The 71,937-nt window shown below is 32.4% G+C and overlaps 7 protein-coding genes and 1 long non-coding RNA gene across 17 annotated transcripts in view; 4 read left to right on the forward strand and 4 right to left on the reverse strand.

Annotated features, from left to right (window-relative positions):
• Positions 1-7,052: 7,052 nt before the first annotated feature.
• Positions 7,053-9,402, reverse strand: LOC112695271 (uncharacterized). 2 transcript variants are annotated; one of them, XR_011862061.1, is made up of 3 exons: positions 9,256-9,402; positions 8,993-9,167; positions 7,053-7,302 (listed from the first exon to the last, which is right to left on the reverse strand). It is a non-coding gene; the product is annotated as an uncharacterized lncRNA (long non-coding RNA). The 2 variants fall into 2 exon arrangements; XR_011862062.1 differs by having other exon boundaries at positions 9,260-9,384.
• A 9,516-nt stretch (positions 9,403-18,918) lies between these two features.
• On the reverse strand, positions 18,919-19,820 carry LOC112698039 (uncharacterized). Its single transcript, XM_025751465.2, has 3 exons — positions 19,598-19,820; positions 19,357-19,426; positions 18,919-19,268 (listed from the first exon to the last, which is right to left on the reverse strand). Exons 1-3 carry the CDS (start codon positions 19,673-19,675, stop codon positions 18,988-18,990), a joined length of 429 nt encoding a protein of 142 aa, XP_025607250.1. The 5' UTR covers positions 19,676-19,820; the 3' UTR covers positions 18,919-18,987.
• A 10,149-nt stretch (positions 19,821-29,969) lies between these two features.
• Positions 29,970-31,530, reverse strand: LOC112695272 (protein TILLER ANGLE CONTROL 1). Its single transcript, XM_025747539.3, has 5 exons — positions 31,393-31,530; positions 31,267-31,315; positions 30,617-31,182; positions 30,414-30,534; positions 29,970-30,124 (listed from the first exon to the last, which is right to left on the reverse strand). Exons 1-4 carry the CDS (start codon positions 31,396-31,398, stop codon positions 30,430-30,432), a joined length of 726 nt encoding a protein of 241 aa, XP_025603324.1. The 5' UTR covers positions 31,399-31,530; the 3' UTR covers positions 29,970-30,124; positions 30,414-30,429.
• A 13,419-nt stretch (positions 31,531-44,949) lies between these two features.
• LOC112695273 (uncharacterized) lies at positions 44,950-46,196 on the forward strand. Its single transcript, XM_025747540.3, has 3 exons — positions 44,950-45,253; positions 45,347-45,391; positions 45,572-46,196. Exons 1-3 carry the CDS (start codon positions 45,092-45,094, stop codon positions 46,034-46,036), a joined length of 672 nt encoding a protein of 223 aa, XP_025603325.1. The 5' UTR covers positions 44,950-45,091; the 3' UTR covers positions 46,037-46,196.
• A 3,601-nt stretch (positions 46,197-49,797) lies between these two features.
• On the forward strand, positions 49,798-52,493 carry LOC112695274 (uncharacterized). Its single transcript, XM_025747542.3, has 4 exons — positions 49,798-50,097; positions 50,802-50,919; positions 51,021-51,252; positions 52,250-52,493. The coding sequence occupies exons 1-4, from the start codon at positions 49,946-49,948 to the stop codon at positions 52,276-52,278; spliced, it is 531 nt and encodes a 176-aa protein (XP_025603327.1). The 5' UTR covers positions 49,798-49,945; the 3' UTR covers positions 52,279-52,493.
• A 6,335-nt stretch (positions 52,494-58,828) lies between these two features.
• On the reverse strand, positions 58,829-64,133 carry LOC112695275 (pentatricopeptide repeat-containing protein At5g04780, mitochondrial). Of its 3 annotated transcripts, none has more exons than XM_025747545.3 (3): positions 63,775-64,133; positions 62,349-62,536; positions 58,829-62,147 (listed from the first exon to the last, which is right to left on the reverse strand). In XM_025747545.3, the coding sequence occupies exon 3, from the start codon at positions 61,902-61,904 to the stop codon at positions 59,109-59,111; it is 2,796 nt and encodes a 931-aa protein (XP_025603330.1). In that variant the 5' UTR covers positions 61,905-62,147; positions 62,349-62,536; positions 63,775-64,133; the 3' UTR covers positions 58,829-59,108. The 3 variants fall into 3 exon arrangements, with proteins under 3 accessions (XP_025603330.1, XP_025603328.1, XP_025603329.1); XM_025747543.3 differs by having other exon boundaries at positions 58,829-62,228; positions 63,775-64,130; XM_025747544.3 differs by having other exon boundaries at positions 58,829-62,209; positions 63,775-63,922.
• A 279-nt stretch (positions 64,134-64,412) lies between these two features.
• Positions 64,413-67,166, forward strand: LOC112695277 (SKP1-like protein 11). Of its 7 annotated transcripts, none has more exons than XM_025747546.2 (5): positions 64,413-64,595; positions 65,004-65,064; positions 65,445-65,561; positions 66,041-66,339; positions 66,790-67,166. In XM_025747546.2, exons 2-5 carry the CDS (start codon positions 65,013-65,015, stop codon positions 66,961-66,963), a joined length of 642 nt encoding a protein of 213 aa, XP_025603331.1. In that variant the 5' UTR covers positions 64,413-64,595; positions 65,004-65,012; the 3' UTR covers positions 66,964-67,166. The 7 variants fall into 7 exon arrangements, with proteins under 7 accessions (XP_025603331.1, XP_025603334.1, XP_025603332.1 ...); XM_025747549.3 differs by having other exon boundaries at positions 65,481-65,561; XM_025747547.2 differs by having other exon boundaries at positions 65,004-65,060.
• A 2,499-nt stretch (positions 67,167-69,665) lies between these two features.
• Positions 69,666-71,937, forward strand: part of LOC112695278 (protein CONSERVED ONLY IN THE GREEN LINEAGE 160, chloroplastic) — a 4,327-nt gene continuing 2,055 nt past the window's right edge. Inside the window, exons 1-3 of the mRNA XM_025747554.3 lie at positions 69,666-70,145; positions 71,496-71,545; positions 71,652-71,730. Of these exons, the coding sequence (XP_025603339.1) occupies positions 69,828-70,145; positions 71,496-71,545; positions 71,652-71,730 (447 nt within the window). The 5' untranslated portion in view covers positions 69,666-69,827. The remainder of the gene's footprint in view (positions 70,146-71,495; positions 71,546-71,651; positions 71,731-71,937) is intronic.

A 71,937-nucleotide genomic window follows, 5' to 3' on the forward strand; every position in this document is an offset into this window, starting at 1 on the left:
CTTACGCAAAGTATTTTTAAATTTAAATTTTAAAGTACAAAAATGGTATAGACGGATCCTATTTCATACTAATATTAAAGTTTTAGTTCTTTTAAAAGAATAAAGAACAAGTTTTAGTTCTTTTAATCATAAAAATTCAAATATGATAGACTATATCTTTCTTTAAAGTTTAAATATTAAATAAAAAATTAAAACATATCTATAAAATACGAATATTTTACTAAGTTGTTATGTTCGTGTGTCGGATATATTTTGGATATGATATTTATCGATACTCATTCGTATGTCTACTGTGTCTAATCGTATCTTAATAAAAACTAAAAAAAAATTTCCTGGACAAGTTTGGACATATTTAAATATCATCACGTGTCAACGTGTCAAATCTTATTCTTAATATATATTCTTAAAATAAATTTAGAAATAATATATATTATTATTATTTATTAAAACAAAAAATATGTTAAATATTTTATATAATTAAAATAACACAATAAAAATAATTAAAAAATTAATTTATATTTTAATATTAATAAAATATCAAAATATTATTATAATTTATTTAAAAAATATTTTATATTTTATATATATACATATCTCTATATCTTATAAAATTTTAAAATTTGTATATTAATATATTTCATATAGTATTATATCCCGTATTTTTATTAATATCTATACATCATAACAAAATACAAATATATTTGTTTGGATTTCACTTGATGGCTTGAGTATAATTTTTCATTTTCCAAGAATGCATTGTACTTAATTAAATACGCATTAGATTAGTGATATGATCGAATCTTGATCCAGACACAAACAATTTAAGGAATAGTATCATACAGCATAGTACTTCACCAGTTGTATGTCCAAATATCTAGTTATCAAAACAATTACTTTCGATTATTAAATCCAAGATATAATTTGTCCGTTCTTTTTGGCAGTTCAAGCACTAGCAGTTATGACAAGCATAATAATTCAATAAAGATATGTATGTAGAGCTGAAAAGTAATACTAATCTTTTCTCAATCAGTATCAACGCATTTCTTAAACATATTTTATTTATTTTAAAGTTTAAATATTAAATTATTAATATTTAATTTTAAACTTTAAACTTTATGTTAAAATAATTATTTTATAATTTAGATTATTTATATTAAACCATTAAAAATATATATTAAAAATATATTCTATTCTTATATATTTTCTAGAAATTTTTTTTAATTTTGTTTACAACTAAAAACTTGATGTCTACATGCTTTAATTTTGTCGAGCTCTTATTATTGCTAATGGAGTATAGTACTACTGATTTATTATCACAAAATATCTTCAATGGCTTTTCAATGTTATCTACTATACAAAGTTCGATGCCAAAATTTCGTAACCATATACCATGTTTAAATGCCTCAAAGCAAGCAATGTACTCTACTTCCATTTGTTGAGCAAGCTACAAGAGTCTGTTTGTTAGACTTCCATGCAATAACTCCTCCAGCCAGCATGATAACACAACTTGAAGTAGAGCGTCTACTGTCTTGGCATCCCGCAAAATCAGATCAGAGTACCCAATGATCTTCAAATTTTCTGATATCTGATAAGTAAGAATGTAATCCTTTGTTCTCTTCAAATAATGCATTATGTGTTTAACAGCTATCCAATAATCCATGCCAGGATTGTTTAAAGTATCTATCCAACATTTTCACTATGAATGATATATCGAAACGTGTGCAAACTTGAACATACATTAATCTCCCTAGTGCTGATGCATACTGTTTATCATGCATTAATGTCCTCTTACGATTATTTTTGAGGCATTGCTTGAGACTGAACTCGTCTCCTTTAGATACGGGTGTGTCCATTGGTTTACAGCTTTTCATGCCATATCTTTTGATATAGTTCTTTTGTGATAATCCAAGAATACCTTCAGAGCAATCTCTTGGTATCTCGATTCCTAATACAAAAGAGGCATCATTAAGATCTTTCATTTCAAATTTGTACGATAGAAATTTTTTAGTTTCATGCAACAATCCTATATCGTTACTGGCAAGTAAAATGTCATCAACATGTAAGACCAAAAATATGTATTTACTCCCATTGAAATTACGGTATACACATTCATTTATAATATTTACCTCAAAATCATACGAGGTAGTGACTTGATAAAACTTGCGAGATCATTGATGGGAAGCTTGTTTGGAACCATAGATGGATTTCTTTAACTTACAAACTATAGATTTTAAATCACCTGATACAAAATTTTTTGGTTGTACCATATACATCGTTTTATCAATGTCATTATTGAGAAACGTTGTCTTTACATCCATCTGATGTAGCTCCAAGTCAAGATAAGCTACTAGTGTCATTATGGTTCTAAAAGAGTCTTTCGATGATACCGAAAAAAAAGTCTCTCTCTATGTCTTTTTTTTTTTAGTAAAGCCTTTAGCAACTAGACAAGTTTTATATCTCTTGACATTACCCTTAGAATCCTTTTTTATTTTAAATATCCATTTATAACCAATTGGTTTCACACCTTCAGGTAATTCAACAAGATCCCAAACGTCATTGTCTTTTCATAAACTTTGTCTCTTCTTTCATGACATCAATCCACTTTTCAGAGTTTGAACTATACATGGCTTAAAGAAAATTGATTGGGTCATTTTCTGTCAAACCAATGTCATCCTCATGTTCTTGGAGATAGACTATATATTCATCCAAAATTACACTTCTCCTTTCTCTGTTGGATCTCCTTAGCGACACTTCTTGAGGTTGTTGAGCTTGTTGTATGGGCTGAAGTGGAGGAAGATTCTCATTATTTTCCTTTACTCAGTGCTTGAATGATAAAATCAAAAGGTGAGTTTAAAGTGACTAACTGTTGTTAGATGCATAAGGAAAAGATTGTGTACCCTCATTGGGAGTAAATACTTCTGCCAAATGCATTGCCAGAGTAATCTATCTCCGATATGGAGGTATCCGTAATCCTACATGAAAAATCATTTGATTCAAATGATCATCGTGAAATTAAAGAACATGCATACGAGGAGAATCTTTAATATAAAAGTGTAGAGTTTCACAAACAACTACTTTTTCCACAACCCACTAGTCAAAACATCTTAATGTGCACTAGTCTATAAATTACATCAAGTCTAATGCTACAAGCGTATAATAATAGGACTATCCTTGTGAAAGAAATATAGGAATTAGAGATAAAGATATGCGTACTAACTAACTTCCAGTTCTTTTTAGAATTACAAAATGTTACCAATCCAAAGTTAAATATTGTACTTTGTTAAAGTGTCAAAAATATTTTGACAGAAGTTACAATGAAGGTGCTGTAGTTAATGCAACAAGAATCCCATGCCTTAATAATATATTCTAGTAGTGTAATAATTTATTCCCAGATTAAACGATTTTATACATTACCCCTGGAAGCTAATGCATGTTTTTATTGTATAAAAATATCAAAACTAAGAAATAAACATAAGCAAACATAATAGAAATACAGTTTGAATAAAGCCCTCACCAGTATATGATCTACTAATATAAATAAGGAAATTAAATTTGAAGGTTATAAACTTATGTAATCAAGCACCAACTATATTCCAGAGCTAAGAAACATAATCATCAACCTGAACCACTTATCTTCACCACCTATGCTCTTGACAATCTAGATCTCTGCTTGATATGAACTCACAAGTTTGATCTGCAACCACAAGACAAATTCTACTGTAAAAACAACATTTTTTTTTTAATGACCAATACATTTGAAACAGGATCCTAAAAATGCAGAAAACTATTCTTGTGATTAAATATCCTCAAAATCATTCTTGATTTTCAACTTTAAAGTCTTGAGATCCTGAAAAAACACATGATGTTACAAGCATTATCATAGTAAATGCAGAAAACCACTAAATCAACAAAACAAAAATAATCTTCATTAGCAATAACAAAACACAAATCTCTAAAATCAACAAACAACGCAAATTCCACAAGGATCCAATAAAAAAAACATGAATTCTGATACAGATCCAACATTTGCCACCCTCATCATCATAGTTTATAACAGAAACAACATAACACTAATAAAAATTCCAGAAAAGTAGTGCATACTTGATTATCTAAAATTCAAATACCATACACATGCACTTGGACAAATCAGAAATTTAGAGAGAGAGATTGGACTATTGAGTGACTGTACATAATTCATATTCGAAAATAATGCGTTGGGGTTGCTCTCCCGGGAGGCCTGCAGCAGCGACCAAATAGAACGGGCTGGTGACAGGAGGCGATTGACGTGGAAGGACCGGCAGCGCTGGCTCAAAAGACCTACAGCAGCGACCACTCAGATGTGTAAAAAGGGCTGTGGCGGTGGTGGCAATGCCGTGAATCACAACGAGGAGGGCACTGTAGTTAGGAATGGCAATACCACCCGAACCCGCGGGTACCCATCCCGTCCCTACCCGCTCCGCACCGGGTCGGGTTTTTAGCGGGGCGGGATCGGGTTTAGGTAATACCCGCCCCGCTATATATATATAATATATTATTTTAATATATAATATGTATAATATATGTAAAATAATTAGTAAATGATTAATAATATTGTATCATATTAAAATTTTTACTTTAATTTATGTTATGTATGTGATGATGGTTATATAAATTTTGAAATTTAATTTTATTTATTGGATTTTAATAATTATAGGGACGTGTAGGGGCGGGGCGAGTACCCGCAGAGGCGAGTTAGGGTTCAGCGTTTTACTACCCGCGGGTAGAAGGCGGGTACTATGCGAGTTGGTGTACGGCGGGACGAGGTCGGGTAGAGCAAAAACCCGCCCCTACCCGTCCTGTTGCCACCCCTAACTATAGTGGTCGGTGGCCTGGCAAATTGCTACAAAAACGGCTCTGCGGTGGTCGACGGCGTTGCGAATTGCAAGGGAGGCGCTGCGGTGCAAATCGTAAGGAATGACAGCACTCTTGAGGAACGACGGTGAGAATAGTTCGAGTGGGGGTTGGACGAGATCCTACAACATTATAGTGATGAAAAACTAATTGTTATAATTCAAAATGGTAATTATTAATGTTGATTGTTTAGAATTATTTTTTTTTAATTTTAAATAAATAATTATTAATTATAGTTGTTAAAACTTTAACTGTAATTTATCTCCCAATACTTTTCTATTTTTATTTTACTAATATTTTTATTTAAAAAAATTCGATCCAGTTGTAAAACGTAAGAAAATATAATGCATTGCTATTTATTTTTTATTATTATTATATTATTATTAATATTATTTGACTTTCTTCAAGACTCTTGTTTAATTTTCCTCATGTTATTTTTCTTTTTTCCTTTTTTTTTTGGTTTGTCTTGCTTTCATAATGTTTGGTACCTTCCTTTTCTCTCCTTCAGGTGTTCATAGAAAAAATAAAGCAAAATATTTTGTTTAGTACGTCTTTTTGGCATGCGGGCCAGAAGCCCAGGATATTGTTTAGTACGTTGTTGGGATAGGGCTATGAGGAAACTAACTTGGGCTCTGGAGGTTACAGGGTCAGCCTGTATCTCAGCCCGTTAAGTAGTCATGGGAATTTATATAAACAATCATTTTTCATATTTTCATGACCATAAAAACAATAAACTTCATCATTTATATTGCTTGTATGTTAATTAGAAGCATTATTTTTATTTTATTTATTCGGATGCTTATCCAAGAAATACAAAACAAACATAATTTTGTATGATGCAAATAGCTAGCAATGAAGCTCCGATCAGGCACGCATGAAGATGTATGTGCCGCCAAATTGACAATTGTCTACATACCTCTAATTTACACAAGACCATCACATGCATCTTTCACGCTTGCCATCACCATTAACCTCTTCACTTTTAATGAGATTTTTTTCATTTGAAAAATATTAAAATTAATATAATATTTTTTAAAAAATATATAGTCAAAATTTTAGTTAAATTTTTAACTATGAATATCTTAAATTTGTTAACAAATATTTTATTAATTCTAATATTTTTATAAAAATTTAATGATAAAATTAAAAATATTATAAAATTTAATTATAAATTTAATAAAATTATAAAAATGAACAACATAATTAAACTTATTATTAACGTATATAAGACGTAACTTTTAAAATATTTTCATATAAAAATAACATATAATTAAGAATTATTAGAAGTTGAGTGAATATTCTATTCGATTCCTAATAATTATTTTAAAAGGACAATGAGATTTTTGACAAAAAAAATATATTCATCCTGATTTTTTTGCACTAATTAATTTTTGTACAAAAAAAATAATATTGACTTTTTTTTGACATATATACTAATAATTTCCGTAAAAATAAAATTCAAAAATCGAATTAGATATTTTTTTTTATCAAAATCTCGTTATCTTGAGTTTATTGCCAAGAACGGTTTAGGATTTTTTTTCTCTTAGAAGTTTGATATCTCTGGTCCTGAAGATGTAATAAACATAAATCATCACACACGAGAATGTGTGTAGGTGTTTGTCCATTTATACGAGAAAATACGATCTTTGTATGTTTGTTTGCACTATAAGGCAGCGTTTGATTTGAGAGATATAGACATTGCGACATAAATACAGTGGTAATACGGATGGACACGAAAATATTAAATTTGTGTACCTCTAATTTAATGAGAAACTAAGACACAACTTGTGAGACACTAATTTTTTACTCTTTTACCCTTATTGAAATTTTAAAATTTGTCCTCTTATCTCCCCAAATCTTTATTTTTTTTCTTCCTCTTTTAGATTCTATAACTAAATTTATCTTTCTATTTTCTTCAAAAAAAATTATACATTTAATTTTTTATTTATTTGATTAATCTTTGATAAATTCTGAGTTTTAGTTTTTTATTTTTTTCAATATATATATATATTTCATATTTGAATGATAATTTAAGATGATATTAGAAAAAATAAAAAATATTAAAAGAAAAAAAATTCAATGGTGATGACATGTAGTGTTTGGGATAATAGATATACAGTAATAACAGTAAAATTTGTGATAGAATGAAGGATAATTCAGTCTTTTTAAAATATGTGTCTTATTTTTTATTTTTATCAAACACAAGACACAAACACAAATATTTTATATCCATGTTTTTAATGTCTATATTTTTATATTTATGTCTCGTTATATACATCAACCAAAAGGAGCTTAATATATAGTATGTGTGACAGAAGGGCAACCGAATAGAAAGTGTGACAGCCTCATTGTACTATACCCTTATCTACCAATGCAACTCCTCCAGATCAACGAATTCCTACCCAAACAGTCCTACAAAAAGATGTCAAAAAATGTGAAGAATTCAACATTCAACAAATCTGACTCAGCTTTACAATATAATAATAATGCATAGGGAAACACAAATTAAAGTAAACGTACCCATCTGGCTTCGAGTTCACTTCAACTTTTTGTATGTTTTGTTTTTGTTTGCAGAAAGTTTCAAAAGATCCAATTTCCCAAACTGAGCACTTTTTTATCTCACACTCAAAACATATGTAGCGTTCGCACACTCCTCATACAGTTACTTTACAGCAACTACTCTCATTTTAGAACACCGGTGAGGACAATAATATGGATACCATCATAACTATATTTGTCTGAATCATATTAACATTTCAAACCTACACAAATTGACGAGAGAAATACCAAATTCTATGCCAATTAACGCAGGCGTGTGTGCTTAAAGTACACATTGCGTGCAAGTATCAATGACAATAAGCAGGGTGATAAAATAAAGCAAATGCTAAATGCTGAGTAATAAGGACTGTTTCCCTATGGCCCTAGCTAGCTTCTCATTCTCTCTTTGGGAACCCTGTAGCTTATGTTCATGAAGAAATCAAAAGGTTAAATATAAAGGAAGCGCCCCCAAAAAAAAAAAAAAAAATCCTTACCTCTTGCACAAAAAGCCTTTCCTTTCGCAGCATTTGACTATATTTCTTGGATTTTTTATGTGATTGTAATCAAATGGATATCTTTCTAGTTGCTCTAAAAAATTCAGGATCTAAGAAAAACCCTGGCTTTAGTGATGACTAAGCATTATAACTTTTTTTCTTTCTCCTCTCACTTTTAATACTCCATCTGACCACCTTAGTGAAAATTCACTTTTGAACTAAAGAAATGAACATGGGAAGTGTTGAATTAGGGTTTAGGTTCAAAATGAGATATAAAGGTAAGGTTAAAAAGTGAAAGAAAAAGAACTTAAATACGGGTTTTCAAAAAGTAATTGTATCCTGTATATAAGGAATTAAGAAAGGATAAGCTAAGACAGTAAAATAAACTAAGGTCTGCGACATTATAAACCTAGAGCTAAGCTAGCAGTAGAGAGCCAGATAGTAGCACCTGAATTGATGTAACAAATCACGAGAGTGGTTAAATGCTTATGACTTTGTTGTTTCTCAATTTGAAATAAATCCAGACAAATTAAGAAGGTGATCCATTATGCAAGATTTCGGAATTTGGTCCTGAACCACTCAGGCCTCAATAATGTGTCTCATCATCATAACAATAAAGTTGACAAAAGATAACGCCTATCCTGTCCCGTCTTGGTTCTTCACATAGGGTACATCATTAGCTTATAATTGTAGAGATTAGGACCAAAATGTAGAGTTTGAAACCCTCAGAGAGAGAGAGAAAGGCAAAGGAAAAAGAGGGGGAGGTTGAAAGGCAACGAGATGTTTGAAAAAAATGGCAGAAAGAGACAGATCGGATCAGATCCAGTTAATGAGAAGAAAGATAGGTAATGATGATGAAACTGACAGAGGAAACATCATGATAACTATTTAGATGAGAAAATGAAAATGAAAGATCTGAAAAGGAGGTAATGATGAAAATCATTTTTGTGCAGCCAGGTTGATGATTATTATTATTACACCAAAAAAGAAAAGTGGAGCATGTAGATTTGAGTGAGTAAAAATGGAAAAAAGAACAAAAGATGAAACGGAAGGAGGAGTAGAGAACAAACCTTGTAGGGGCAGCGGTTCAGCTCAGACGTGAATCGGTGAAAGCGAGTAATTGGGGGGAATGAAGCCTGGTCCGACGACTCTTATTTCATTTAGAGAAGGGAAGGGTCCTCGAGCCAGACAACATTCCCCTCAACAAAACAAAACTTTCCCGGCCGCCACTTGAGAGAGAATAAACTGGAATGGGGGATGGAGAGATCAGCGGGGTTTATAAAGGGTACAACAAAAGAGGGAAAAAAAAAAGGGTGCAGGGGTAGACCCTAACCTACCACGCACACGCACATGCACGATCATCGCCTGCCTTCTGGACGCTTCTCACTTAAAACGACGACCACCACCACTCTTCTCTCAGGACTCAGGAGACCTCATAATAAATACTCCCGGGATTTAGAAAGGTATACCAGTTTCAATAAAATACACATTAAGAAGCTACTAACTACAAAAATATTCAAAATACTCAAGATAACTTGGTAAGTAATAATCTTGCATTTTATCATTTAAAATTGAATATTTATTACACATATGATACATTAAATTATAAATAAGTAAAAGATGAGGAATGTTAGGGACAGTAATTTTTGTGTTTTATAACTATTAATTGACCAACAATAATATTTTTAGTGGTGTGAGATTACATCTAATAGTGAGAGATTACACATTTTTTTTATAGTTAAGTGCTGGTTACAAAACAAAAAAATTACTGCCTCCTAGATTTTTTCGTAAAAGATAATGTTTGCATAATATTTATTTTACGTCCACTTTCTTATATATTTTTTATTTATGTTATAAAAAGTAAATTTTGTGTAAAAATAACTCATACATCATTCTTAAAAATAAATTAATAAGAGTATAAGTAATTTTTTTAAGGAAAAAGTATTTAGATAACACGACAATGATGTGTGCACCCTCACCACATACAGGTCCTATGGACCGCAGGATTGTTTGAAATCTGAAACTAAAAGAAGGGCAGTATTAGGAAATGGAGGAGAGAAGGAAGAAGATAGACATAATGATGTTTAAATAATTGAGAGGAAAAGGAATCAAAAAGTGAGTCAGGGGAGTAGTTGCGTTATTGAGCTCCCCGATAATGCAAAAACTCTATCTATCTAATTGAATCATTTTAAAAAAAAGATTGGTGTTGCTGATTTAGTGTTACTGTACTAGATACAGTATATACTATTCTTTTGTTTATTATTTTGCCTTTTACGAAAGAAAAATAAATAAATAGTAAAGTTGAAAAGTTGCCTCGTATGGCGTGTCACTTTTAGGCGGCGACGAATTCGAGGCAGTTACCGACAGAGTGGCGAGAGGAAGGAGGGTCCACACTCCACACACACCACGTCCCAATTCCTCGGCGACTTTTCTGCATTTCCTCCTGTCACTACTCACTACATTTCGCTAACGTCAAATAACGCCGTTTTAACATTTCGTAGACTGCTGTTTGCTTTCTTTTTTACATTGTCAAAACTCACATCTAACTGTGTTAACCACGAAAATTATTTAATGATTATTATAAATGTAAATAAATTTTTACTTTTTAATATATTTGATCTATTCTTTTATTTATTAGATGGATTATAATATATATATACATACACATAAAAATTAATTATTTATATAAAATATATATTAAAATATAAAATTTATATTATAAATAAGTTAATAATATATATAAATAATAAATATAAAATTAGTTTAAATAACAGATAATTTATAATTTAATTAAGAAATTTTAACATTAAATTTTAAAATAACAAAAACATAGTGTTATTTATAATAAAAAGTTTTTCAAATAAAAAAGAATTTTATTCTATTAAAAAGTGAATTGTTAATTTTATTTTAAAATCAAATTTATAGTTTAAAACAATTAATTACATTACAAAATAAATTATATATTTTTTATATTTTATTGTTGTAATTTTTTATTTAACTCATATTCTCATGTAAAAATTTCATTCTCATAATAAGATACATTTTCTATTAATATAAATGAGTAAGATCAATCATGCAACTAAAATTTAACAATAATTTGGGTAAAAAGATTGATAAAGGATGCTAGACATTGCTAGTAACATGTTGAAAATTTGAAATACTTATTTGCTCCTGTAAACTATCTTGATTTATATGTAAAGTCAACAAGGGGAATATCATTTTCAAAATTTGTTGTTTGGATCGGCAGGCCAGATGGCGTCCCTTTCCTTTTTCCCTTGGTTGGAATTCGCAAACATGGATTATGGTATGGTATGGTATGGTATGGTATAGGTGATGGTTAATCTCACCAAAAAGGGGTGCAATATAAAAACACAACAATTACTAACATTTAACCGTCGATGCGACCGTGCGACCGAAGCCTTCAAGTAAGAATCAAGACTGAACTATATCATGTATTACTATTAAGTAATCTGAGTGTATTCGATAAGGATATTGTTCCATTTTTATACTGTTGTAGAGTACAAAGCTAATACACCTATTTAAACCTACTCTCTTAAACCATCAAAATAGCCACAAAAGATGTAACTAATTTTATGTTTTTACATCTTAACCCATAATAAATCTTAAACTGGAAACCATAAACCTTTAATAACCCCTCGCTCAAACTTAGGTAAGGAATCATAATCACCTTAAGTTCATAATTAAATCAATTAAAAAGAGTTGGATACATCCTGCATTTTTATGAAATTGATTGTAAAAATTATCTTGTATTTGTTATTGATGAAAAAATTGATGCGAACAGCCAGGTCATCAAGGATAGATATCCTAAAGTTTCAATTCATATTTTATTGATTCGTCCAGTATTTGCCATTTTCATACTTGAAAGGTATTTTACTTGTAGTGAACTAATTTGTCATATCTTGCCTCTGAACAATGATAAGCGTCGATTGTTTTGAAGAGCATTTTTTTTGTGGAGAAAGTATTTTTAAAATTTTGAACGACCAGGTTACAAACAAAAATAATAAAAAATATATGGGCTGGTTCACAAATAAAGAAGAGTATCGTTTGGAGAGAATTAGAAAAAATAGACAAAATTATTTACGAAATGCGAATTTTTTATTACAACAAAGTATCAAAGTCCATTAATAGTTAGGATTAAGTTGGGTTGGAATCACTAGAAAATTTCGTTTGGACGCCGACGACGCTTCAAGGTGGAGGAGATTAAGTGATTGATCGGTACGAAAGCATAAATCGAAATCTGGCCGACTTGTAATTCACCATAAGGAAGGCAATGGACCACATGGGACAACCAGCGATGCATGTATGTTGTGTAGATCAGGCTGAGTTATTTACGATTCAATAATGTCACTAGAGGTTGGTGGAGGAATGCTCCCGAAATTGGTTTCAATTGGGGATCGTACCTTTGTCGTGTTTCCGAATTAACAACAAATTTGATGTTCCAATGTTTGTGGTGTTCGATGTAAATATGAATATACAAAATTTAAATGTTTGATTTTGTTATGCATTTAATGTGGGTAGTTGTTGTTTTTAAATTGTGGAGATTAAAATTAAAATGGAAAAGAAAAATTTTACGAAAAATTTAGTCCCCATTTAATGAAATGTGTTCAGCTGTGAAATCTTTATATAATGAATGTAGTGAAGAAATAATGAAATAGTAGATTTGGACCCATTTGTAATCTTTGTCCAGACGGTACTATGTGTATAGTTTTTTTTTATTTTGTTGACAACGGTTATAAGTTTTTTATGTTGGACGTTGCCGTTTAGAGAGGTACACAGACGAATTGGAATTCAAAGTTATTAAAATGTGTGTTGAAATTGCTATTGGTTCTTACATTGTAGTTGAATCTGGCATATGTACGAGATTATTTTTTAATGTGTGTGATATAGCTGTGTGTTGGTATTTATGATTGATAATGTCAAGTTTCACTTAGTGGAATATGTGAACTGTGTCAGGCGAATGGGTTTGCAGAACGAAGCTACGAGATTTCATCTAATTTTAACTGAATCCATGCGCCGCAGGTGTGTGTGTGTGTGTTTCTCAGTTTTAAAGTTTATAATTTTTTATTGTTCGGTTTATGTTGATGTAGCCCATTGCTTGGTTCACCCATGGCCTATGTTGTGTGTTTTAGGTTGGGGGGATAGGATGAGCGGCGAAACTGTTCTTATGGAGGAAACAAAAGCGTTGTCAGAAGCAGATGCAGACATAACAGTAGAAGAATCAGTGATGATTGTTGATGGGATTGAGTCGTTTAACGCAATTGATTTTTTAGTCCTGACAGTGAAGGACATCCTAATGACGGAGTTTATAAATTTGTTGGCCGCTTATGACGACTATAATGAATACGGTCGCATTAAGGGATTCTCGGTGAGAAGGTCGAAAGTGGGTTGCTAAACAAAGCAGAGGTCGGAGGGTGAAATCATTTGGCAGATATTTGTGTGCTCGAGGGAAGGAGACCAAGAGGGGAAACACATGCAGCGGGAGACAGGAAGAAGGATCCTCGACCTATCACATAGTGCGGGTGTGAAGCTCGGATAAAGGTGCACGTTGATGATACTAGTGGACAGTGGTATGTTGAACAATTTTGTGATAACCATATCCATGCCATGCTAGATGCTAGGTTTTAGGGGTTTGATGCTATCACACGGATCAGTAAAGGAAGGTGATTTGTACCAAATCAATTCGATGAGAAAAGCTGGCTTGTGAGTGCCGACGATATTCCGCACTTTTACCAATCAGTTAGGGGGCTTCAAGACTATTGGGTTCGAGATAAAGGATATATATAACGCAATAGAAAAGCAAAGATGGGCGAGCACGACAGATGCTGAAGTCGCGTTGAAGTTCTTGTCAAGTTTAATTATTTTAGAAGTACTCGTTAGATGGTGACAAGAGGCTTCAAAATCTCTTCTGATGCGATGGTACAAGTTGTTATGATAACAAAGGATTCGAAAATGTCCTGGGATTTAATGCAACGTATGGTCGAAACAAATACAAATGCATGTTGGTAATATTCTCAGGTGTGGACCATCACATGAGGACGGTGGTGTTTGGTTGCACGATTTTAAGCAACGAAAATGAAGAAAGCTATGCGTGGTTGTTGCGGTCATTTCTTGAGGCAATAAAAGAAAACAACCGAAGTTTGTCGTGATGGACAGGGATCTTGCTATGAAAAGTGCGGTTAGTACAGTTTTTTTCTAGTGCACATCACAGATTGTGTAGCTGGCATTTGTTAAGGAATGCCACTGCTAAGTTTAGATGGCCTGGGTTTCTTCGAAAATTTTGTTTATACTAGATGGGCGATCTAGAGGTTGACGAATTTGAGAGAATATGGACATATATGCAAAGAAGTATTCATGGTCTAATGTGCACATCTGAAAAAAATTTTTCCCAGGACTAAAGACAACATCGAGGTACAAGGCATTGAATATAATTGAATTATAATTTCTATTTACGTTAAATTAACATAAAAAATCCTAATCACAAATTTCAAACCCTATTTTAATCAATTATTTGATAACAAAATTCTTAATATAAACAAAATCCTAAACTCACAAAAATTTGAAAAACACTAAAAATCACAAACCAAACCCTAACCACAAACTTTGTTACAATAATTTAATTAATAATTTGGTAAAATACCTAACAAAATTCTAAAGTAAAAAAAAAAATCTGAAAAATAGTAAAAAAAAACTATACCAAATTCCAATCACAAATTTTATTACAGTAATTTAATAAAAAAAATTTTATAAACTATTTAATAAAAGATTCTAAACCCACATAAAAATCTTAATAAAATTAAAAAACTATGCTAAAATTATCTTTGATGGTGGCTGTAGGATGCTAGAGGCGTAGTGGCACTAGTAGTGAAGGCGACACCGACGGTAGTGAGCACAAAGAACAACGGCGGCGTTCCCAACCTTCCCAGCAGTGATCGATAGCTCCAGCGGCGAGAACGTCTAGCAGCGGCGGCACGAGAGGCTCTGGCAGGTGATGGTGACGCCGATAGCACCTCCACCAATGAGAGAGAGAGAGAGAGAGAGAGAGAGAGAGAGAGAGAGAGAGAGAGAGAGAGAGAGAGAGAGAGAGAGAGAGAGAAGAAGAAGAAGAAGGGTTCACATTTGAATTTTAAATCAACTTACCGTCGGATTTATCATCGGACTACGTAATGATAAATTGGTCCGACGCAACATTTCACTAAAGCAAATTACCGTCGGTAAAATCTGACGATAAACATTTCGAAAAATCTAAGCTGCCTTGTATTTGACACAAAATCTGACGCTAAATCCGCCGGTAATCGACGCTGCTAAATCTGACGATTCTCAACGTTTTTCTTGTAGTGTTAGTCAATATGAAATTCATCAACTATGGTAATGAGTTTGAGCTCTAAGATTATAGTGAATGAATTAAACAAAGCCTTAACCAAGGAATTTGAATGAATAAAGAAATGAATCATTCATAATTTATTATAATAATGGTAATAAGTTAGAGTTTGACAATCAAACCATACTCTAAGGGTTAACTAAAAGTTTAAAAGATGAAAATAATTATATTTTTGTTCTTTTTGGGTTCTTAGTGAAAATATTATTACTTCGTACTATTTGATCATTGATGAATGTTGCTAAACACAAACCTTAATTAGTAAATTTAGTATGACTAATTTACTATCTGCTCGAACCTATAATGTCACACACTAACAAGTATTCTAATCTTTTGTAAATAATTATTTAATTATTATTTTAGTTTGATCAAATAAATAATTATGTTAACCTTTTCAAATTGTTCCTCATTTCAAAGACATGGCCTTGAATTTCATCTTCTTTAACCTTTTAAATTGTTTCCATTTGATTTATTTAGGCTGTTTGAAAGAGAGATTAAAATTAAAAAATAAAAATTAGAGACAAAAATTGAGAGATTAAAACTAAATTAAATTTTTATATTATGTTTAGTATAAAATGTACAAAATTAAGTTATGTCTCAGTTTTTTATTTGATTTAAAATAAAAATAAAGACTAAAATAAATAAAATTACTAAAATATCTTTACTAATTAATCACCTTTACTAATTAATCAGTAACAAAACCACCTTAATTAATCAGCAATTTAGCATCACACATAGAACTAAAAAGCATAAAATCAGCACAAACATTAATCAAATTCCAACAATAACTATTATTTAGAAATCAAAATTAAACAATACATTCAAGATAGCAACCAGGTCAATCACAAACTGCTAACTAGAAACTAGAATAACCAACCAGTAACAATTTGAGTTCAAAGCTTATGAAGGATCGGATATGCCTTCAAATTTGAATAGAACTCAGGATACTTACATTTAGTAAAAAATTTAGCAATTATTTCAAAGCAGAACAATCTTCAGAGCCAAAGTAGATGAAACTATAGTTATCCACTTAAAAGTTTTTCAATTCAATTCAGTCCCCAAATTAAACCAAAAGATTCCATATAGCAACAAGAACCAATCAATGGAGCTTGAAGCTTACCTTGGAAATCCAGAAAACATCATAATATGCATAAAGCATCGAAATAAACAGATTTATTAAAAATACGGATTGGATCCGTTCGAATAATCAGATAATTAATTAGAATAAAATTTGTAAGAAAAATTAAAAAAAAAAGGTAAAAAGAAAAAAAATTATGTAACAAAAAAAAAAAACAAAATTAAATAATGAGAAAAAAGAAAATGGTAATCGAAGTTAGATTAGGATTAATAAAAATTATATATATATATATTATATTTTGTATTTTTTAATATAATATATTGTGTAATCAAATAATTGAATCAGCTCGAGTTCTGCGACCTAAAATCTGATCTCCAAATCGATTAAGGTTGAATATAATTAAATTTTATCTGATGACCAGTCGAATACATTATTCAATATAATCAGGTTGAAAATATGGGTAATGATAATGAAGCGACCAGAATCCAACTAAGTCTTTGCTGTAACGTAACCCTAAACACACATCTATCTATACCATATGTATTGTTTAATTTATTCAAAGTAATAAATTAGGCAAAAGCCTATAGTCACCACACCTTTACCCACTCCCACCTTCTGCTAATAAAACAACAAACAACCAACTAAAAGGACCGTCCATACACTTACCCTTGGAAGTTGGAACCATGCATGGGTGTTAGAAAAAGATTCTCAATTTCATTAAGTCAATGCAAACCTATATTGAACTATCATTAAACCATGCATATACATAATTGCTCGGATACACACGCGCCTAGTTTGCTAAAGCTAAGGAAAACACTTTTCTGCAAACAAATACAATTTAAAAATTTCAGTGACTAAGAAAATGGTGGTTATGGTTACCTTTTAAATTTAGAAGTGATAATTGGTAAGATAAATTTGTAATTTTTTATAACCGTATTTGTTAAACAGAGCTTAGGATTAATCTGATGTTGGTAGTTATCAATTTTTTTTTACCGTATAGGAAAGAGTGTTTTTTCTTTTATTTATAAAGAATTAAAAATAAACTATTAAAATAACACTCAAAAGTTTGTATCCTAAATAAAAATAAGTCCAAAAAATACAAACGATAAAAATAATTTAAAAAAATACAAATAACAAATAATTTTTTAAAATATTTAAAAACACGACAAAAATAGCTATATATTAAATATATATTTTAAAAAAATATTTTAGAAATTAAATTTTGATATAATTTTTTACAAATATTATTAAAAAATAAGATAATTTTATGTTAATTGAACTAAAAAAATTATTGTGAATGACTAAATTTTTAAAAAATTAAAAAAATAGAAATTAAATTTTTCTTTAGTTTTGTGCATGTATCTTTTAAAAAATTATTCAAATGACACCACAAAAATTCAGATAAAATGACTAAATCGTTTGTACTTATAAAAATATATTTATTAGTTTTTTTAATATATTTTTAAATCATTCAAAAATATATTTATTGTTCGTATTTTTTTAGATTATTTTTGTATGTATTATAAGTTTTTGAGTCCTATTTTAATAATTTATTCAAAAATAGAAGAAAAAAGAAACAACAAGTGAATGTCAAATCTCCAGCATCTAAATTTCTCATTAAAATTAATATCATATCTGTGTGCGTGGAGGTTCCGGATATGATAAACAAATGTTAATTTCTTCAATATGCTTTAGAATTTAGAATTTCAATATTACATAATACATGATACATAAAATGTGTTTCTTTATATAAATGTATTGTTATGAATGTATGTCTATTTCAATATTATTTGATTGGATAGTCATTTAAAAACCAGACATTTGACTATAAATAATTTTCTTTTCATTCTCTGATCACACATTCATTAATAGAAGTAAACTTTTTTCTTTTTCTATTTTTTAAATTCTAATCCTTATTTTTCATAATATTTCCAAATTTCTTTACCATCCTTTGTTTCTTCTTTTATTGGTGGAACACCCTATTTTTATTCAGATAAACAAAGTTGCTCTTTTTTTGGGTTTTTTCTCCGATCAGATAAACCCTTTGTCATTGTAAATGCTTGCAAAAACCAAGGCAGAGAAGTCAAAAAGCTGACCCAATTTCTGATTTGGTCTAAGCCCAATGAAATAAACCTCACGACTGGCCAACAGAAAGATGGTGCCGACAAATTTGACCATATTCGTAGCTGCGAACCTCCACCTATTTTTGCATGGCCCAAGACAACAAGGCCCTGTCATAATCTGCAGATTTTCTGATACTTGAGTCTCTGACAGTGTGCAGTTTGGACCACAGTGCCACACAATCCCAAAAAGAAGAAAATATCAATGTAAAAATTTCAGGAGGTACATTTGACTTGAAGTTGATAAGCTGAGAATAGTTAAATAAAAATTTAGTTAAATTATCTAAGACTCTTAATTATCAACTTCAAAGCCAGCAAATATTCAATAAAAACTCCAGACATCGTTAACTTTATCTAAATGAACAGCTAGCAAGGCTAAGCAAGAAGGCATAGCATAACATAGAAACAAAGAAGAATTGCAATGATATTCGTTATTGAAAAGAATAAAACTACATAGGTAGCTCAAGTTCTTCAGTTTTCACCATTGGGAGGGTCGTTTCCTTTGCCATAATAGTATTGAACAACAAAAGGCAACGCCAGCATGAGCAACGCCACCAGGATCTTCACAGCAAAGCTATGATTGGTTTTGGTGGCGGCGGGTGCGTGTGGCGGCAGAGCATGGTTTTCTCCGTCGGAAACAGTGGTAGAAGTAATGGTGTCAGTATCAAGCTCTCCAACATAGTATGTTTCCAACATTTCTATGGCAGATTCACTGTGCCCAACTTCGTCAAATCCAACGGATGCATCCTTCTCTGTAATGTAAAACAGACAATGCAAGAAACAATATAATTTATAGTTTTGAAGCATCAAACAGTTTAAGGATATTAATTAATTAAGTACCATCGGCGGCCACCAGGAAAACATCACCACCTCCTGGATGATCATACAAAAATGAGGTCACATCATACACCTGCAAAGCCATGCATGTTCATTCAATTATTTATACTTTCATGCATCCAATGAATTTGCCTCTGTAGAAATCAATATAATTAAAAAAATTTCCATCTAATGAAGTGTTGTTACTGCTGCAATGGATTGGATTTGATATCCATAGAAAACTAAATGAGAGTTAAAAACAAACCTTGCCATGGATAATAATCCAGCAATCTTCTTTGTGATTGTGGTTACCGACCTCCTCAAAGGTATAAGTTTTGGCCATTGCTGCCTCTGCTAAGCTTCAGGGTGAGTGTTGAGATGAATAAGAAAACCACAAAACTTGCGATTGGCTTTTCAGAGACCCAAGTCTATTGGAAATCACAAAACCCCGCAAATTCTTCTAATTTATATCTGGTTGGATCCTAACTACGTCGTTTCGCTATGGCTTTTTATTGCGGTGCCTCTGAAATGAGCACAAAAGCTTTATAAGCATTGGATGTGCTATTTTTTATAAACTATTAAATTTTAATAAATAAAAATCAAAAGTTATCATGAAAAAGAGGTGATAGATTTTAATAAATACAAAATATATTAGTATATAAATAAATAATTTTTTAAATGATAAATATAATATTTTATTTTTAGATAAATAATTATAAAATATATATAAATACATAAAATATGATTTATTTTTTATTCATTAAGATTAATTATTATGTAATAATATCTTTTTGATATTCAAAATTCATGTTAGAATGATATTTTATACTGTAATATAAAAATATAAATAATTAAATTTTATTTTGTATTATTCCACAAATAATTAGATTATTTTATTAAAAAATTATTAACTAACTATTTTTAAAAAAAATAATATTATATAATATAATTTTCTTATCAAAATATTTGTAAAAATGTAATTTATTTAAAATATTATATATAATATATGAAAATGTTGAGCTTTTTAATTTTATTTTTAGAAAAACTGTTTTGAATTATTTTATTTAACGATTATTACGAGAGTTATTTTTCAGGTTTAGCTCAGCTACAGAAATTGGGTTTGGGTAATAAGGAAAGTTGGCATCAAGAGGACATTTTATTTTTCGTATTATAGATATTGATAAAGACTACTTATGCAGTTATGCTTGATATAAAGGAATTTAAAACAGTTTTTCTAAAAAATTGAAAAAATGAAAAGCTTAACATTTCTATGTATTGTATATATAATATTTTAAATAAATTACAATTTTATAAGTATTTTGATAAAAAATTATATTATGTAATATTATTTTTAACAAAAGTAATTAATTAATAAATTTTTAATAGAACAATATAATTATTTGTTAAATAATACAAAATAAAATTTAATTATTTTATATTGTTATGTTATAATTTAGAATATCATTTTAATATGAATTTTTTATCTTATAAAAATTTTACTACATCATAATTGATCTTAACGAACAAAAAATCATTTATATTTTGTGAATTTATATGTTTTATATTTATTCAAAAAAAATGTTATATTTATTATTTAAAATATTATATATTAAAATATATTTATTTACGAATTAATATATTCTATATTTATTAAAGTTTACTAATATTCTTTTTTCTATTACAGATTTTATTTTTTATTTGCTAAAATCGAATAATTTATAAAAAGTGACTGTGGACTAGATTGCTTACAATTTTAGACGCATTCTCTTTCTTTCCGCACCCACCATTAACCATTAATTACTCCATTAATGTGTATCGGAAACGAAATCACAACCAAATTAATTCATTTGCCAATGTACATTGTACCGAGCGGGGTAACTATTTTTTCTTTAGTTAATTATTATTGGAACTGGGAAAAAAATAAAAAATGAATAGAAATGAAATTATTACTAGTCAATTTTCTTTTTGTTTATTAGCCAATAGCCGCACCAACTACTTGCTTGTTGAAATTTTATTAATACGGATCAAGCTTTCCTAAAACAAAAAAGATGATAAAATAATAAAGTAATATTTTAATTATTAATAATTTACAAATAATAAATCTTATAAATTTAAAAAGTTTAAAATATTATTCTACCGCTTTATTAATAAATTAATAATCTCTGAAGATTTTTTCCTATCAGTATTATACTACTATTTCAAACATCAAACCTGTGGCATACACGAGTCAGGCATGTCACAATAAATATTTTAATTTATAAATAATATATTATATGACCGCAAATATAATTATTTTAAATTAACATTTAATTAATAAAAATTTATATCTATATTATAGATATTTATTATATACATAAAATATATAATTTTTATATATATAATTATCTTAATTTATACACATAAATTAATATATATTTTATATTTATATTTATTAAAATTTATACATATAAATTAATAAAATTTATTTATTAAATATAATTTAATACGTGTGTCGACTAAAGACGGACTACAATTAATAAAAAAATATTGACCCCCAAAAGTTTGTAATTTGGAAATACCGCAAAAATTTTGGAATTCGGATACATCAATTTGCTCAGGTTCGTTCATCGAAAACTGTTGTATTAGTATATATGAACTGCGAGTGCCTCAAAATGATATAATTGAAGAGGTGAAAACTTAGGTGAAGTCAATTTTACGTGAAGTTGATATTTGAGAGTCGTTAGATGAAAATTTAGTCAAATCAGTTAAATCACCTAACGACTCTCAAGTATCAACTTCACGTGAAGTCGACTGCACTTGAGTTTTCACCAATTGAAGAATGTTGCTTAAATTAATTAGAACTTAGAAGTAGATTGTGTGATGATTATCGTGAGAATTTATTATTTTTGATAATTAATTAGATATTAATATTTAAAAGTATAAGATATATATATTATTAAATTATTAGACTAAAAAAATTATTCTAAAAACATTGAATTGATAGTAAAATAATGATAAAAAATAATAAATTTTAATAGCCTTCTAATATTTTTCTTAATTAAAATACATTATTGTGAGCAAAAATTTCAAAGATTTAGATAGCTAGTGTTTTTGAGAAATATACAACATTTTAATTTTATTAAAAATGTTAGATGATCAATATGTTTTTTTTGAATTTGTCCTTTATTTAAACTAACTATTTTTTTTTTCTATTTAAAATCTTGATTCGTTATCATTTCCCATTTTTCAATTCACATGCAAGAGAAATTAAATTTATATTTATTTCACAAATATCAGACTTAATTATGATAATTGAAGAATACAATTAAAATATTCACTCTTATATTTCAAGAAGCGAGATAAAAATATAAAATCGTTTGATTTTTTGTATTCATCTTAGTAATCTAAAATATTTATTTTTTTTAAGTTTTTTCTTATTATTATGATTTTCTAATCATCTATTGGTACGAATTTGAATTTGAGCAAAGCTTGAACACGTTAGATCAAATATAGAGTCTGAATAGAAAAGAAGCTCTTGAGTAAGAGTTGAAATTAAGAAATTTAGATATTCTAAATTTTAGATTTTTATTTTAAAAGATAAAGTAAAATTTTTTATTAAATGCTTTCTCTTTCATAATTTTTTTTTATTCTACTTATTAAATAGTAATAGATCATATTTTACTTCTTAAATAAAATTTAAAATACAGAGAATCTAAATTCAAAATTAAGATCGTTCTCGATATAAGCGTGTTATGTTGAGCGTTGAAGAATAAAAGTCAAAATAAAAGTATTAATGTTCATACCATGGCCAAAAAGATTTTATTTCGACAAAGTAAACTGGTAAGAGTCGAAAGATTAATTGAAGTGTTTTATGAAAAGAATTCACAGAATAAGTTGATGCTTAGTACAAAGTGATCTATCAATTGTGATATTAGACTTAAAAGAGGAGTTTCGATAAGAGTAAAAGCTAGTTTAGTATCATGTGAAGACTATTTAATAAAAGCACTTAACAAAATTCTAAACAAAAAGGTTGGGGTAATCGAAATGCAAACAAATCACAATTAAAATGTGTTTAAGTCTTTAAGAGAAAAGTTCAAGTACCCGTAATTTTAATTTATATTAGTCAATAATTTTAGTTAGTAGTCTAAATATCTTAAGTTCAATAATTCAATACTATATTTTTTATCAATACTTTTAAATATTACTAGTTAATTGTTACTCAAAAATAATAAAAATGCTGATCCTCTAACATTGTTTCGTGTTTAATTATGTATTGATCCAAATCAGTAACTACCATAAACATGAGTAGAAATGATAAAGCTTCAAAAAAAAAAAAATAGCTGCTCCCAAAATATGGATGACTTACTTGAGCTTCAAGAGTATTATATGTTATGTGAGATAATATCTTGGAGATCAAGTTCAAGCATTAGAATTGGTATTGGCCTATAGTTAACTTAGAGAATTATGTTATAAATAGGAATAAAATGTGATAGTATGGGTATTTATAATGTAATTGAAAATTCTAATTCCCCTCTTGGCTTTAATTCTAGAGATCTTTATTCTATTCTCTCTTATTTCTATTCAATTCTCTCTATCTCTTGATACAATATCATATTAAATGATGTTTTTATTGAGCTCCATGCCAACGATATCACCTCTTTCTTTGGTGGTTTGGATTCAAGTCACATTCCTTGACATGATGCTCTTCCAATGTTAGATGGTGCAAACGGTTATTGCTGAATTCACTGTGCTTGAAAGCTGTGGAATACCAGAGAAACTCGAAAGCTCCACATTTTTAGGAGGTCGTCGAGAGACTGATCGTCGATCTGACAAGGTTTCGGTTCTGGCGACAACGCAATCAGCACTACAAAAAAAAATATTGAGTACCGTCGCATTTATCAGCGAAAATACAAAAAGAATCCGCCAGTAACTTTATTCCCGTCGGATTAAATCCGACGGTATAAACCTCGCGGGTAAATGTTTACTAGCATGTTTTACTGTCCACTGGTAACTTGCAATGGATTTAGCTGCGGATTTTAATGGTTTAGAGACGAAAATCCAATGAACGCTACCGTCTAAAAAAATTCGATGGTAACGTTGGCTCCATAAGTTGAGTCTCGCACCACTGTACCGTCAAATTTTTTCAATGGTAAATTCGACGAAAAATTGTGTTTTTTTATTTTTTAAAATAACCCTGATGATCGCTACTGTCGAAATTTTTCGTTGGTAAATCTGCTGGTAGCGTCAATTTTTTTATTAATAAAGAATAAATTAGTATTTTATCTTATAACAGTAATTTATGTTAGATATAAAATATCAAATATACAAAATCTAAACACGAAATGAAAGTTTGATAACAAAATACATATGATAGAACTATATTCAGATTAATCTTATTTAGATTCATCATCTTCTTTCTCTGGTTCATCATCCTCCTCTTCTAAGGTAATTTTTTGATCATCAAACTCGTCTTCTTCTTCTTCTTTTTGAAGATTGTCGTCGTCCAGTGGTAGTGTGTCATCATCCATAACAGCCGGCCTAAGGGTAAGGCAAATAATATACTTGTCGTGCAATTTGAGATAGAATAAAAGGATCATAGTGCCTATATTTTCTGGTCACATTTACTTCAGTGATATTGTAGTCCTTGTGCTTTCGTGTTCCTTGTCGCGAACTTGGATCATACCATTGACATTTAAACATGCACACCTTGTATGTAGTGAAACAAAAATACTTTAGTTGAATTATATTGTGCAGCACACCATACCAATGAGAATGACCACCGCTTGAATCCCCATGAGCCCAGACTTTGGTGTTATCTATTTTCTTTTCAACCGACTATTATAATGAATGGAACCGATATCCATTAACATTGTATATCGGATAGCTTGTGCCCTTATTCATTAGGCCCTAACTAAGTGCAACTAGTTTTCAATCTGTTATGTCAGCTAGATGCATTCTGACGTATTCTCTGAACCAAGGGGTGAAATTGTTCAGTAATGTATCAAGATTTGTTTCTTGGAATAACCTATGATATAATAGGATAAATAAGAAAAGTTCAGTGTACGGATGTTTTAATTAGATGACTAAGATAGTATTTTATTAAATATAGGACATATGAAGACTTAAAAACTCACATCAAGTAGGATGAAACCTAGTCACAGTTAAGCAACACATTAAGATGTGCGGCATCGATTTCTTTTTTCTCTAACCAATATTCACTACCTGCACCCATTGCAACTCCTTTCGGAACAAATATTGGTGGATAGGTTGGTCCAACTGACAAGGATTCTCGCCTGTCATCATTCCTTTCAACTCTTATTCTATGTGACTCAACATGAGCCTCAAAATAGAAGGAGTAAAATGCGGATGTTTCTTTAGCTAGGAATGCTTCATAGATAATACCTTCGATCTGAGCTTTGTTCTTCACGGTGTACTTGAATGATCCAATCATAATCTCAAATGGGTACATCCACCTAAATTAGATTGGCCTACATACTCTTACTTTGTACGGTATGTGAATTGCTAAGTATTCCATGACATCATAAAATTTCCAGACCTATTGAAATTCGAGGCAGACTAATTAATTCTCTGCTTATTAATTTTTTCGTATTCTATCCACATCCAATACCCATCAATGAACCCATTACGGTAGAGGTGAAGTGTTATATCCGAAGGTCCTAACCATTTAGTTAGCCGACACTTATAGCACGGACACTTAGATACCCTTTGAGACATAAACGGTTCCATGTTGAAGATATACACAATAAAGGTGTCAACCCCCTCAAAGAATTCAGGTTTTAAACCCCCTCATCCACTGTTATGCTTATCATACATTCATAAACGATGACTTGGAATCATCTTACAACAAACACCCTAAAATTCAACCAATAACACAACTTATTAAAATTTTTTAAAAATTTGATTTTCCCTATCCATGTCTCATATAATTAGAACTTCTCACCAAATCTGATTATCGTTTTCTCATAAACCAAACATGTTTTAAACAATTTAAAAGAAATTTCGACAGAACTTTCCCTTAATTTGGTGACATCCACCAAATATAGTTAGATATTTGCTTTGAGAGAGTGTGGGTGTATTGGGGTGCTGGTGTTAGAGAGAAAGAAGTTTATGTGTTGTAACAATTTTCATATAGTGATATTCTCTGGTTGTCATTTGACAACGGCCGTGATTTTTTCTCCGATAATTGGAGTTTCCACGTTAAATTCTTGTGTTGTGATTGTGTCTATTTTATTTCTCTGTCAAAGGTATTTTCTCAAGGGGGAATGGTGTATTATTTCCAACAAGTGGTATCAGAGCTTCGGTTCGGTGGGATTTATTCTTAGTATGCTCTGTGATTGCAGCCTAGTCTGACCTTCCACATCAGAAAAGAATTTCGTCCTGTGGCTTGAGGTTGATCTTTGGTTGCTGTTGTTGCTGGAAGGCAGTGTGATACTGTGAGAGTGCAGTTTGGAAAGGTTCTGGCTAAGGAAAGACCTGGTATTTAAGTGTGTCTATTGTGACCCACCTCTCTTTCCCGGGGACCCTTCCTAGTACACGGTCTACAATTGAGTTATACTATTCCAGTATACGGTTGCAACAATGTCAGGATATTCAAGTGCTGTGAAGCTTGAAATAGAGAAATTTGATGGAAGAATCAATTTTGGCTTGTGGCAAATACAAGTCAAGGATGTGTTGATACAATCAGGTTTGCACAAGGCGTTGAAGGAGATCTCTGGTTGCTCTCTCTATGAGAGAAGATGATATTCTCTAGAAGACAAGAAGTATTCTCATGGTATTAACGCACTACCATGGATAAGGATAAGTTGTGGCAATCGGGTCCACAACTGCACACGGGCATTGGTTGACGTTGAGATGCAAGGTGTGTGGCGGAGTTAGGTCGATGGCTGAAGAACTTCCAGGAAAAGCCAATTTGGAAGTTGCATCATGAATTTTCAGCAAGGTTTCGATCTGTACCAAGGCGAAATGCTTGGAGTGGTCTAATTCCAAGTGAGTATACTTTCATGGTGGAGTATGATAGTTCTCTGAACTATGATTGTCGGTATAGACAATGGCAGCAAAGAATTGTCGATGTTGACAATGGAAGCTGAAGATGTGTGACTATTTCAATTAAGGTGGAGATTGTTAGGATTTGGTTGAATTAGTCCCACATTGCTTAGGATAGCAAATGGAGTGGGTGACCTAGGCTATAAATATGAGGCTAAGTTCTCCATTTGTTTTTGCACCAGTCGGAAACACTTTAAACTTGTATCTGATTTTTCTTTTCTGTCAAAGGTATTTTCTCAAGGGGGAATGGTGTATTATTTCCAACAAATATATCTACCAATTTCACAGAAAAAACAGCTGCATACATAAATTAGAACAAACACATATCCAATAACACATCAACTCCTAACCGTTCTAGTGCATAATCCTTTATAACTCCACAATTTTTCAGTAAACAAGAGTTTCAAGTCTCTCTGATTGTGGCTAATCCACCACCACTCATAGTGGCTATTTTCTAGTTGGATCACAAGGGAGGACGAAACAGTGATGGCTTGCAGTAGCAAGCGACGACTTTGGAAGAGGTCGAGATAACACCGTAGCGAATAGCGAAAAAGAAAGACAGAGGAAGGACAACGGTGCCGGGTGCACTGGAGGGAGACCGAAATCGCCGCAGATGCTGATTCCTCCATGGGAGCTCACGACGCTCGATAATGTGCAGGTTGTAGCTACGATTGCTGTTCCCTTTCTGATATTTACCTTTAGGAATGAAAAAGAGGGGAAGGAATTGCCCCCTTCCTTATGGGTTGGGCCTCTAGTTGGTGTGTTCAGTGCAACTTCATTTTTGTAAGGTGGGTTAGCTATTGGGCTAATTTTCAAAAATTTTTTTTGATATTTTAATGGATCTAAATGTTTTTAAACAATGGGATCTTGGTGGTAAATTTTTATTTTTTGAGCAGTAACATAAAAAATATTTTAGGATTCATAATTTCTTTTTCTAATTGTAATTCACATTTATATTTTTAATTAGAATTTATATTTTTTGTAACCTTGAGGACAAGATTGTTTTGAAGAAAAGGGTAATGTTAGGATTAGTATTGGACTTATAGTTCACTTAAAGAATCATGCTATAAATAAGAATAAAATGTAATAGTGTGGATATACTTGACGTAATTGAAAACTCTAATTCCTCTCTTGCCCTAATTCTAAAAATTTTTATTCTATTCTTTCTTATTTCTATCTAATTCTCTTTATCTCTTGATATAATATATATTATCATATCAAATAATCATACCAAAACTCCAAAACATTTTCTAGTCACATTGACACTACGAAAGAACATAGAAAGTGCATGTGAATTTGGGGGCTATCTTTTTTTATTGTTCATTTTATTTTCAGTTTGTGTTTTAATTCTTTAAATTATGTTCTTTATTTATGGTCTAGTATTCAAGTATTTCTTTCTAATTTTAATTTTAATTTTGTTTCTGTTCATATTTGAGTTTATTTCTATTTACATTTTAAAAAAATTTGTTATTAATCAATAATACAAAGTTTACATTTTCTAATCCACTGCTTGCAAAATTTATTTTGTTACCTATAGTTGATAAATCTCAAGGTCGAATTCTAAGAGGAATCGTATCTATTCCGCAAATTAAAATCTTTATATAAGTTTGGTTGATACTTTCTATCGAGGTCAATAAATCAGAATCTAAGCAAAATGCTATAAATGCCCAAAAGATAAGGAGTGTTCACAGATTGGATTGGATATAGCCAAAATCTTTGTTTGATCCACAATAAATTAAACTCATCAAATCGGATTGGATCCAATATCCGTACTTTTTATACTCAGAGCGTATATAAGACATATCCGCAAAATAAAATTATATTAGAAAAGCTTATTTCTATAATAAAAATGTCAATAAAATTCAATTTTTCACTCTAATAAAACTTCTTTCATTTTTTTAAATGGTTTACTCCTAAAATATTATTAAACTAACTTTTCTTAAATAACAAAAGTAAAATAATACACTATATAAATAATAATTATTAATTGCAATAAAATACAAATACAACATATATTTTTTTATTTTTTTTATTATTTAGTGTGGATTTGCAAATATAAATGCGATATTCACGATACGATCTGATCCAATTAGAATATGGATCAAATCATATCTGCAAATTGCAAATCAAATGCGTATAAATACTACAAATTTGAGGATATAATCCGATCCATGCTTACTCCTACAAAAAAGATATATGATCTAATTTCTAGCAACTTGTCTAACACTTATAAGTGTTTATACTTGTTAAACATTTAAAATGTCAAAGTTTTAATTTTCAATGAATTATATGTACAATTTCAAATTTTGATTTGAGTTTATAAAATGTTATCATTTTTAAAACACTAATAAGAATGTTTAGAGTGACTTCAAATCTTCAATATTATTATTTATTCATTTTAAAAAGTTGTTAATGTTCAAAAGTTATCATAATCATATATATATTTTTTTATAAAAACAAAGTAAAAGATGGCTTCCAATAAAAAAAGAAGTCACAAAAATAATGATCGGAAATAAAATCCCACAACGACTGAAAACAATGATGACTGGATTCGAGTTTAGACACATCGATTCCAACGAATACAAGTGGAGGAAGAGCACAAAAGAAGATCACATGATTCAATTCCATTGTTCATAAAGTACACAAAAGCAAAACCTGAAGCATATATATTTAACTTGTCATAAACTAAATTACTTGGTATTTTCAGATAAACAGAGACAAGTTCCAGAGCTTAACAACTCGCCAGCCTCTGCATTAAGATCAAGATGAAGAGATATCAAATCAAAGCTGCTAAGACATTATAATTATCTATGTGAACGAATTGAAGGCTTTCATGTTAAAAAGGAAAATAGATATATTAAACTACTCTTCCACTTTAGCCCATGATAACAATAAAGAAGTCTCGTGGCCATGTGACATTGTAATTGAATTTATGCATTCTGTTGGGTTGAATTTGTGGATCACGAGACTTTTTAAGGTAGAAGAGTAGTTTAATAAGATAAAATGAGAAAGCTAGCTAGGGAGAATTTGAGGCTAACCAGCTATGTTATTGGCTTAAATTAGAAGCAAAGAAGCTGTGTCGTTGGTGTCACTGGTTTTGGGATTCTTAACATCCAGCAGTTCCGGATGGATTTTTCTCTTTAACATTTTCTTCATCAACTGCCCAAATAAAATCACTTAATTCAATTCTTGAAGAATTCAAAAACAAGATCACATGCAAGAGGAAGAAGACGACACTTACTTTCTTGATATCTTGAATTGGGTGTGGGTTATCCTTGTTAAGACCACGGGGAATGAGCTTCTTGGTGAAAGACAGTGCATGCATATGAGCATGATTATGATGCTTTCCTTTCATGATACTACTTTGTTTTTCATCTTTGGATTTTGCACCCTCCATCTTCACATCTGAATCCGCTAAGAATAAGTCTGCTAATGTGATTCTTTCCCCTTTCTTCTTCTTTTCCATTTCCTCAATACTATTCTCATCAGTCACATCAACTTTCTTCACTTCTTCCAATGTGCTCTGCATCAATGGGTTCACTTCATTATCATCTTCACCATTATAGTTCTCCTCATCTTCTTGTTCTTCCTCTTCTTCCTGGTCTTCTTCGCTTTCGAGTGCGTAGTACTGTTTGTTTTGGCTGTAGGAGTTCATCAATGGATCACAGCCAAGAGTGCCAATGGTCAGAATCCCATCTTTCCAACCACCAAACAATTCAGCCAATGCTACTTGTTTCATCATTCCTTCACTATCCTCATTATTGCTTCTCGTAGGTTCAATGTTTTTCATGTTGGAAGCAAACCCATCTGATGAGTAAAAGCTAATTATTAAGCAACACACACAAAAAATAAAACAAGTTTACAGAGAGAATTAGGCTTGATGAACCTTACCCTTGAGATTGGTGCTATGATGAAATCTTTTATGTACCCAGTTGAATATCTGCGATGATAGATAACATGATCAAGCATAGGATAAAAATTGAACACAAAGTGATTAGTAGAAATGCATGCAATGACCTTCATGATGGTGTTCCCTTCTCTGAGAGTCGGGTTGTGGAGTCAGGGAGGTACGTAGAAGGAGGTCAAACTTGATGATGATGATGATTATGATGTGGAACAGCAACAGGAATAATCAATGGGGAAAAAGAAAAACATTCATATTCATATTCATAAATCATAGCCATAAGGGATCAGAATGGTTCCTTGAATTACGGTTTGCCACGTGGCATCCCCATAATGTGCTCCTATATGGTTTGGTCTCAGTGGCATCATCGATGTGCTCAAATTCTTTTTTGGCCTGTGTTTATTTGCTGTAAGCCAATCCCTGATGTGAAATAATTGTAAACTGTTCATGAATACTTTTGATCTCCAAAACAAGCTAAGATTTGGTCATGGTCACTGTTGGCTATCTGAATGTACTTTTTGAGTGAATAATTGGATCAGTATTCAGTACAGTACAACTAATAAGAAATGTATGCAACTGAGTACAAGAAGATGAAAATATTGAAAGGACACTCAAGAAAGACGAAAAGTAAAGTAATTTAAGTCTACATTTGGCATGATTTACCGACCAAAATGCATTATTATTCATCATTTCATTATTCACCAAGTTGCTAGGATATAGATTTCGACAGAGATGAAGATGTTCAGATAGATGAGTGGTCATACGCGATTGGATAAAATAAGGAACGAAGATATAAGTCAGAGAATTGGAGTAGCACCTACTGTGAAAAAGATGGTTGAATCACGTCTGAGGTGGTTTTAGGGGTGTCAAAAATCCCCAGGAGGCAGGAATTCCCGTGGGGACTGCCTGAATGGGGCTCCAATGGTGGGGAATTTTCCCGTGGGGATGGGGATGGGGAGCAAAATTCCCCCGAGACAGGCGTGGGATCCGAGCGGGAATCTCCGCCCCATCCCCGATAATTCCCCGAATATTTGAAATTTCTTAAATAACCTTACTTTATTTCTAACATAGGGTTTTTTAGTAATTTCACCAATTAAAAAAATCCTAATCCTATTATTCAGTCTTCCCTACTCACTGTGTTATTTGCTGCGCCATCTACTCTCTATTCCCAGTCCTAACTCTCTTCCATCTCCACTTTGTATTAAAAAATCCTAACCCTATTATTCAGTCTTCCCTACTCACTGTGTTATTTGCTGCGCCATCTACTCTCTATTCCCAGTCCCAACTCTCTTCCATCTCCACTTTGTTCAAACTCCAAAACTCTCACAGCACCATACGTTGTTCTCTCCCACAACTCCAACTCTCTTCAGTTTCCACTTGATGTTAAAGACTATATCTTATTATTATTTTTAGAATGGAAATTGTATTTTAAGATTTTATTTTATAGATTATAATTTACTATGTTGTATTTGTGGACTTATAATCTTGGATAAGATATGTTTGTGTGTTTGTAATAGTATTTTCTAATTTTTTTATTTTTTTATTATAATTATCATATGAATGTTAAACATAAGGGGTGGAGAATGGACCCAACGGGAAATACGGGGAATACGGAGAATGGGGATGGAGACAATTATCCCCACGGCAGGGATCGGGGCGGGGATGAGAATTAATTCTGGGGGCGGAGAGGGGGAGCAGGGAGGTATCCCCCGCCCCCATCCCGCCCCATTGACATCCCTAGGTGGTTTGGACATGTGAGAAGAAGACTGATAGAACACGCAGTCAGGAGGGTGAATGAGTTGGAAGATGGACAAAGGGCGAAAGGTAGAAGAAGACCTAAGAAGATAATCTATGAAGTAGTCAAACGAGATCTACATGTAAACAGTCTCTTTGTAGACATGATACATAATAGAGAGCATAATAGTATCGTTTGATTTATGTAGCCGATCCCACCTAGCAGGACAAGACTTTGTTGTTGTTGTTCTGATTTTCTTCTAAATTATATTTGTTTAACAAAATGTGAAAAAAAAAAGATTTATCAATGTTTGTGGTATATAGGCATAAGAAGGAAGCAGCTAATGGTAATAGGTGAGCATGAGCATGTGTTATTGCTGGTTGTTGACTAAGGGTTGTTCTTATTCAGGTTACACACTTGACATTAATTTCTATAATTTAGCATGCACGGTGGATATAGCTAACGTCGTTTATTTGTTTATTTTTCCTGCTCCAAATTCCATGGTAGCTACTACTGTTGTTTGTTGCTGCTGGCTTCAGGCTATTGTTTGAAAATGATTCTATACATCAGTGAATAGAAAGATCTTAAGCTTCATTCTTTGTCGCTGCTATGGTTAACAAGCACATGGGAAAGCTAATTAACAACTAGCACTAGTAGTATTATTAGTAACATTTTATATGTATTTTTCTCTGACTTGCTTTTTCCGAACATATTGCATGCACGTTCTGATAATAATCATGCATCTTCTCCCTCATAGTTGTCTAACAGAAACAATTAAACTACAATTTAATTTTGACATTATATATATTATTGTATTACTTAGTTCGTTAATTAGTTAGTTAAGAATTAACTCATTGTTAGTTATTTTTTGAATTCCATATATGATAATCAAAAGAAATTTAAGTATGAATAGTTTTACTAAAGATGTAATATATGATATAACTCAATGATTTTGTTTAATTCATATAGTGAACCTCACATGATGTTATTTTATATATAAAACTCAACTATGGTATAAAAACGACAAAAATTGAATAAAAAAATAATAAATTTAAGATCAAATTCTACAGTGTCTTTTATTTATTGTCTATTTTTTATTTAATTTATCTTTTATAATAAATTTTAAATATTTAAAATTTATTAATTTTATATTTTTAAATTAAATATTAATTATTTAATTTTTTTGAACCATTAAGCATCATTTTTAGGTAACATAGTAAACACCTACATTTAAGAAGATGCTCTCGTAAAGATGCGTAAAACGTTTTTTTGTAAAGACATTTACGTGTCGCATTATTATTGGACGTATTAATGAAGCTATTTTTTAATTTCTTAACAAATTAGAACAAAACCGATTTTTTTTATAACAATAACAATAAACCCAATTTTTTTTAAGGATTTAATTGTATTTTTAAATTTTTAGAAATTTAAATGTCCGCAAAACAAAAAGTTAATAATATATTTATCTTTTTATCAAAAAATGTAAAGATATTCGATTTAGATTGTATAATTCGATCAGATCAAATCGGGTCTAATAATTATAACGCAGACAATTGGGTTTATTATTGTTGCTATAATAAACCAATTTTGTTCTGGTTTATTAAAAAATAAATTATTAACGGGTTTAATAAAGATGTCCAATAATAACATGACATGTGTGAATATCTTTAAAAAAAAAATATTTTTAGTGTCTTTATTAGAATGGTCTTTCTAAATTTAATTTGTATGTTTTGAGGAGCATGATTGAAAGACGAATGTTGGGATGATAGAAAGTGAAATGGTAGCTGGTGGAGGGTGTCCAAGTCCAAGAGGACATTGCCAAGGGGAAGCAGAGGCAAAAGAAAAGAAAAGAAAAGAAAAGATGGGGCGTGATCTTAATGATAGTACTGTGTTCTTGACTCATAGTTAATTGTCTTGTTGCATTGTTAGGGAGGGCTAGCTAGCTTGCATCGTGATCTCTCCATGGCCCTCAATGTTACCTTCAAACACAAATAAAGCGCTTTGGATTCTTGTTAAATTAAAGTAGCTAACTCATACATGAAAGTAGAGAAAGGCCTTTTTGATTTATGCATTTGTTAATAATATATTGATCATCAGGTGGGTCATATTGACTGCTTCAAGATTATAAGCGTACAAATGCGTGTCACAAAAAAAAATATATATATATATATATATATATATATTGAGTTGCAAAAGATGTAGGATAGGTTATAGGTGGGTGACTTTAACCACTAGCTAGTGCTAAGGGAATTAATTTTTTAGGGGTGGAACTACGTAGAAATCAAACCCATGATGACCTTCAATTTGGAGTGTATGTAACTTGAAGAAAATTTACTAACGAAAAGGAACATCTATCTAATGGAAGATTGGTAGCCTAATCTATGCAATTTCTACAGAGGAGAAGCAGTGATGTACTGAAATCAAGAAATTATATGAAATGGAAATAGCCATTGCTGGCATTGGCATAAATTCACGTTTTGATGGATTAGCACTGCCTTTGTAACGATACCAGTATCAGAATCAGATAGGAAGATGGAATGTTATAATAAGTCATCGCATTATTATTAGCCGTATTAATGAACTAGTTATTTTTAAATTTTTTAACAAATTAAAATAAAATCGATTTTTTTATAACAATAATAATAAATCTAATTTTTTTAGAGATCTAATTCTATTTTTAAAATTTTAGGGATTTAAATGTCTGCAAAACAAAAAGTCAGAGATATATTTGTCTTTTTATAAAAAAATTTAAAGATATTCGATTTAGATTATGTAATTCGATCGGATTAAATCGGGTCTAATAATGATAAAACAGATAATTAAATTTATTATTGTTGCTATAATAAATCGATTTTGTTCTGGTTTATTAAAAAATAAATTATTAACCGATTTAATAAAAATGTCCAATAATAACATAACACATATAAACATCTTTGAAAAAAAACATTTTTAATGTCTTTATTAAAGTGATCTCCTTATTTTAGTACTAGGTAATAGATAAAACAACTAGTAGTATTTATCGACTATAAAAACTAAAAAGATTCTCATAGAATATATAAGATATATTCAAAACTCGTTCTTGGAAAAATGGAAAATTCTAGGGACCAGCAGTTTTATTGAATTTTGGCCAGCATGTAACCAGCAGAGAAATGTGAGCCATTGGATGAAATCTCACACCAATCTCACACCATCAAATTATCATTGATGGCTAGTTGATGGCTAACAATCACAAAAATTGCTGACCCCTAGCATTGCACAAATATTTTCTGACTAATTTTAGCATTGGAGTACTTTTTACGCATAGAAGCACTGCAAAAAAATTGTGTCCTCTCTTTTTATCCACTCCCTACTTCATTCTGTTTATTATTTTAACTTTATAAGTTGTAGATCAATTATTCGTCTTTTTAATTATTTCTGCAGCTAGAAGTTTATATTGTATAGACCCACATGAAAGAGAGTTAGTGTGAACTGTGAAGGTATCAACGAAGTCAAATATATAAATGTGGTGGAATAATGCACATGCAGGACTTTCCACAACATAAAAGACCCACACACAAATTAAAGCCTGAAAGGCTGAAAGTAATTGCTCCAGACCTAGAATACCAAACTTTATGATAGGGTACGAATGTATATACCTGAATTTATTATATGCTAAATTTGGATGCTCTTAAAATTTGCAATAGCACTCGTGAGGGAAAAAAAAATTAAAAGATTTGGGGGAGTAGTGAAATATATCAATGGAAACCCTCGGATAGTTCTTCGGGGTTTAAGTCTCTAGTTTATTTTGCTCTTATGTTTGTTTTTGTTCAGTTCTCGAGTTTCATGTGCCTATGCCGGCTAGTCTATATATATCATAATATATAGCTACTTAGATTAGTAAGATCTAATGACGAACCTCGAAATAACAGTGATTTAATTAGCCCATAAGAACGATGAACTATTAGTTGGAGATTATGACTTCTCAATGAATTTTATATTTTAGTTTAACAGGCTTCGTTAACAGTAGCATGCTGCCTATTTTATGTTAAAATTCAAATATTAACTCTACATATGTTATTACGTTAATTAAAGATATCAGTTTTTTTCAGAATAATTCTATGGGTTAATAGTCAAAATCTTGAAAGATGGGTTACTTTTTAAATTTGCCTTTTGAAAGATTTTAATTTATCAATTAAATTAATTTTTTAAAAATTATAAATTAATTATTTTTGTCTTTTCATCCGGTGTGTAAAAATCGGATCGGCCAGTTCGACCAAAAAATCAGTGAATTAGATTTTAAATCGATCCAGTCTGCTAGTTAAATCGAACAAAAAACCAACCGGTATGAATCGGTTAAATCCGGAATGAACCGATAAAAACCAATCAAATTTGGTAAAATCGGTCAAACTCCCAGTAACTTGACCTCACATTTATTAATAATTTTCGTTAATAATTGATGATATAAAATATTAATAGATACCATACGTTATATTTAGTATATCCAATTCAACGTTAAATAAATATATTTATAAAAATCAATTAATATAATCGCTAGATTATATTATGATTAAGGTTTATTAACATGAGTTTTGTGAAACAAAATGAAAATTGTCATATGATAATGGATTCAATTATAAAAATAATAATTGGGAGAATAAAAGATTTTATAAATATAATTAAATTATTTGTTCAAGATATGCATTATAAATTAACTAAGATAATGGTTAACAATTATAAAAAATTAAATATTTTACTATTTTTAAGTTACATTAAAAACATAATTGAGTTGAATAATTACTAGTATTTATTTTATAATTTATTTTATATTTTATTTTTTTGTATTCCAATGTGGCAAAAGTCCAAAAAGAAATTACAAAGCTTAATCATGAAGGGGGTAACGGAACCTCTTTTACATCATTCAACAAAGGCTTGAGACCGGCTGGAGGTGTATCCAGAAACTCCGTCTCCCTTTTGTACATGACGCTTCTCTTTGCTAATCAATCTGAGCATCTGTTTGCTTCCCTATTCACATGATCAAATCTGATTTCCCAGGGTCTATTTTTTAGTAATAATATTATTTCGAGAGTTACTTAAAACATTGATTTAGACTTGAACATAAAGTTTAGATCCTTTAGTGGGGTAGCATCCGACTTTTTTAGTATCAAGGTACTGTTTGTTCAAATTTTTCGTGAGGAGGTAGGAGATAATACCTGCAAGAGATTCCGATACTTAAGTTAGCAAGGATTTTAGACAGGTTTTTAGTAGATTAGAACGTGAGTTATACCTAGGAGATGTCAGTATATTTATAGTAGAGTATATAACCATCTTTGTTGGAGTAGTTCCATATTTTCTGATAGATAAGGATTTTTTTTATCTTGGGAGTTTGTTGGGATCTACTTTCTAAATGAGGTAGAAATAATAAGAGAGATTTAGGGAGGCAGTTACTTGTTAGGTCAAGTAGGTCTGGACCTCTATGTTGGTGTTCGATCTCCTTAAAGAGGTCGGGCTTATCATAAAGTCCACCTTTATTAGTGGGCCTTTTTGTGTTATTGGGCTTGACTTTTATCTGTTGAGCCAGGGTATGAATAGTGCCCCTACTTGAGTCCATTCCTTTTATAGGTCGGACTCAAACATTCTGTGGTCTCTGTTTTAGACATCGAATTTCAACCTTGTCGATATTACCTGACGTATTTTGAATTTTTGAACATTAGTGAAGCTTTAATAACTGTCAAATAACTTGCAACAGTTGTACCTAGTGATTTGCACCCTTTTGAAAAGGGGTAAAGGAGCTATTTTGACTCATTTGTCTCTTATAAATAGACCTTTTTAGCTCTTCTTCTCCTTTCTTTGCTTCTATAAATCTGCTTCCTTTCTTTCCTTTCACGAAGAAATTCTTCTTGTGCTTTTTGGTTATTTCTGTTGTATCTAAGACTCCTTCATCTTGGTTTCTGGAGCTTTTCTATTTTGTTGTTTAAGGAGAGGAACGTTCGTAGCGCACTACAAAAAAAGGCCTATGGTCACGGTAAAAAACTGTGACCATAGCTAATAAAAAGGGTGACCATAGAGCTATAGTCACGGTTTTGGACCTATGGTCATGGTTTTTTACCGTAGTCTATTCTCTCGTGGCCATAGGTCTATAGTCACGGTTTCAATTTTCAAATTCTGACACTTTAGGCCACGTTTTTTCAGCGTGACCATAGCCTTATATGTGGTCACGATTTTTACCGTGACCACAGCCTCTATGGTCACCTCTCCTTAAAAACGTGACTATAACCTCTACGATCACCCCTCCCTAAAATCATGACCATAGCCTTATCTATGGTCACCCCACCTAAAACCGTGACCATAGCCTTAACTATGATCACGGTTTTCACCGTGACCATAGCCTCTATGGTCACCCCTCCTTAAAACCGTGACCATAGCCTCTATGGTCACCCCTCCCTAAAACCATGATCATAGCCTTATCTATGGTCACCCTACCTAAAACCGTGACTATAGCCTTAACTATGGTCACGGTTTTTCGCCGTAACCATAGCCTCTATGGTCACTCCACCTTAAAATTGTGATCATAGCCTTATCTATGGTCACGTTTTTTCACCGTGGCCATAGCTTATTTATGGTCACCCCTCCTTAAAACTGTGATCATAGCCTTATCTATGGTCACGGTTTTTTGCTGTGACCATAGTTTATCTATGGTCACCTCATCTTAGAACTGTGACCATAGATAATTACAAAATTTTTTTATATTTTTTTTATAGCATAATCATATCTCAAAATTTTGATAATTACAAAATCAATTTATAAAAAAAAAATAAGTCAAAAAATCTAAATCATAAAATTTACATTATAAACTAGATATGTTTTTAATTCAAACAACACAAATCAAAATAAGATGTAATTTATAATTTATCCATTACATATAATATCGGGTAGAATCCCTTAAAAAATACAAAAGACATAAAAAAATACTTAAAATTTAATTTTATGAACTTATTATAACATTTTAATGATTAACCGACTAATCCACCTCACAGCAGCAACTTCATCATTCTTAATAATCCCACTGACTTCTTCCCCATCATGGGATTTCATATCGAACAAAATTAGGACCATTTTCCATATAATTAAAGGATTCTCTTTTCTTGCATTTGATCCATTCACATTCTCTTCATTATTTGAACCTTATTTTCTCAGATAAATCATAGCAATAAATAAATATATATAAAAAATATGGTAGTAGATTATTTAATCAACACAAAATAATGAACAATTATATAAACCATATGATATCAATGATGTTCAATTCATTCATTTATGAAACGAGAATCACATTGAAATGGAGATTAATTAATTAGTTATGAGAGTTATTAACAATTAGAGTACCTATATAAGCACCATAATAGTTAGGTATAAGTAGGCTTTGTATTTTACAGTTCAGTGATAATTCCAATCACTTTCTTCTTCGATTAAATCCATACAATTACAACAAAAGAATAATAAAATAAGTACAACAACTAAAATGACATGATTATGCACGCAATAACCAAAGAAGTTTATAACTACACATTAACAACATTCTTTTTCAACAAACCATAATACTCCTCAATCCTCATCCTCAATTAAAGAAACATCCAATTAATTAATTAGTTAATTAATAATCAGTATTAAGCGACAAGTGATAAATTTCTAATCGTTTAACTTCTTACCGAGACCAAGCATCAATAACACATGCTAAAACAATAAAGCAAGCAAAAGATCTTTACCCCACATCTACGTACTGAAAAAAAAAAGCACCGACTAAGATAAGAGCCAACAGATTTTACTTATACCAACAAATTCTAGGACTTGTTAAGGCTCAATTGCATCGCATTTTGACACACATCATCATATCTCAAAGCGGATCTTATCAAAGAGTGACAGTTTGTGACTGTTTAGTGCTTTATATCCTTCTGAATACTATTTTTATTTCATTTGCTTATCTCATAATTCGTCATATGTGGGACTGTGTTAAAAGTGAGAAAAATAGCTCTTTTTTTTATGAAATATTTTTAACTTGTCTGTTTGAATATTTTTTAATTGATTTAAGTAATGAACCCATAGAAAATAAAGTATCTTCTCTCAAAGGTGGTGGTGCAACAAAACAGGCTAAAGACAAAGTTCTCAAGAGTGCTAAGGCTTCGGCCATAAATAAAAGTGAGGATAAAAGCCTTCCCTCTCCCTCAGCAAATGGTACCTGTGATTCACACAAAAATCTTATTTCTGGGATAGTTAAGGATGTCCTTCAAGAGTTCACTTTCATGACCAAACAAATGGTCAGATCAAGCAAAAAATAGCGCAAAAATGCATTACAAAATGAGAAATCCTTGATGAAATCCTATGATCGGAATGAAGTATTTTTGAAGCATCTTGACTTGCTTGATGAGGACCAGGTATTGTCAGACAAAGATGAAGATGTTTTGGAAATTGAGCAAGAGGAATCTAATGCTTAGTATTGCTCCCTGCTGCCAACTGAAGATTGATGTTTTGTTGCTTCTGTTTACTGAACTCTGATAACTGCTTTCTAGTTTCTCTTGAACTCTGTTTTGGATGACTATAACAACTTTAATAACTCTGTTTGACTCTGTTTGATATGCATGTTTTACTATTTTGCTATGTTTACTGTTGTGTTTATTACAGGTTTTCCTCCTTGATAACAAAAGAAGGAGAAAGTGGTGTGTGAAAAATGAATTGAGATAGAAACATAATGGGTGAATACGGCTGTATCCACCCAATCTGTTTCGACTGTGAAGGAAATTAATTTTTGTTTTGATTTTGATCATCACCATAGACTATACATATTGGTTAATATTTGGTATTTTGTGATCTTAATGGTTATAATCATGCTCTGTTTTAGGATATGAATTTATTGAACATTACCTTTGTTTTATGATCCTGTCCAGGTTATTGGTTTGATAAGACGAGTTGAAATTATGGATCAAACAAGTTTCCTAAGACAATAAAAACTATTTGAATAGATCTTGAATATTGGCATTATTTTTATGAATGGATTGCTCAAATAAGGTTGATCAAAGCAAATATATAAAGGGAGCTTAGTGAACAAAGGACAGGGGGAGTTTTACTTTGAATCATTCTTTAAAGGAAAGTTTTTTTTCCTAATCTTTTTCAATTCTTCTTAATAATGTTTCTCATCAAGAGGGAGATTGTTGAGTTTGAAAAACCAATAATTAAATGAAAATGATGAACAAACATTATTATGTAATCATCAATTATTTGTGTAATGTATTTGGTTTAGTGTGGAGGAAAATAGATTAAACAACTTAGCCCAAAGAACAAATCATCAAGCCCACACTAACACAAATCTTAGTTCACTACAAGCTAACCAAATCTTGTTATAGGCCTCTAAACTAAATAAAAATCAAAGATGGCCCGGCCCAAAACACTTCTAAGCCCTGTTCGGTCACCAACACCCACACTCTAAGAAACTTGAACTCCAAGTTCAATTCATTTTAATTTCACTTAGCTTCCACCAAAAGCTAAAATTCTTCTCTCTCTCTTCTCTCTTTTTCAATCACGTCACTCAAAGAAGAAGAAAGAAAAAAAAATGAAAACTATAGAAGCTAGGGTACGAAAAAAGGCAAAAAGGGTGTTTCCAAATCTAACAAAAAAGAAGGACTACAACCAAGAAGTTATTCTCTATTGGTCTGAGAATGTCAAAAGGGTTCTTTCCCTTTCTATGCTTCACCAAGGAATCGTGAATAAATCTACCAAGTCTCAAGCTTAAATCAAGCTACCATGGAGACAGTGGAATCAAACATGGTCAGAAGCTCATCTACGCTCATAAACAAAATTTGGGGCCAAAGTCAAGCTCAACGGTCAAGATCAATGGAGCTTGAAGAAAAAGGATGAGATAGAATGTAAGTTGCATGTCTCAGATTCGAACTTCTCTCTCTTTTCTTTGACCAAGCCGTTGCAAGCTTTGAAGATTGGAGAAGAAGTCAGCATTGGGTTGAACTTGATTCAAACATGGAAGCTTCACTCTTCTATAATAAGGGTGAACGACCAAGGGTTGAAGGTAACAGAGTAGAACAGAGCACATGGTTTGGTTCTCATAGCAACCTAAGCTGGTTGAGTTCTTCTCCTTCATGGTTTACATGTTGTATTTTTTTCTCAGTTTAATCTATTTGAATCTCATTGAAAAAGGCAAACATGGTAAGATTTGTAAGAAAAAGTCAATAAGAGGTTTTTGGAGATTCCCTTGCAAGTTGAGTTAGCACTTTACTGTTGAAAACTAGGTTGAGTCCTAGTCAAATTCAGATTGGGTTAAAATGTGGATTTGTCTCAGATAGGATTGGGTAGATCCTAGGAAAGTATTGGTGTTTGTAATCTTGTGAAAAGGATAGTGAAATTCCATCATAATTGTGATGGAAACTGGATGTAGATAGGCCTGGCAGCATGGACCCCATCCGACCCAACTCGGTCAGGTAGGGTTGCCAACCCGATCCGCTGCGGGTAGGGTTGGGCACGGAGCGGGTAGGGTGCGGGTTGAGCTGAACCTTACCCGCCCTACCTGCACCCCCATAATATATGTTATATATATATTTAAAAATGTTACATATGGAAGTTGAATCAAGGACCTTAAGCACGTGCAAAAGGTTCCTAGCCACTGAACCAAGGATACTTGTGTTATTTATGAGATATTTGTGTCATTATAATGTTTCTTTTTGTCAACCCGCGGGTAGGGTTAGAGTTGGGTATTTCTCAACCCGCGGGTAGGGTAGGGTTGAGTGTTAGTTAAAAACTCAACCCGCGGGTAGGGTTAGGGTTGAGTTCAAACTCTACCCTACCCTACCCATTGCCACCCCTAGATGTAGACTACATTGCACTTAGTAGTTAAACCAGGATATATCAGTGTGTCACTCCTTCCTCTCTACTCTAATTCTGTTTTAGGAGACAAAAATGGGAGTCTCATTTCTCAACAGGAGGCAAAAGTAAAAATATCTCTTAAAATTTTGGTAATAATACAAAAGTGATTTTCAGCAACAAAGGAGGCCAAAATTCAATCCCCATTCTTTTAGCCACTGATAACCATCCATCCCTAATTGTTAGATCACGAAAACTGTTTACATTACCAAATAGCTTGCTACCCATGATTGCCTCGATAATAGACCCCACTAGCATTTATTACAAACATTCATTCATGACCCCAAGACCAATAAATGAGCCTTGTTTGTTAAACGTGAAAAACGTTAAGATAAAGAAGGTCGGCACCACGTTGAGTTTGGGGGCTTGGATGCAAGTGAAACAAGCATAACGTCGGTCACATAAGACAAAAGTTCAATTTTCTTCCGACATTAGCAAGTCAAATACTAGGGGGCTGTGATCCATACCATTTATAATCGAACCGATGTTACATCTCGGCTGGCCCGTATCCATACAAGCATATCAACTACTAGGTCAAAATCAGATAAAACCGTACTAAGAGAAAATTCCGTGACGTACTTCGGATTAGATAGTGGGAATCTCGAATCAGTAACGGACGTATCTTTCAAACATAAATAGCCCTGCTTAGATTACTTAAACACAGGCACACAGAACACAAAAGCTCGGATTAGCATTATTAATATAAATATTATTATTGATCGTAAATTGACTTGAGCGTCGGAATCCTTTTTGGAGGTTCTCCATGCTGCCCTCACGAGGAAGAAATCAAGGCACAGTACATAAGAGAAAAACGCCTCCAATGCTCCCCGAGCTGCGACCGGTCTATACCTGGGAACCTGGTTCCAGACAGAAACATAATACATTATTGATTAATAAAAAGACCTGAAGTCAATCCTTTGATAGATTAGGATTTTTTTTTATAGATTAGGATTTAAAATCAATTATTTGATCCTTCAATGAATAATAAACGTATTAAATTTGCCCCCATAAATTTTCAGCATAGCATACACTGAGCTCACACATCACGTGAACAGTTACAAAACGGGAAGGGCGAGTGTGAGAGGAGGGAGCGGTCGCGCCATAACAAATTCGCAACGAACTCATCATCAAACAAATTCCCGCTTCTTCTGATTCTCCTTCTCTGAATCAATTCTTCAATGGCACAAGAAGCAGCATTGATGGCCATGGAGTCTCAGGTGAACAACGCCAGCTCCACAAAAAAGCGATCAGTGAGGAATGACAAGCTTCTCCTCGACGATTACATCCATTTCCTTCGCTCTCGCCATTCCCTCGACCTCACCATGTGTCAACTCAATCAGGTTTCGCTTTCACTTTTCAATTTTGATCTGATTTCCATTTCTCCATAATCGATCTTCATTCCGACCTGTTTTCTTCTCTGTTTCTTACTTCAGATCATTCGCATTCACGGCTTCAAGAAGATACACCACGCTCCCAAGGTTCTCTCCCTCTCCCTCTCTCTCACACACACACATACACACTCACTCACACACCGGCTAATTTTTAAGTTCAAATAAAAAAGAAGATAGAACACGATTACATTATTGTGTACGTTGCTTCTTGTAATTCTGGAACTGTTCTTGAAAACTTCGAGAAACTTCTGTGTGATTTTTCCACAGAAGGTGTTGGTGGACGCGGTGAACTCGCTCGATCTCGTGAACCTATCGCGCTCCACGCTCCACAGTAGCGTCGTCTCAGCGTTCGCGGTTCTTACGGTGGAGGACGCCATTGCCGATCTCAACGAGCTCAACTGGCAAGAGTGCTGCGTCACTTCGTTGGAGAAACTCTGCAGCAGCAACAACAACCACAAATTCCTCTTTCCTCCTTCATCCTCCGATCCTCACCATAGCCGCCTCCAGTTCGCGAACCACTTGCAGGTTGCGCCAAAAAGGAAGATCAGTGGCAGCGGTGACGGCGACGAAACGTGCTGCGGCGGCAGAGAACTCATCTCCGAGGCTTTTCGCAACGGCATGCGACCGGCGAAGATGGTACCTAGGCGTAAGAGGAGCGGCGCTCATGCTCCTTCTGGTGCTGTATGCGCCTTATCCGCGACTGTGGACTCTGCTTCGCTTGCTTCCTGCTGAATCTATCACCTTCTCCGGAAATTCTTCATATTAAAAGAGGGCAAGTGCTTAGTTACTGTAACCATTTAACAAAGAATGATTTGGATGTGACTATGTTATAGTTGTGGATAGGCTTAGGGAAGGTATTACACTTTCATATCGGTACTAGTTAGTACTACTAATCTTAATCATATGCTTCCTTTTCATTTTCCGCATAAAATTAAGTCATGGAAACAACTCTTTAATTTTGATGGAATTTAAACACGTAGTTTCACTTCAAATAAAATTGACCGAGATTCAATTTTTAATTTTAGGTGTTTATATAGGTATGATAAGTATTGATATATAATAAAAACGTGAACAAATTTAAATATGATATGTGAATTTTATTATCCACATCAGTATTTAAATTTTTTACTAAAATATCCTTATAATTATTTAAAAAGACAAAACAATTTTTTACTTATTTTTATAAAAAGACTTATACATCTTTGTTTTATTTTAGACGAACACTATTGTTATAAACTTAACAAATATCAAAATTCAATAATTTTTTTTTAGATTTCAAAATTTAAATAATTTAAAATAAAATGGTCGAAAAACAAGATCTGAAGAAAAAAAAAACAGAATTTCTCTTCTATCTTCACCTTCTTCCCCTTTTCAACCTTGAGACGCAACCACGACAGCTACGACGTGGGAGGATAACAAACAAACGAAGATAACCACTTTTCAAGTTTGTAGTTCATTTTTTTTCTTTGGTTCAACTTCTGCATTTTGTTCTTGTTAATTTATGCCCAAATAGTATCTTTTGTTATCTTACAGCAAAGTTTTGATCATGTCAATTTTTTTAATTGTTCTAATATTACTGAGTTGCTATGAAAAACAATCTTAATATCTAGGTGTTTAACTTATTATTCCACTGAAAAACAAAAAATCAATTTTATTCTTTTGTTCTTATTAGATTTGCGATTCATCACTATTTTTACTCTTTAGTTCAACCTCTGCATTTTGTTTTTTATTCTTGTTAATTTGATGCCTAATGCTTCTGTTATTGAGATTTTTCTGTTTTGCAAAAAATTCATAGTATGATGAATTATTTGGGTTCATGGATGCTTACTGAAATCACAGTCCCAATTTGCGCCCTGCCACCAATAACTCAAATTTGCAATCTCAGAGTCAAAGGAGATAGTGAGGTCAAGGAGAAAGCGAGATCTTCTTGGTGTAGAGATGGACTTGCTGCGCTTGAGAAGGGGCAGAAGATGAACTCTTTCCTTCTTTGATACGAGCTAAGAACGGTCATATAATTAACTTAGTTATCCTCATCTAATATGTATTTGTAATTTTAATGTTCTAACAAATTACTATTTTTAAATCAATACTCTAACTACTATTTGAAGTTTAAAAATTTTAATAATTCTAATAATGGAGTTCTAAGCAATTTAATATCATTAACAATTTTTTATTTCTTTAAAAAAATAAATTAAATTAAATTTTATTCACTAATCTCTTTATAGACACTATCAGTAATATAATTCCATCCAATCAATAGATTCAATTTGGGTCGTCTTTCATTTTCGTAATTTGAATCTTTTAGTATAATTTTTTAAAATTATTCTAAATTTTTCGTTTTGGATTGAATTTAATATGGTAAAATATAATTTAAAATAAGTGAATTCAAATTTTATACGTAAAAAAATTTACACTAAATCGAATTTACCTATGTTGATTTACTATGAACACAACACCATTAATAAATCGAATTGAGTTTATTCGAATTATTATAAGATGTCATTTGAATTTATATCATTCTATTTATTATAGAACACAATACTATGGGTAGCAGTATCAAATTTTTATATGCCATAATAGTATAATACTATGGGGTGAATTTGCATGTAAATCAAAACTAATTATATTGATTTACGATGTTTCCTATTAATTCGAACACATTTATTTCGATTTAGTATTATAATGTGTAATTTAAATTTAATGAATTTGATTATATAGAAGTATGATCGAAGATATTCACTTAACGTTATTTATTTAAGGAAATTCATGTAATATTGGCATTGGTTTAGTTTATATATGTATTTTATTTATATAATATTTATTTATTTTTATATTATACGTAAAATAAATTACTAATGTTAAGAAAAAATAAATAAATAATTTTATTTTAGTAAATTATAATAAGTGAATAAAATATTATTTTACATATATTTTTTATTTTTATCATAAAAATAAAAATTAAATAGAATAATTATTTGTTAAGTTCATTTTTAATAATTTAAAAAATATAATAAAGGAAGAATTGAAATTTGTTAAAGATGAAAACTCAGGTAAAGTCGACTTCACGTGAAGTTGATACCTGAGAGTTGTTAGATGAAAATTTAGTCAAATTAGTTAAATCATCTGACGATAAGTCGACTTCACCTAAATTTTTACGGAGAGAAAGAAAAAAATAAATAGTTCACAAAGAGCACACACATAAAAGACGATGTAACTGCAAAGAGAGAAGACAAGACACTTTCTCGCCCCATTGGGACCCGGCATTTCGTAGCAATTCAGACACGGTTTCGACGCACATTTTCTCCTACGTAAACAAATCAATCGCCCGCCCACTCTTGGGCTTTTATTTGATTCATGATTTGTTGTTTTATTTATTCTCTTGGATATTCATCTTTTGCGATTATTCTTATATATATTCTGCTTGTGCGTATATTGGAATCTTCCTTTTGCGGAAAGAATGGTTTTTAAACTTGCCCTCTTATGATTGCTGTTCTGCTTGTTTTTCACCTTGTGACAAATCAATTCATGATTTTTTTTTGTTCAAGTTAGTTAGTGTTCATTCCTAGTTTGGAAATCAAAATTGAGACTTTGCTGCATTGCATTTGTGCCAAATTTTAGTTGTATAAGATGATGCAATTTGTATTTGGTGTTTAATGCAATTTAAAATAGAATACATGTCTGTTACTTCAAATTAGAACAGAATATACATAAATTCTTAAAAGTTGATTAATGGACAAAAAAAATTGTGGCACAATTTCATCATGTTGTTTAGAAGTAATTGCTTAAAGAAACTCTAAATTATGTTATGTCTTCTTCTATTCCTAGGTTGTGTTTGTTTATAAAGATAGGACACTATAGAGATATAGACACATTGTGTTTAGAGACGCTTTGGTAAGAAAGACCCAGACACATTAATAAAGGACGAGTTATTTTTTATTTTTTCTTTTATTATTCTTGTTAATTTTTTATAGTTACATTTATTATTATTATATTTTTCTTCTCAATTTTTTTGAATTAAAAAAATGAGAATAAATTAGATTTTCATAATTTATTTTAGTTTATCATCAAACAAAATACAAAAATACAATTTTATATCTCTGTGTTCTTCGTGTCTCATTATTTTGTCTTGTCCTATTTTCAAAAATAAATGCAGCCCTAGTGAACATCATTGTGATTCATCTATATTGTAACGGTAACTGAAAAAAAAAATTGCAAAGACTATATGTTACTATGAAAAGAACTAGATCATAGAACTTTCAATCACAGAATGTAAATGAAAGAAAAAAGTAAATCAAGTTCCAAACCATATAGATCAATAATGGAAAAGAAATATTACCTTTATACATTTGTGTTTTTTTTTTTATTAATAATAATGCTTAAATGATTTATGTGCTTAATTCTTGGCACGTTAGATGATTAGAAAGCATGATTCTAACAATTGTCACATAATTCTTTCTCTACTTCATCTGACCTTCTCTAATTGTGCTTGGCACATTAGCAGTTAATGTAATATATTTGCAACCTCAATTCTTTTCCATACGCCTTTGTGTTTAAGGTTCACCATTAGGGAAGCAAAGCACAATTAGATTGAGGGAGCATAGTGATTCTGGTTCTTCCATTCCTGCGAGTTAAAGACTGAGAATGGTTAGAGAAGTTTCAGAGAGTTGTTTGGATAGCCTGTTGACGGAAGTGGTTTCGTGCTATTGCAACCGATTCTACCCTAATAAGCATGATCTTGCTGCTCGCAGGATCGAGGCTATTGGATACCAGGTTGGTCACCAGCTCTCTGAAAGGTAAAAGAGTTTGATGGTTTCAATTTCCTTACCTTAAAACTATTGTTTGTCTGTACTAGAATTTGTGCCTGCAGATCTGTTATCAAGTGGGTGTGGTATTGTTGTGATTCTTAGAAAGTTGTTGAACCCTTTCATCTTTTTAAAACTGCTCTTCAAAAGTTATGGTTGTTTTGTTTGGTAAAAAAACAATAGTTTAATTTTGATGCACAGACAGTGTAAAACATTTTATACAAAATCGTGCAATCACAACCGTTCTCTTGGATGGTTATTTACGCAGTCAATACAAAAGGTAGTTATTTTTACTAATGTGGCGTTATGTGATTGGATACACATGTGACGGTACATCAAAATTAAATTCAAAAGACAAAAAGCAAAAGTTTATCGCAATTTGCAAAAGGCACAAATATAAGAAACATAGATATTTTAGAGAGTAATGTATCACTTTTAATTTTGGAGAGCATAAGTTGGTTTATCAATCTGTTTATGCTTTTCTTAAGTAGGACCACTTCCCCAAAGAGTTAGCCTCCAAATGAAGATGCATAAACAAATTAAATGGCGCCATGATAACTATGAAATGCAAAATTAGGCCTTTAAAATCATTTCAATGTGCTTCTTCTATATCTATTCTACACAATGTCTCTTTGCAGTTGTTAATCCTGAAATATTAATGAAATGTGCATGTGTTCTTAACAAACTCGGGTCAGGTACACCATGGAGCGGCCACGATTCAATGATCATCTGGAAGCCATCAAGTTCATTTGCAAGGATTTTTGGCTTGAGCTCTTTAAGAAGCATGTAGACAACTTGAGGACAAACCATAGGGTGTGTTATGATCACAGATAAATTCATAATTCGCAGACAACTCTTCATATCAATTTAGATTGGAATGGTTTGTCATTTGATTTGCTACTTAATTGATGCAGGGTACCTTTGTATTGCAAGATAATAAATTTTGCTGGCTTGCACGCATGTCAATTGATCCATTTGCTGATAGTGGTAAGTCACCCGAAGATATTACCTCTCCTACAGCTGGAAACAAGGCAACACATGCAATGAAGATGCATCTTTATTTCTCGTGTGGCATCCTTAGGGGATTTCTTTCAAACTTGGGAATTCTTTGTGCAGTTTCTGCAGATATATTAACCCTTCCAACATGTGCGTACTTCTCTCTCTCACACACATATACAGAGATAACCTTGTAAGTCAAGTAATGATTATCTGACATAGGGGGCGAGATTGTTATGTGAAATCACTCCATCTGTTTGAATATGGTTAAAAAAAGTGTAGCCTATGTAAGGGTATAGAAGAATTAGGGATAGGAAGGAAGAAAATTTATTAGAAAAAGAAGAAATTCAGAGAAAAGAAGAGATGTCAAAAGACATTTTACAATTTTCCTCATTCCCCTATTACAATTTCTAATACTCTATATTTTTTGGTTTCCCACGGTATCCCCACCCTGACAAGTTAAAAGACTAACTCGTCACAGGTCTGAGTTTCCTTTAAGGGTTTGTCGCTGGCGAATGAGTCTAATACTCCTTTATATACTACTAATTATATCTAATATTCAAACCTATTTCTATTAATTAGGCCAAGTCCAATGATACTCATTACAACCCAATTGTACTCATTACAGCCTACTGGATCTTTCTAATCGCTAGTAGAATATTTAAGAATATGAGGGTATTGTTACTTAATAAGTACTCTCCTTGTTTCAAAATATCTGTCATGTGTATTGACAATGGACATCAAAATTGAGGTTTATTTGAGCTTGCCTTCCTTGTTTATATCGAAAAAGCATGTAAGATTAGCAGGTTCTTTGTTGTTACTAAATCCATTAGACCCCAAAAATGAGAAACTATTGTAGGTGTACTTAATCAGAGATATTAACATCATTGGATAAATTTATTTATATTTTTTTGTGTGGAATATTTGATGCTGTCATTGGCATTGCTAGCAATGCATGTTTTGTTCTGTTTAGTTATGGAAAACTATTGGCATTGCAGTTTGTTTATTTCTTTGGTTCATCTTAAAGATGTAGTTCCAAAGCATTTATCTCTCTGCTCAATGTGAAAATAGGGAAGTAATATTTAATGTTTGTTTCTGAAAATTTTCCTTGTTTATAATCGGTATGCTTTTTCAAATAATTCTGCAGGTGCATTTACCATCCGTATTAAAGCTTGATGAGTTCACAGTTATGTTAATGATGGAAGTGAGAGCTTACAGTATCTGCAAGTTCCTTTGCGGGAGTAAGGATATTTATTTGCCATCTTTGTATTATCAAATATTGGATTTGTTGAACAGGATGGGGTGTTGAGTAACATTTTAGGAAGATTGCATGTAATTTTGGGAGACATTTTCTTCAAACTAAGTTCAATAAAGTGATTTTGTTGGAATGATATTTACTAAAACTACTCGTGGAATTGCTAACAAATACATACATTTTAATTTTGAGTATATATATATATATATATATATATATATAACAACTTTTTTTGAACGTTGGTATTCATTATTAATAAGTAATGAATCAATTTTTTTAGTGTTTATTTTTTTTAATTTTATAGATTTAATTTCAATACATTAATAATGTAAATATGTTTATCAAAATATTTTATATGTTGATAATAGATCAAAAATAAGTTATTATTAATCCTATTCCCATCTATATTATTATTAATTTTGTACTATAAAGTAACAAATTAGTTATGGTTGGTGACTTGGTGTGATGACAGGAGTGTTGCATTTGCTTGAACAAGTACAAAAACAAAGAAGTTAGGCAATTGCCGTGTTTCCATCTCTTCCATAAAAAATGTGTGGATCAATGGCTAAGAATTATATCATGCTGCCCTCTTTGTAAACAAAGATCAGCAATAATAGCAGTAGAGGCAAATCAAACAAAATTCACCAAGAGAATTTTTAATAATTTTATTCCATATATCAGTTCTTTATTTATTTTTGTTGGTCGTATATATATGTACACACTTTACACACACGGGTTACTTGGGTGAGAATTTAAATGTACAGAACACGCCACCAGTAATCCATATTAAATTGAATATTTAAAAATTGAGATTGCAAGCATAAAGCTTTTTTTTTTCTCTTTAATTAAATTAATTTCACCAAACATATTGTACAAGCATGAAGCATATCTTTGTATTGAATAATGAATCCTTCTTGTCCATGCAACCAGTGAAAGGAATTTCTCCGAAATCATTTGGATTTTATTCATGATAAGGTTTAACTTAGATTCTTAAAGTTTTACTTTATATTATTAAAAAATAAAATATTATTTAATTCTTAATATTTGAGTTAAATCTTAATTATAAATTTAATATTTAAACTATTTTATTTTTATCTCAAATATTTTATTTTTTATTTCTGTTCTTTGATGAAAATAATTTTTTTTATCTATTATTATATATTTCTTTTGATGCACTCTTAAATTTACAACTACAATTATTATCATGGTCTAGAAAAAGATGACAATGAAAAAAAAAAGTATATTTGAAAGAAATAAAGTTTGATCAAAAGATTAAAATAAAATAAGATGTTTATAACAAAAATAGGATATTTCCGAACAAAATTTAGTTGTTAAGTTACAACCTCAAACCTACAAAAAGAATAAAGTTCGATGAATGACTTTTGATCAATTAAAGATTTTTTGACATTGTCATTAAGCTTAATAAGTAATTTACAGCAAAAACCATAACAAATACACAAAAAGAAAACATAAACACAATCACACAAGCATAATTAGGGATGGCCATGGGGCGGGTAGGGGCGGGTTTTTGCCCTACCCGACCCTGCCCCGCCGTCCTTGTACCCTACTATTACCCGTCCCGCTTCTACCTGCGGGTAGTAGGCTACTCTACCCTAATCCGCCTCTACGGATATTCGCCCCACCCCTATCCGCCCCTATAAAAAGTAAATGACATTTTAAAGTTTACACATTCATATATAAATCAAGATACAAACTTAAAATTCATAACTGAATTAAAATACAAACATAAAATTCATACAATGTCAAATAACTTCAAATTAAAAAAGAGTTCATAAAATGTCAAAAGACTAAATTAAAATACAAACATAAAGAAATTACATTATTAAAATATAAAAAAGTCTTCAATCCTTATTCTTGATCACTTTCCACATCTTCATCATCATTAAAGTTTTGAAGATCAAGATTCAAACCTAAAAATCAAAAGAGATAGCAATTAATATATTAATTACTATGATGTAAAAAATTAACATAAATGAACCTTTATTCCCTAAAGCTGCCCACAACCAACTTTGGCCACACATTAAAACTTCAATTATGCTTTCTTTGATCTTTCCGCGATGAGGAGAGATTACACGACCACTTGTACTAAAAGCAGATTCAGAAGCAACAGTGGATACTAGAATGGCATATATATCCTTGGTTATTTTTGCCAAAACTTTAAATTTCATTTGATTGTTCTTCCACCATTTCAAAACATTAAAGTTAGGATCATTTAGAGGATGAATTTCCTCCTCAAGATAATGATCAAACTCAACATTTACACATGAATCCCTTGTCATTTTTCTTCTTTTAAGATACACCATATAATCATCACCCCAAATATGCTTGTATTTCCACTTTTATCAACTTCATTTGTACCAACATGTGACACTTTATAACTCATTTTTTGATTGTATTCATTAACCAACTCATTACACAATTGATGAATTCTATCAACTTGCTTGGAATATTCTATTGGATCTGGATACATTTTTTCAAATTGAAACTCAACTCCAACCATCTTGTACCTAGGATCTAAAACAGCAGCAACACCCATAATGCTATGAATCTTCATCCCAATACTTCTCAAATTTCTTCTTCATGCTAGATGCCATATTAGCAATTAAAGAATTACTAAAAAGTTGCCATTCATCCAATGAGACTTTTATTTTACAAACCAAAGTAAAGATTGGCCGTCGGAAATTTATAACAAGAAAACAGCTGAGTAACATCATAAAACAACTTCAATCTATCACATATTTCCTTGGCAAGTTCCCACTCCTCATTACTTGGCACAGTTTTATATTGGGGTTCTTTCTGCCTTAACCTAGGAAAGACAGATCTATATAACAATGCAGTTTCTAATATCAAATAAGTTGAGTTCCACCTAGTCAGACAATCAAGAACCAATTTCTTAGTAAATGGAATCGCTGTTTTAGCACACCAACTCACAAAAGTTTCGTTCTTTTTCTGCGTTGTAGTCCAATACAATACACTACTACGAATCTTTTCAATACTTCACTATACTCAAACCATCCTTGACAATCAAATTTAATATATGAGTACAACAACGCATATGCAACAATTTACCCCCAACATCAAGAATGAAGAATCTAGACGCCCCAACAGTTCATCTATCATAACATCATTGGTGGAACAATTATCCAATGTAACAGTAGGCAGTTTTCTATCAACGTTCCATTCTAACAATATTTTCATCAATATTTGAGTAAGAACTTCACTTGTATGGGGACAAGGAACATAACAAAAGCTGAAAAATAAAACAAACATGCATGCATTTTAGATTGACGAAGCTCAACATACAAAGACAATACAATGTATAAAAGTTTACGAAATTTTTGAAGTATCTCAATAGGCGCATTTGCAACTTCCACGAGAGGAAGAGGGTTGCGGCTGAAGAGGAAGAGGTGACCTCTTCTCTGTTAGGGTTGGGAGCTTAAACCTGAAAGAGTGAAGCTATTAGGGTTGCGGCTGTGAGAACTAGGAAAGAAAAACCCTAAAATTGTAATTATGTATATATACTATGCACTCTGGGGCGGATAAGGGCATGTTTACCCTGACCCCAACCCCGCCTCGCCCCACTCAGCCACCTGCCCCGACCAAAACCCGCCCCACTCTGGGTCGAGTTTTAACCCGCCCCACTCTGGGTCGAGTTTTAACCCGCCCCGACCTCCCGCGGGTTTGGGTACTCCTGCCACCTCTAAGCATAACACCCAAAATGCAAAGAAAGCACCACAACCAAAAATAAAGAAATAATAATCCCAGACTAGAGAGGCACCTGCTGCATGATAACATGTCCAAGCACACCATCACAATAATTCCATTTTCCAGAACCACCTAAGCTTCCATAAATAGACCCACCAAAACTTCATGCTATACCAAACCTCCATGCAAAGTACTCCTATATTGTATGATAATAATCTCTAACAAGTAGCTAGGCACCAATAAATCAATAATTGTCCATTAGCCCCATTTGAGCACTACTCATCGAATATAAATGCAATGAATCCAACGCACACCACGGACGGACGACGGGCAAGAGCTGCGGAGCAAGACCTGGAGATGCTCACGTTGGCGAACTAAGGGAGGATCTTCGACCACGGCGAACCAAGAGGATTAGCGAACGACCGGGTTAGACAGGAGGGCGGCGCGACGGGCGGCTAGGATGAGACGAACGGAGGCGCGATGGAAGACCTTTGGAATTTGGAAGAGCTGCTTGAGGGAGAAGAGAGTGAAAGACTGAAACTCAGAATGGCAAACCTTTTTCCTTGTTTTTTAAATTAAATATCAAAACGGTGTCATTTAAGATGGGTATCGGCTCGGTTCAACCGATTGAGAACCATTCGGTTCAACAGTTTTAGCATGGTTTTTTCATTGGCGATTTCTTTTGGAGGACCGAACGGGATAATACCATCGGTTCACGGTCCGACCAATCAGTCTGATCTGGTTTTCAGAACTATTGTATATACTCAAAAAAATATATAGAAAAATCAAAATTATAAAAACTGAACCGATCATCAAACCACTTTAACTATTGGTTCATTGATTCAATCGTTATTCAATCGGAATAATCGTTTTATAATAAAATATAAATCACAGGATTAGAAAATTATAGGAACCAAACAATTTAGCAAATTAAAACATAGCAGACTAACAATTTAGTAAATTATCAACTTAACAAGTTCAAGAACAAGAAATCACAGTTTTAGAAAAAATTAAAGACAACAAAACAACAACAGCATAACAGAATCAAGAATATGATCAACAATCTTAAACCACAGTAATAACAACAATAATTGAAGAAGAAAAAACACAGATTAACAATACTAAACCAATTAAAACAACAGTAATAATACCTTCTAGAACACAGAGGTGAGGGAGCACAACCAAAGGCTAGACTCGGCAGAACTGAAGAAGAGGTGGCCTGGACCGCCACAGAACTAGAGCCGAGGAGAGTGGAGCGCAGCAAAACTGGAGTAGCAGAGGATGGAGCGTGACGAAACTACAACAAAGGAGGGTGAAGCATGACAGAACTAGAGCAGAGAAGGGCTGGAGCGCGGTGGAACAAAGCCACCATGGCGAAACAGAGGCTACATGAGTGAGGCACGACACAAAACGAGTTGCAATGCGGACGGCGGTTTCGAGCAATACAGAAGACAAACACAATAGGGACTAGGGACAACGGCTTCAAGAAGTTGCAACAGCGACGCAGCGGTTACACAGGGGTAGCTACTAGCTAGACAGAGCAAGTGATGGATTTTTCTTTTGATGAGGGAGTGAGAGAGGAAGAGAACTCGAGAAGAAGGAGAACATTGATGCTGAGTGCTGAGCTTAGGGGAAATCGAATTAGATTTTACATTTTGTTTTCTTTTTTCTTTTCTAATGAATCAAACAGTGCCGTTTTGTCTCAAATTGTGAAAACCAGCAAAAAATTCTTAAAATACACCTAAATATCTTAATGTTAGACTCAAATATCTTCGTGTTACACCCAAATTTACTGCAGATACAAAAAATATATTTATTCCAATGCAGAACTTTTACATAATATTCAATTCAAACCATCAACGATGAAACATTATTCACCTACAGAATTATAAACTACTAACGAAAAAATAACTAGAAGAAATTCCAATGAAAAAAGAAGGAGGAAGAGGAAGAGGAAGAGGAGGAAGTGGTGGTGTTGGTGACGATAATAACGAAAGAGAAGAAAAAAAATAGGAGGAGGAAGAAGAACATGCAGCAAGAAGAAGAAGAAGAAGCTACATTGAAGAATGTGCAGTAACGGCTCGAAGCGCGTGAATATAAATGACTTGTAAAGACTTGTATGGAAAAACGCTTGTATGTGGAGAATTATTCAAATGTATTTTGATTAAGATTGAGGTAATAATTACATTCTCCTAAGACCATCTCCAATAGGAAACTCATCTCAGTCCCTATTTATATCCCACTTGTCATAAAAAATAATTTCACATCCGCTTTTGCATTATAAACAGTAAATAGGAACTCAAACCATCCATCTCTTCTCCATTAGTAAGAACTAACTTTAGTCCCTATTGTGGTCCCACTTAATTAGTTAATTAAAGTTATTAAAATTAATGTAGTTACTATTTTTTTTCAATAATATTATTTAAATTTATAAATTCAAAAATAATTCATTATTAAAAGATATTAATATTCAAGAAAAATTTTATAACAGCTAATTTTTATAACAGTTACTTTCATAAACAATATAGGCATATAATGAACTATTAAGACCAGCAAAGCAATTCTAGCAAGGCAACCGAACATGCTCAAAAATTCAAGCTGCAAAATGGTGTCAAGTTCATTGAACACTGAAAGTTAAGTAATTTGAATAACAGAGAATCAATTTAGCAGAAATTAAAAAAAGAAAAAAAAAATGTCTAAGTTGCTTCCATGTGAACAACAGAAACAAGGATGAAAGTCAAGTCATTTATCAATAAGAGATGGAATAATGAAAAATATGATTGATTTGCTACAAATATACAGGGATTCCTCCTCTTCATAAAGGCATTACAGTAGGTGATTAGCCAAAACTATGGAAAACACTAATCCCAAAATTAAGGAGGTAGAAATGAGCATAAGAAGATACCTTATATCATCTCTGCTGTTTCAATTGGCACATCTATCTTGGTTATAAAACAATAGCAGAAGTATATGTAAAGAATCCGTGAATCTTGTCACAATGGAAGAATGTGTCGTTTTAGTGATATTACCAATAATCACCACAAGAACATGATCCATCTTTAAAATGGTGGAATCTATTAATATCTCTGACAATAATTTCCCGCAACACAATTTTGCATACAAATTTGAAAAACGTGTGGCAATCAACACAAACCCGTAGATTCTTCTTCACCCTTATCGGGGCTCCAGGTGGTGTAGCAATTAAACCAAAGGCTACAGCAAGTTTCTCACTATGGTGATATAATAGCTTCTCCTTTTCACTCTGGTTCACGTTATGTAAATCGATGTCTATGATGGGCCTATATCCAACTTTACTTAGAAGATCACTCAATTCATCTAGTTTTGCATATATTTCATCACTTCTAGAATGACTTCTGTCTCCAACAATGAACGTATATACCTTGTCTTTGACCTCAAGCCAACTCATTCCAGGCTCCTTCTTTACATTGCTCTCCTTCATAAGTTTTCTAACCTTTGCAACATTTTCCCACATTCCTGCTGATGCATATATATTTGCAAGGAGAACATGGGTACCGGATTTCTCTGGCTCAAGAACAAAAAGCATCTCTGCAGCTTTCTGACCAACTTCTACGTTTTTATGGATTCTTGCTGCTCCAAGAAGCGCCCCCCAAACTGAGGCATCAGCTTCAAATGAAATGGAATTTACGAGTTCCATTGCTTCATTCAATTTCCCTGATCGTCCAAGTAGATCAATCATACAAGCATAATGCTCTTGTGTAGGTTTAATACCAAATTTTTCTTCCATTGTTTCAAAATACTGCTTTCCCTCACTTACCAAACCACAATGATTACATGCACAAAGAACACTTACTAAAGTAATATGATTGGGCGGCACACCATCTTCAAGCATTTGACTGAACAACTGAAGAGCCTGTTTACCTTGGCCATGTTGAGCCAACCCCCCAATCATTGCAGACCATGAGACTATTCCCCTCTTTGGTATCTCAGAAAAGGCGCGACCAGCATCTTCTATGCTTCCACATTTTGCATACATATTAACCAGGGAATTGCTTGCAAAAATATCAGACATAAATCCAAACTTGATGGTATGGACATGTAATTGTTTCCCTTGTTCATACGCAGACAGATTTGAACAAGCATTTAAAAGAGAACTGCAGACAAATGCATCTGGCTTGATATCTGCATGTTGCATTTGCAGATATAGCTTCAAAGCCTCCTCTCCATCCCCGTATTGAGAATATGCTGTTATCATTGATGTGTAAGCCACCAAATCTTCCCAAGTTCGTTCTTCAAATATTTTTGAAGCTTCACCTATGTAGTTACACTTTCCGTATCCATCTAGTAGGCTGTTTATTACATAGAAATCAGAATAAATTCCATATTTGATGGAAAGTGCATGAAGTTGCTTGCACATCTTAATTGCCATCAAGGTGGCAACGGATTTGAGAACAGTTGATAAAGTAGTTTGGTTGAAATCTGTATCCTCATGATGCAATTTAGCAAAAAGGGAGACTGCTTCTAAGTCATCACCACAAAGTGAGTAACCAGAAATCAAAGCATTCCATGCAATGATATCCTTCTTTGGCATCAGTTCAAAAGCTATTCTAGCATCATCCATCATTTCACACTTTGAATACATGTCTATTAGCCCAACTGCAGAAAATAAATCTGAATTAGTATCCATCTTTAACAAACTAGAATGTAACTGCCTGCCCAAATCCTTCAACCCCATTGCAGCACAGCACTTTAGAGCACTCGAGAAGGTAAACAAATTAGGACAAGTTCCAGAGCTTTTCATCTCCTCCAAAAGCATCAAAGCTAAATCATTACACTCATGAAGAACACAACCAGCAATAACTGCATTCCAAGACACAATATCAGGGTGCTTAATTTCTCGAAAAACAGCAACAGCATCTTTACTCTCCCCAGCTTTTGCATACATGTCAACTAATGCATTTTTGGAAAATTGATCTGAATCATGTCCCAACTTCAGCAAAATCCCATGAAGCATCCTTCCTAGACCACCATCCCGCAGTCCAGCACAGGCATTCAATATGATCGAAAGGCTAAACTCATTAGGCCTCACTCCTCTCTGAACCATGTCCTTGAACATATCCACTGCTTCGACATAGAAATCACTCTGCATATAACAAGAGAACAAGGCATTCCACAAAACAACATTTCTTTCCTCTATTGTGCCAAATAATCTCCTAGACTCACCTAGCTGCCCACACTTAGCATACATAACAACCAAAGCATTAGCAACAAAGCCATCAGAATCAAAACCTGTCACCACAGTCATCCCATGAACCTTCTTGCCCATGTTCAAGTCCTTCTTGATGGAGCATGCCTTAAGGACGCTAGGGAATGTGAACTCATTGCACTTAACACCCAACATGCACATGTCACTCAAGGCTGAAAGGGCTTCATTAACAAGCCCATTCTGCACAAAGCCAGATATTAAAGCAGACCAAGAAACCAAATCTGGTTCAGCACTTTGATCAACCAACTTACGGGCAACCCCAAAATGGTGACACTTGGAATACATTGTCACAAGGTGGTTCTTTAGGCTTTGGTTGTTGGAAAACCCAAATTTGATCATATGGGCATGGACCACCATGCCTAAATGGAGGGACTTGGTGGCAACACATTGAGACAACAGGTTGGAGTAGGATATTGAGGGTTGTGTGGAGTATTGAGATGTTAAATCTACAGCGGCTTGTGAAACAAAGGTTTGAATGGTTGGGTTCTTGAACGGGAGGTACAAGCATTGGAAAATTGAGTGAGGCAAAAATTTAATATACCAAAGCCTTAGACGGGTTCTGTTCATTGACACCATAGTAACACTGTTCCATGAATGTTGTAAACCTACAAGGTGGTTGTTGGTGTCTAACTAACCAAAATGGTGATGGTGTAATTAGTATAATTGGGCAAGGCCTAATTACAACAATAAGATTACCTCTAAGTAAACATAGTATAAATAAGAGTAAACACTAGCGTTACAATTTCACGAAAAGTGATGAAATGAACTATTTTCTTCTCAAATTCCTCTTCTGAATTATAATTCTTCTTCTTCCTTATCCTACACCAACACAATCACATTCATCAAGATGCACACGAAAACCACAATTCCAATCCTCAACCCTGTGTATCAATAGAATTGCTATGGTTTCAACAAAAAGAATGTTGGGTTGGGTCAGAAAACGAATCACTTTCAGATAAAACAGTATGAACGAATGCCAAACACGAATTTCAATATCAAATATTGGGTAAATTGGCTTACAGGAAAGCAAAGATGAAAACTTGAGGTGCAGCCTGGCCACTTCACTTTTATTTTTTATTTTGTTTTCCAGATTGAAGAGCACCACCAAGTTCAAGGGTATCGGCAAAGTAGCAGAACACCAGCAACAATGGGTATGCTAATTATGTTGATGCAGTTCAGGGCAGCAGAACACTGGCAGACGGGGGTCACTGTTCAAGAGAAGAAAAAGTCAGGAAAAAAGGGAAGCTAAAGGTTGAGAGATGGGCGGCTGCAAGGAGGGAAGGGAGACTCAGCCTCAGACTGAGTGTGTGACTGCTCAGGCCGGGAGGGAGGGGAGGCTTCGTTTCTTACTATGGACTATGGAGAGGAGAAAAAAAAAAGAGTATTTACCCAAATAGATCCTAAAAAATTTAGGTCGTTATGTTGAAGTGAAGTTATTGAAGTTTATAAAAGTAAGATATATAAGTTCTTTTAATATACTTTTAAGAATTTATTTGTCCAAATAAAAACTAAGATGGGGACTTATATATTTTACTTTTATAAAGTTCAGAGCAATGCAATAAAAAAAATTTTGGAGACAAAAACGTCCAACACAAAATTCCTTAGGTACCTATTTAGGTGTATACCAAGGTTCTCAAAATCGAACCGATCATCGAACCGTTTTTATTATTGGTTTATTAGTTCAGCCATAGTTTAACTGGAATAACGGTTTTACAATGAAATAATAAATAAAATATAAATAAATACACTAAAACATAATTATAGTCTAACATAAACCTTAAAATATCATTCAAATTTAAAGTATTATAACAACCAAAGTGTTATGATATTATCAAAGTACAAACTCAGCAAAAGGAAATATGGATATGAAATGTCAACATGAAAATTTCTAATCAATCATAAAAAATTCGCAAAAAACTTATACAGAAGAATCAAAAGATGCACAACTGAGAGTTTTTTGGTTGACCCTATCATCCATAATTGAAAGAAAAATTCATTGAATTAACTAACTAATTCAATTTATGCTTTTCTTTATTGAATTAACTTCAAAACTGACCAATTTATGTTAGCACAACAATTAACAACTTTAACAAAAATTGACAAGATTTAACATAGATTAACAAAGTTTTTAACATAATTTTAAGTTTTTAACAAGGCAAGTACAACAATTAACAAAGTTTCCCAATTTTAACAAACTCAAGAACAGAAAAAAGCACTGAATGTCTGAACGAGGACAAAATTGATCATCAAGAAAAATTAACAACAAAAGAAAAAAAAATCAAGATTGAGCAGTGAATCAGTAACAAAGTTATCAAATTATCATCAAGCATTAAGACATTAACAGAGTTATCGAATAAAATATCATCAGGGAGCAAACTCAGCAAAGCCAATCAACCAAGAACAAACACTGAGAACTGAGCCACTGACTGAGCATTCGAGGCATTACCTCCGGAGAGGGTAGTGAGCAGAGGTTTGAGGGAGAGCGCCGGACGACGGGAAGCTGGCGACAAACACTGGCGAGCTGGCGACGGACGATGGGGAGCTGGTGACGACGACGGCGAGCTGGCGACGAACACTGGCGAGCTGCCAACGCACACGACGGACGGACGACGGGCAAGAGCTGCGGAGCAGGACCTGGAGATGCTCGCGTTGGCGAACTAAGGGAGGATAGCGAACGACCAGGTGAGACAGGAGGGCGGCGCGACGGGTGGCTAGGGTGAGACGAACGGCGGCGCGATGGAAGACCTTTGGAACTTGGAAAAGCTGCGTGAGGGAGAGGAGAGTGAAAGACTGAAACTCAACGGCAGAACCCTTTTCCTTTTTTGTTTAATTAAATATCAAAACGGTGTCATTTAAGATGGGAACCGGTAGTATAAATGATTATGTTCGTCATTAAAAACTGCTCATGACAGAACCGGAGGAAACCGTAAACCGGCCGGTTTGTCTAATGCGACGTCGTTTCGCGAGAGAGAGATAAGAGAGAAAAGAGGGGAGGGGGGAGAAGAAGAACGCTTTGCTGGTCTTCCTTACTTTCATTCGTTCCTTCACTCAATGAAAACAAAAAGGAAAAACCCTAGCTAGCATTCACCGCCGCCGAATGGGGTGATCCACTGCCGCCGTTCGTGGCTGTCCGAGGAGCCTTTCTTCGTACTGTCGGCGTTATCCAAGTCAAACCCCTTGTTCGCTGTCTTCTTCCTCGCTCGGCCGATCCTCCATCGGATTCGTCCTGCTCGCGGTCGTCCTGTCACAGTCGTCGCCTTCTCGAAGGTCAGTGGCTTTGGTGTGCACTTGTTCTTCATTTTTCGTTTTATTCTCTGACTCTCTGTTCTGAAATCAACCAATCATTGAATGATTATAGGGTTTTGTGTTTTTGTTGAAATCATTGATTTGCTCTGGCTTTGGCTTGCTGCTGTGGGTTCTGGTTTGCTGTTGTGTGTTTTGTGGCTCCGCTGTGCTGCTGCTGCTTTGTGTTTTTGTTGAAATCATAAACGATTAATAGCGAAATTTTCAATAAACAATAGAAACTATAAACGATTCTCTATCCTGTTTTAATATAATTACAATATTCTGCATATCATCATCAACTATGATTTTGATATGTGTTTTTATCACGTATAAATTGCAATGAAATTTAAACATAAATGTGTTGATATGTTGGTGTATATTCCTTGCCAGGGAAAACGGATGGAGCTTTTGTGCATCAGACAATGGATAAGTGGCCTTCTTCCAACCGTGAGTGAGTTTAAATTGTTTAAAGCTGTTATTCTATTTTATTATATTGAAATAAATCAAATAATTGATTCATAATACAGATTATTCACTAAGTAATTTATATGGCGCTTGCATCTTCTAGGCTATTCTTTAAACGACAAACAGAAAATTTCATAGTTGGATATATACAATAATTAATGTAAGCTTGAATTATCTCTTCATAAAAATTGTTTTTCCACTTGAAATTGCTTAATTTTGAAGTACATCTTGCATTGGTGTGTTTAAGAACTTTGGTAACTGTATACCACCAACTAACTCTGGTTTAAGATGATAGAGGAGCTATATTGAATTATTCTGTTAAGTGTACATCATATGTGACATTAGCCCTATTTTTCTGCATTCTAGTTCTTGATTTACTAATTGAAATCATGTCAATTAAAGAGAAGTGGCTTAGTGCATGGTGCATAAAACCTGTTGGTGGAGCACTTGTTAGGCAGGAACCAGAATATATCTTACTAGCCTGTAAGTATATGAGTCTAAATTTCAATTTCAGAATATTAATTTTTTATTTTATTTTTTTCAAAAGAAATAGAATTTTAAACAGATTCTTATTGTTATTTATTTATTTTATTCTTATTGTTATTTTATTTTATTATGTCCGATTTTCAGAAAACACTATATTTTTCTTTAAAAAAGAAGTGGTACTTTTAAATTTAAAAATATAACAAATTAACAGAATCGGTTACTTTGGCCGCAAAGATTTCATAATAGTAAAAGATTTGAAAAGATCTTCAAAAATTATCTCTCGAATAAGATAAGATAATACCCGAAATTATTATATTTATAATTTGTAAATAAAAGATTTAAACCAAAAAATAAGAGAGTCGGTGCTGTTATCTACATCATATAAATACACTATACACACATAGTCCTTGAACTCCAAACATTTTGGTTTTCTGATTAATCAAATAGTTGAAGCAATACATTATTATTATTGTTAGTGATGGGTTCGCCGTTGAAGAAGATCATGCTATGCAGTTCGGAAAAGGAGATTTTCAGTGTGGAAGAACAAGTGATGGTGCAACATTCGGTGATCATAAACAACATGATTGAAGATGGGTCGTACAACCATGAAGAGAGCAAGATTCCATTGGATTGCGTCGACTCCAAGACTCTCAAGAAGGTCATCGATTATTGTACACACCACACTCACCACCACAACGACAACCAAGAAGATCTTGAGGCTTGGGATGCTCAATTTCTCAATGTTGATTCTAACGGCCTTTATGATTTGTTGATGGTGATTAATCCTCTCATTCTCTTTTTTTCTCATACACTATTGCACATGCATGTTATGAATATAGATATACTATTATATATTAACGAAGATGACTGTAAAAAAAATAAAAACTGCTTTTGATCTCTCTTCAATTTTTATAATCGCCATTTTTTTTGTCTTTCCACTGAAAATTAATTAAAAACAAAAAGAAAAAAATATTGATTGGTTTTCATCATATACTAACTTTTAAAAAGGTTTCTTATATATAATACTATAATAGTATATACTTCTAGAGTTCTAGTCTTCTACTATATTTTGCTCTCTTTTCTTTATTGTTAATGTTAATGTTGATCACATTACCCTCTTAGATTATTGGCAGCATTTGTAGAACTAATATAAAATAACATTAATTAGTGCCCATTGTAAATTAATTTTGGTATATTTGGATTGATTTTTTTATTGTAAATTTAGGCAGCAAATTATCTTGAGATTAGAAATCTCTTGGATCTGATATACGGAACTATAAAAAATATGATAAAGGGAAAGAAAATAGATGAGATACGCAGAATCTTCAACATCAAAGATCATGGCTTCACTCCTGAAGAGGAAGAACAAAATCGCAAGGAGTACCCACATTTTTATTAGAACAAATCTTGTCTACTCTTTAATTTTATTTGTTTTAAATTTTTTTCTATATGATGATCAACACCTGTATTCAATATGGGGATGTTAGAAAGTGTTTTGGCTCTTTTGATATCGTACCATTTTCTTTTCAATTGTATATTTAGTTAAACCTCTTTTATTGTCATCATTTTATTAGTACTTAATTTAGTTTTATTTTTCTTTAATTTAAAATTTAAATCCGTTGACCTATATGGGCAATATGCATAGTTTTAGTTCAAGTACTACTTTTTACATGTGAATGATGTAATATTATTCTTAGTCCAAAAAGTATTAAATATTTAACAAAATTTATTATTTTTGATTAATAATTAGTCAATTATATTTAAAAATAATGTAGACTAAAAATATATTATTATATTATTAAACTAAACAAATTAGACTATTAATTAAAAATATTAATTAAAAATAATAAATTCTGTTGCACTTAGACATACAATTTTTTCTTACCGATTGATCTACACATTTTTTATGGAAGAGATGGGAACAGGGCAATTGCCTAACTTCCTCTTTGCTTTTGTACTTGTTCAAGCAAATGCAGCATTCCTATCATCATACCAACTATAACTAATTTGTTACTTTAGTTTAATATTACAAAATTACTAATAATATAGATGGGATCAGGATTAATAATAATAATTTTTTTTTATATATTATCATCACGTAATATATTTGGCTAAATATATTTACATTATTAATGTATTAGAATTAAATCAATAAGTTAAAAATAAAATAAACATTAAAAGAAATTAAATTTATTACTTATTATTAAATCTAATTTTAAAAAATATAATATATATAATTATAGAAAAAATAAACACATCTAGAATATTTTTTATTCTCGTCTTTCCAATAAAATCTTTTAGTTAAAATCTGAATTGTAAACTTTATAAATTCATTATTAGCAAACTTAAAAAAGCTATTTAATTGAATGAAAGACAATAAAAAATATCAATCATGCTAATTGTACACAAAAATTAGCTATTGTATAGAATATATATTAAAATATACGAGTGCGCGATACATCCATGTAACCATATAATTAAGTTGGTCCCAGTCCAAATATAGTCATGCACATTAATGACGAGTGAAAACACGCGCTTAAAAACCCTTCGTTACTTCGCGCTCATTATGAAAAACGTTATTTCTTCCTCAACACAAAACCATTCTTTCTCTTCGAACCTGTCTCAAATTCACTCAAATTTCAGTGACTTTCTCTGCGAAAACCACTACTGGAGAAGAATCGCGAGAAGAGTTGGCAAGGAACAACCAGAAACAAACGAAAACAGCAACAAAGATTCGCATCCGCCTTCTTCTTCACGTGTTTTCTCCTTTATCTTCATTCTTTTGTTGTTATTGCTACTGTATTTTTTTTTGTCTTTTCCGCTTTCTCTCCCTGGTGAAGAAGAAGCAGTAGAAGGTAAAGAGGAAGAGTTTTAAATTGTGTAGAACAGAAATGAACCCAAAAAAATATTTCTACATGCATAAGGACTCAATTGAACACACTAACAATCAAGTAAATCAAAATGAGCAACTCCACTGAATCGAGCAACATTCATGTGTTGAAACGTCATAAACATTCAATCATCAAGAATAGCATTTTTTCATGCAAAAGAAGTCAACTGAACACATAACAATAAGGTGAATCGAAATGACCAACACCACTGAACTGAGTACCAATCATGTGCTGAATAAAACGTGATAAACATTCAATCAGTAAGAAAAATATTTCTGCATGCATAAGGACTCAACTGAATACATTAACAATCAAATGAATCAAAATGAGCAACTCCACTTAACCGAGTAAAATGTTGGTGTTGTTGGTGATGATTATAACAAAAGAAGAAGAAGAAGAATCTGCGTGCGAGAAGAAGAAGAAGAAGAAGCAGAAGAAGAACCTACGTGCGCGAATTTGAAAGAAGAAGGAGGAGGAGGAAGAGGAGGAGAAATACTATTCTTGTTAATTGAAAGTTGATCACCATTTATTCACCACATGAACATTGTTCGTTTTGGTGACCTTTGTGATTTTGATTCACCAAATGAATGTTGTTCAGTTCAGTGGCCTCCTTTTACTTTATTCAGTGTTTAAGATTATTGTGATAGCATGCAGCAATCATTTTCTAGCTGTCTCAACGTAATAATCTCATTCAACTGATTTGAAGTTGAATCATTCATTGTTTCTATTTAGAAGTGTAGATTGAAGAAAAAAGCGAAAAAGAAAAACGACGGAACTTATTACATTGAATTCAATGCAGATCAATAATGAAGAATGCGAGCAGAGAAGAAAAATGCGAACCGAGTAGAACGACGAATTTTATTAGGTTGAAGAAGAACGAAAACTCGAGAAGAGAACAAGGTTTATGTTATATGAGGTGCGTGTATAACAAACGCGTAAGAGAGTTGTGGAGACGCGTCTGATTGAAACTACTTGGATAGCTTGGATGAAAAAATTACATAGATGTAGATTTTTTCTGTATCAATAAAACGTATTTGAATTCAAAATTTTTTAATTAGAATATAAATTACTTGTATCTTAAATAATCTCTATTTATTGTTATATAGTATATACATTTAAATTAGAAAAAATAAATTAACAAAACTTAAAAAATATACTAATTTGATATAATTATTATTTAATTATAGCATGGTCAATTGGATTTTTAACTGGTTGAGTTGAAGCATTATTTCAGCTGTTGGATATGTTGGTTTTCCAATAGGATATTTTGCGGTGTATACAACCCACCATGTATGTGGAATCTTAATAGACACACAAAAGCCACTGAGCACTCCCATCACCACCACACACCGCATTCAACAAAGAAGAAGAAATGGCAATTCTGAGTTACTTAACGGTGACCGCAGCGGCCACACCAATGTCACCGGAGTCTCCGGGGTCAGCACCATTGCCGGAGCAGCCAAAGCAGACTAAGGTGATACTCCCAAAGAAGAAGCCGATGAAGTGGTCAACGGGTGTGGCACCAGGGGACTACGGTGGACCGCCAACCACCACAAAACTTCGCAAGTACTGGGGTGGCGAGGAGAAAGACCCTTTGGCCTCCAATGACTTCATGTGGAACAAGGACTTTGTTGGTCGTTTCAAGAGGCTGATTCAGGATCCCCAACCTGCCCCTCTTACACCTCCTAAGGTCTCATTTTTTCTAACTCACTCTCATTCTCATTCTCATTCTTGGTTATTATTGGAATTTTGTATGAATTTTTTTAACTCTAGTAACTATAGTTGTGAATTTGACTTGTTCAGTTAATCAATAACTCAACACTACACCAACTTACTTGGGTTGGCCGAGTAGTGAGCTCACTCGATGCCTTAAGTAAGTGTCGAGTTCAAATTCCATCTTGTGCATGTAATAATCTATTGGTTAGCAGCCTACCATTAAATAGAGCTCAAATCCACGATAGATTAACTTGTCGGGTTGGAGAATATCATGGGCAACTTAAAAAAAACCTCAACACTAAAAACACTTATTCGAATTTAAAATATTGAATTTTTTTTAGCCTGCAACTCTTGTTTCAGTCAACTCTCTTGGAGACCCTCATACTTGGCCTAACTGGACTTAGCTTTTCCACAGTAGATCAATTTTGTTTGTCTCTGGGTTTTTTCAATGTTTTACTCCTACTTGTAAATTGTAATCAATAACAATTTTGTCAGAATTTATTTAATTAATGTAGAGGAAGACCCAAAAGACCATACATGATGTGGTTAAATAGATCTACTAATAAACAGTTTCATTGTAGACGTGATACATGATAAGGCTCGATTCGGTCGCTTGATCGTATAGTCAAACTTACCTAGTGGGATAAGGCTTTGTTTTTGTTATTAATTAATGTGTAATAGTTAGATAATTATCCATTGTACAAATGTGTATATGCAGTGTAGTGAAACTAATGCTTGGTCTTGGTCTTGTACCTAACTTGGGTATCACAGATGTATTCCATCTATGTAACATATTCAGAATCATGTGATCAGAGAAACGAAACTAACAAGTGCATAATCGTTTCCTTTTGTGATCTGTTTTCGTGTGCATTTGTTTTTGAGCTTGTGTTCATTTAGCTAATGAGTGTTGTGTTGTGCAAGCATAGAAAATGCATAAATAGGCATTTTGTTTGGGTAGAAATGGAAGATGAGGTTAATTAATTTAATGAAACCACGAATTAATCACGTAATCATTATTCTGCGGCACTTCTTAATTGTGTTGAATGTGTTGATTTACTCACAACAGATACACTCATCAAAGACCGTATCTTAACATTTATGGATGTCATAGAATTGTGTGAAGAGCAGTTACTTTGCTTTTTATTATTACTTCACTTAAATTTGAGCTTAGGAATCAGAACAACACAACACAACACAATGCAAGATTAGATATATAAGATGCACTTTTTATGGTCCTTGCTGACTAAAGCAATTTTTGGGGTGAAATGATTTCATATTTATTATGTTTGTTTGATTCTGACACAAATAAATTCCCTGTGAGCAGGAAGAGCCTTCTGGATTTCTAAGCTTAAATAGAGTTATGAGCCTTGACAGGTCTTGTTCTACCATATGCTAAATTCAAGTCTCTAGATGTGGTTGCATTATTCTCTTTTGGTTCTTTTCTTTATCTAAAGATATTCATTCGGATTGTGAATTGTAGTTTGGAAGTTGATTTAAGCAAAGAACTCTCAACTCCTGTAAACCGCACTCTAAACCAACAAATAGAGGAAGAAACTGATGTAAGTGATTTCTCTCTTCCATTGACTTTTCCCTGATTAGTATACCTCTGGAATTTAATGATTTATGATAAATCTTCAGTTTGTACTTATAATTTTCTTTTCCTATTGAGGTCTATATGGTATACAAGCTAAAGTAGCTTATAAAAATATAATACTCAACATTGATTTATAATGTGAATATGTGATTTATTCATCTTTTTTCCTTAA

The sequence above is a fragment of the Arachis hypogaea genome, chromosome 6, assembly GCF_003086295.3.
Source record: "Arachis hypogaea cultivar Tifrunner chromosome 6, arahy.Tifrunner.gnm2.J5K5, whole genome shotgun sequence".
Taxonomy (NCBI): domain Eukaryota; kingdom Viridiplantae; phylum Streptophyta; class Magnoliopsida; order Fabales; family Fabaceae; genus Arachis; species Arachis hypogaea.

Bases quoted from the DNA above. Each gene is read 5' to 3' on its own strand.
- LOC112698039 (XM_025751465.2), bottom strand. From the start codon at position 19,675: ATGGCCAAAACTTATACCTTTGAGGAGGTCGGTAACCACAATCACAAA. The intron at 19,427-19,597 runs GTTTGTTTTTAA...ATGGCTTTGCAG, and splicing joins GGATTATTATCCATGGCAAG to GTGTATGATGTGACCTCATT. The intron at 19,269-19,356 runs GTACTTAATTAA...TTTACATTACAG, and splicing joins TTTCCTGGTGGCCGCCGATG to AGAAGGATGCATCCGTTGGA.
- LOC112695272 (XM_025747539.3), bottom strand. The intron at 31,183-31,266 runs GTAAGGTTCATC...TTTACTCATCAG, and splicing joins TCATAGCACCAATCTCAAGG to ATGGGTTTGCTTCCAACATG. The intron at 30,535-30,616 runs GTAAGTGTCGTC...TTATTTGGGCAG, and splicing joins CAATTCAAGATATCAAGAAA to TTGATGAAGAAAATGTTAAA.
- LOC112695273 (XM_025747540.3), top strand. From the start codon at position 45,092: ATGGCACAAGAAGCAGCATTGATGGCCATGGAGTCTCAGGTGAACAAC. The intron at 45,254-45,346 runs GTTTCGCTTTCA...TTCTTACTTCAG, and splicing joins CCATGTGTCAACTCAATCAG to ATCATTCGCATTCACGGCTT. The intron at 45,392-45,571 runs GTTCTCTCCCTC...ATTTTTCCACAG, and splicing joins AGATACACCACGCTCCCAAG to AAGGTGTTGGTGGACGCGGT.
- LOC112695274 (XM_025747542.3), top strand. From the start codon at position 49,946: ATGGTTAGAGAAGTTTCAGAGAGTTGTTTGGATAGCCTGTTGACGGAA. The intron at 50,098-50,801 runs GTAAAAGAGTTT...AACTCGGGTCAG, and splicing joins GGTCACCAGCTCTCTGAAAG to GTACACCATGGAGCGGCCAC. The intron at 51,253-52,249 runs GTGCGTACTTCT...ATAATTCTGCAG, and splicing joins TATATTAACCCTTCCAACAT to GTGCATTTACCATCCGTATT.
- LOC112695275 (XM_025747545.3), bottom strand. From the start codon at position 61,904: ATGGTGTCAATGAACAGAACCCGTCTAAGGCTTTGGTATATTAAATTT.
- LOC112695277 (XM_025747546.2), top strand. From the start codon at position 65,013: ATGGAGCTTTTGTGCATCAGACAATGGATAAGTGGCCTTCTTCCAACC. The intron at 65,065-65,444 runs GTGAGTTTAAAT...TCTGCATTCTAG, and splicing joins TGGCCTTCTTCCAACCGTGA to TTCTTGATTTACTAATTGAA. The intron at 65,562-66,040 runs GTAAGTATATGA...TATTATTGTTAG, and splicing joins AGAATATATCTTACTAGCCT to TGATGGGTTCGCCGTTGAAG.